We start from the raw sequence: 62246 nt of genomic DNA on the forward strand, positions 1-62246 counted from the left end.
CGCCGGGAATGGCCACCACTCAGGTGCTGCAGGAGCGGTGGCTGTGCAGGCCAAGCAGCCTCGCTGAGCGGTGTTGCAGGGAGCAGCGACTGTGCGGGCCGGGCAGTGTCGGCTCAGGCCGAGCAGCGTCGGCCTGCAGCACTGCGAGAAGCAGCGACTGTGCGTACGTACTGACGCACACAGTACATATTCTGCATCAAATATTGGCGGAAGCAGCCACTCCTTGCGATTGGTTGGATAATGTGTCATCCGTGGCGAAAGTGTGTAGGGCGATTTAGAGCTCAAAATCAGAATTCATTCGAACGTGTTGTGATGGGTACTATAAGATCCGACCATGTCCATCTAGTGCACCCCGAGCTGCATTGGCTTCCTGTTGCCGAAATGATAAATAAGGTCACACTCATTATACACAAAGTGCTTGCCATAAATTAACAATACCTTTCTGAGCTTGTCAAGGAACCTAATTAATCACTCGAACTCCAGTCATCCTCGAAGAGGCTTTTGGTGAGTGATCAAACAAAGATGGTCACTGCATTGTGTGCTTTCAGATGTGCTTCTGTGGTCATCTGAAACGCCCTTCCTTCAAATATTAGGAAGCCACTGGAGCTATGCACTTTTAAATATAGATTAAAACTGATTTCTTTAGAACTGCTTTTTGTGGTAAGTTGTCCATCAACACGTCTATTAGCACGGTAGGCTACATATGGTGCAAAATAAGTTATACATACATATGTAGTGTTAATACTTACTGAATGACTCCGACGACTAGGAATAAGAAGAGCCACTTTTATTGAGTTGACATCATAAGGAACCCTATTACGGAATTACACAATAAGGGACCCTTGGCTTCTTTGGTGTCTTCCAGCTTGTGTCTTCCTCCGAACGACCCTACTCCTCGTGCTTTCCCCTTATATATCCCTCAGCCCCCTTTCTCAAATGTTCCCTCATCCTATTTCTCTCGGAAAATCGCTGAACTTTCCCTCTAATGGAGCCAAACCGTCGCCTCTGGGTTCTGCTTTGTTTCCTGCCTATTCTCATTAAAAACTTTCCGTACAATCACTTCAAAAGCCTGCCTCCTGACCAATCCCTGTTGAGACCTTGTTGATATCTTCTTTGTTTCTTTCGGTAAAGTCACGTAGAATGAGAATAAAATAATAAATTGATAAAACTAAATAACACAATAATATTCTCACGACGTTTCGGCCACAACACAAGCGGCCTTCATCAGGTGAAGGGAACGAGACTGTCTGGAGGACAGCGCTGGAGTGAGAGCCACGCTGAGATCACGACCTTTAAGCTGTGTGAGAAGAAACAAAGCGGCTTGACAAAGGAATTAGCATATAATTTAGCATTGAAATGGCTGAGTGATTAGCTTGTGACTGGTCACAGAAAAGGCTATGTTAAAGTTAAAGCATACACATCCGCAAAGGCACCCCTTGACAAAGGAATTAGCATAGAATTTAGCATTGAAATAGCTAAGTTAAAGTATACACATCCGCAGAGGCACTCCTTGACAAAGGAATTAGCATAGAATTTAGCATTGAAATAGCTGAGTGATTAGCTTGTAACTGGTCACAGAAATTGCTATGTTAAAGTCAGAGCATATACATTCACCGAGGCACCTAGTACAAATCAAACAGGAGAATTTAGCATTGAAATAACTAGGCGAATTTAGCATTGAAATAACTGAGTGAATTAGCTTGTGACTGGACACAGAAAAGGCTATGTTGAAGTTAAGGCCTACACATCTGAGCTATTCACAGTAACTGGGTATACAATACAATATATAATGAATACTATATAGTGAACCAATAAAAAAAATACTAGAATATATAAATTACCTCAATGTTATCAATAAACTCTATATTCTCCAATCAGCTAAGCTACCAACAATAAGTCGTTATATATCACAATGCTATATGGCGAAAAATGGGTGGATTCTTACCCTCAACTTTAGCAACACAGAACGGGACCCGTATCTATCCGTGTTGCTAAAGTTGAGGGTAAGAATCCACCCATTTTTCGCCATATAGCATTGTGATATATAACGACTTATTGTTGGTAGCTTAGCTGATTGGAGAATATAGAGTTTATTGATAACATTGAGGTAATTTATATTTTAGTATTTTTTTTATTGGCTCACTATATAGTATTCATTATTTATTGTATTGTATACCCAGTTACTGTGAATAGCTCAGATGTGTAGGCCTTAAGTTCAACATAGCCTTTTCTGTGACCAGTCACAAGCTAATTCACTCAGTTATTTCAATGCTAAATTCGCCTAGTTATTTCAATGCTAAATTATCCTGTTTGATTTGTACTAGGTGCCTCGGTGAATGCATATACTCTGACTTTAACATAGCTATTTCTGTGACCAGTTACAAGCTAATCACTCAGCTATTTCAATGCTAAATTTTATGCTAATTCCTTTGTCAAGGAGTGCCTCTGCGGATGTATATACTTTAACTTAGCTATTTCAATGCTAAATTCTATCCTTATTCCTTTGTCAAGGGGTGCCTTTGCGGATGTGTATGCTTTAACTTTAACTTAGCCTTTTCTGTGACCAGTCACAAGCTAATCACTCAGCCATTTCAATGCTAAATTATATGCTAATTCCTTTGTCAAGGCACTTTGTTTCTTCTCACACAGCTTAAAGGTCGTGATCTCAGCGTGGCTTTCTCACTCCAGCGCTGTCCTCCAGACAGTCTCGTCCCCTTCACCTGATGAAGGCCGCTTGTGTTGTGGCCGAAACGTCGTGAGAATATTATTGTGTTATTTTATTTTATCAATTTATTATTTTATTCTCATTCTACGTGACTTTACCGAAAGAACCAGGGAAGATGAATCCTTGCAGTCACGAAAGCTTTAAATCAAAATTTAACCTTGTTGATACTTTGGTTCATTTTTTTAATAGCCGTTAGGCTGCACCTTGGTTTGGGGTAATTTTCAGTCATTACACTTACACGATCTGGAGGATCCCAGGTTACTGTTAAAATGACGTCACGAACGAAAAGAGAGAGAAGGCGGAGTGTGAGAGAAACGTCCAGCAGGGGAGTGGTGACGTCACTGAAAGAGGCAGGGCGATTGGGGCGCTTCCTGTTGTGATTTTGAGTTGAGTGGTCACACGCAGCGTGAGCTGATGTTGAAAATAAAGAGGAGTGTTTCATCTCAACTTTCATCCGGTGGACTCATTACACATACATACTTAATGGTCAAAGACAGTTATACGTCGTACAGTGTACACGCTTTCCATCGCTGTACCACAGGAATGTACATATGGGAGGCTGATCGATGGCTCATTGTGCTCACAATTCTAGATTTAAAGCTTCCACTCCAGCGCTGTCCTCCAGACAGTCTCGTCCCTTCACCTGATGAAGGCCGCTTGTGTTGTGGCCGAAACGTCGTGATTTTTTGTTATTTTATTTTCACCTACGTGACTTTACCCAATAGAACCAAAGAGTATGTGCTCACAATGTTATTTATCTGGTTCCTGGGCAACGAGAGGTACAGCGACTGTGTACCCTTGCCATGATGTGCATGCACTTATCATTTATGTTTTTACAACGCACTTCTCTGACAAGTTTCTTATATTTTTTTACTATTTTAAAGTTTTTGTTGTAAAACATTGTAATTGTAATAACGTGCCTTTCCCTAGGCGATGTCTGGAGAGGACGAAGTGGAATGCAGAAGCCAGGCTGACGATGAACTTGCACAAAAGCTCAGAGATGTGGGTCTTGACACAGTTTACTGGAAACAGAAACTGCGTGAGGTTCTGCTGATTTCTAATGCACAGGCCCTGCTTCACCTCGACCAGCAGGACAGCAGAGAACTGGACTCACATTTCCGTAAAGAGTGGGAAAAGCGGGCATTTTATAAAATGCTTGGCATTGTTGCTGCTGATGGTGTTGTCAGTGCTAAAAAGGCAGTGAGCTTGGCTCCACATATACAAATTGATAATCTGTTGCCTTCTGTCGTGTCTGAGAGAATTCACGAGCCTGCCCAAGAAATATGTCCATCTGTTTCAACACATTGTTTGTCAGATACAGAGATTTTACAAAACGCATCAGGGGGTCTTGCTCTAGAGGGGGTTTATATGAGTGGAAAGTTAGAGGATGCATTAGAAAAGAGAGGAAAACTCTTGACGAGCCCACAAACATTCCGGCTCGTGGGTCTGGTCGGCAAGTCAGAGACAAAACAACACGAGTTTATTTCTTTCAATGATGAATCCATGTTCAGGAAGACCATGGAAGTCATGGGCTTCAGCAGCACTGTCTCCGAGAAAGGATGCGTCTCGTCCTTGAGTAGAAAACCAGCCTTAATGCAAGTCAAATCAATGAATCTTAAGGAAATGCAAAATACTCAGACTGATCATTCCTATCTTTCCAGGACAGAGTTTACGTACCTGCCCCTAGCCTCAGGTAATCTTCATATGGCACAACTCAGGCTGTCTGAAGCAGCCCTGAAGGAGCTACAAATGATTGAGAATACGTTGGAAAATACAAAGGAAGATTTTAAAAGCAACGTGTTTTCCAGCATGAGCTGCAAATTCTTCCACAATTTTGGCTCTCACGCAAACGAGGGTCCTCTCCAATTTGGAGGAATTTTTTGGAGGAAGGCATCAGCTAAAGGTTTCAGTTTACATCAGCAAGATGAAATAAAACTGCTCTTGTCTGAGTTATTCGAACCAAACATTGGTGCCGACTGCGGCAGTAGTACAACGACTGATACAGGTACTGCAATGACAACTGAGCCAGCTCCAAGTGATTCTGGACATTACAGCCCGGTGCTCACCGATGTGATACAGATGACGGTAACCACAACAGGGGGTAATCCTGATGTACATAATCTCCCTCAGTGGGAATCTGCAATTGTTGTCAATTGCTGAGCTAAATGCCCTTGGCAAGACATTTACAGAAACAAAGAAACAATTAAAAGAAGCGATGGATGCACCGACTTCTTTTGAAACTGCACTGAATGAAGGAAAGGTGAAGGGAACCAATGAAATCACATTTTCCCTCAATTCCCTTTGCCGGTGCTTCCGAGAAATGGAGCGGATGGAGGAGGAGCTCCTGTTCATTTCTTGTGCTGCTGCTTCAGGGTTCCGTACAAAGGAGAGATCGTTCGATCGCCTCCTCGACTATGAAGACGTTAACTGCCTTCAGCACCAAGTGGACGCGGCACACAGCGAGTACTCAGCTCTCAAATCTCAAAGTGCTCTCAAGGCTCAGGCGTATGTCCTCTTGAACGGTTTGACTACAGGAGTACAGTCTAATTCACGGACCCCCCTGGAAAAAGAGGAACATCTGACGTTCATGAAATCCTATTTGGATGCAAACATCTGCACCGAAGTATCAAACGTGGTGCTGGTCTATGATGGAGGCCCCATTGATTGGAACCGACTCGAGGAAACTTTGAAATCTCTTGTTGCTGGGACACTGACTATCACATTGGCTCCTTCGCAGACATCGAAGGTTGAGAGTGAAACAGAGGGGATGAAAACGTTTATGAATCTGTGTAACATACTGGGCTTCAAGAATACTACCCGAAACAAATGCACACAAAGCATATGTGTGTTGTTAAGTCAGAAATACTTAAAGAAGCCCCAATCACAGAGGAAGAACTTGTTCTTCATTATTTGCAGAAACTGATGATGTTTGACTCCGAAGCACGGTATGTTAGTGTTCTGGGTGAAAATGAAAACAATGAAACCATGCAGAATGAAAACTCTAATTATGAAAAGTTTTTTAACCATGATGGTATTGTGAGTAGTCAAGATTGGTCTACGACAGAAACTCGAAGCCATGTTCACCCAATGGATTTGCAAATGGCAATTTTTCATTGTGGAGACAATTTTGTGAGGCAGTACATTTACACCAAACTCTCGTTTTGCCAGTTTGCACTGCCGCTTTTAGTTCCAAATCCTTGTAGCTCAGAAATAGAATTCCCTCTATGGGCATTCTGACAGATTAAAAAGAGCTGGAAATCCCGTGCTGCATCTACTGAGACAGAGCAAACCAACCTCTGTGCGATTGTTAACGCTGACACTCCTCTAGTGTCATTCATTAGGTTTGGTGAATCACCCGCATCGAAATCTCAGATGCTGAACTCTCTGCTTGGAAAGCAAAAGAATGAAGTTTTCTTTCATAGACACTGCAGAGGCAGCAGCAAGAATGGTCTCCTAATGGAAGGAGTCACAGAGATCGCCTGGTACTGTCCAGGTGGGAGGGATAATGACGTCTTTAATGACTGCATAGCGTTCACAAATCTCCATGGAGATGCGAGAGAGCACAAAAAGCAGGTGCAGTTTCTCCTCGAGATATCCACTGTCAACGTGATATTAATGTAAGATTGTGATAACAATGATGAAGCTAAAAGCATTTTGGTAGATTGTCTAAATTCTCCAAAGCCTTTACTTTGCCTTTGGGCTGACAAAGAACGAATCTTGGGTGGACATTATAAAACAAAGGTAAAAATTGGTGTCAAGAATAGAAATGAGGCTGAACTAATGGATGAATTGAAGTCAACCCTCAAATATATGTTGGCCAAATCAAAACAAACGGTTGCAATTAATGATTGCTCGACATCGCTAGACAGTGCGGCTTCAGTGTTGATGAAGATGATGAACAATGTAAACAAGGCAAGTCTATGGCAGGCGTCTTATTGAGTCTTCTGAAGGACAAGCCATTGTCTTCCATGAAGGAGACTTTTCTGCCTCTTCAAGGTAAATTGTGGCACGAGTGGTGCAAGAAAGACAAATAATTCGCTCGCTTGAGAGTAGAGGGGGACCAAAGCGTGGAAGAGTACAGGGACAACATTGAAATTGAAAAACAATCAATACGGGAAGCCCAGCTTCACAAAGCATCTCCTCTCAATAAATTAATGAGATCGTTCATTGATAATATGGGGCATCATGCAGACTCAGTAAAACAATACTCACTGCATTGGCTACAAATCTATTTAGATAACCTGTCTGCAGGTAGCATATCACAACTTCATCAGGAGTATCACCAGGCTCCGAAAGGAATACTTGAGTCCAGGAGAACAGTTATTGGCAGTAGGTTACTGTCTATACAACAAGCAGAGCTGGAACGAATATCAGAAAAACATGAGGCATCCTCTTTTGGAATCCATCACCTTTTCAGGGAAGTTGGGCAGATCTTTGAAGCGTCACAGACACCGCGCACAGCTGACAAGCCCTCGGCTGCTTTGCCAGGCATCGCAGCAGATTTGATGCTCTCTGGGATCCCTCTTGAACTAATGGACGGTGATGCCTCACATGTCCACATCACTTGGAATTGCTCAGTTTTGGACGAAGTTATTGAAAAAATTGGGAACAAAAAACTCTTTGTCCTCTCCATACTGGGCATACAGAGCAGTGGCAAGTCCACGCTGCTGAATGCAATGTTCGGTCTCCAGTTCTCTGTGGGTGCTGGGAGATGCACCCGAGGGGTCCACATGCAGTTGTTGAAGGTGGACGAAGAGTTCAGCAAAGAGCTGGGATATGACTTTGTGTTGATAGTCGACACAGAATGGCTCTGTGCCCCAGAGCTATCAAATGCGACACCCACTCTTGACAATGAACTGGCTACATTTGTGATCGGCCTTGCAAACATGACCGTGATCAATACTTTTGGAGTGAATCCCTCTGAGATGCACAACATAATACAGATCGCTGTGCAGGCATTTCTGAAAATGAAGCAGTTGAAGTTGTCACCAAGCTGTGTGTTTGTCCATCAAAACGTCGGGGATGTGACTGTAAAATAAAATGTCATGGATGGAAGGAGACTCTTCCAGGATATGTTAGACGAGATGACTCGCACGGCTGCAGAACAGGAGCAGTACAAAACTATATCATTTAACGAGGTGATTGGGTTCGACGTGAACTCTCAGATCCATTTCTTTTCTCACTTTTGAGAAGACGATCCTCCAATGGCTCCGTCAAATCCAAGCTACTTTCAACATGTAAAAAAAAACCTTAAAGACAGCATCATAAAGACAAAAAATCAGGTTTTAAAAATATCAGAATTGAAAAATCGTATCCAAAATTTGTGGAATGCATTGCTTCCAGAAGACTTTGTGTTTAGCTTCAATAACTCCCACGAGATTGCAGTTTACAGCAAACTTGAAGACATGTATAGGAAATGGACTTGGAGCCTTAGGAGTCATCTTATTCAAGAGGAGAATAGGATATAATATTACTAATAACAGGACAGACGTAAATTTCGATTTAAAGCTTTCGTGACTGCAAGGATTCATCTTCTTTGGTTCTTTCAGTAAAGTCACGTAGAATGAGAATATAATAATAAAATAAAATGAGACGATAAAATAAACACGACGTTTCGGCCACAACACAAGTAGCCTTCATCAGGTGAAAGAACAGAACTGTAGGGACGACAGTGCTCCAATGAACGTTAGTAAGATGCGTAGCGTCTTTTTAAGCTCGGTGAGAGGCGTGAAACCTGTTGACAAAGGAGTTTAAGTATCAAAGCAGGAGAATTTAGCATTGAAATAGCTGAGGGATTATCTTGTGACAGAAATAGCTATGATAAAGTCAGAGTTTATCTATCAACAGAGGCATTTAGTATATGGACGCTAAAGGCCTCCAACCACCCAACTTTCATACAGTAAACCGATGTGAAAAGAACTAAGTCTATATTACATAATATAATAAATGTACTTAATATATTCTTCAATAAGCTCGGCTATTAATCACAAAGCAACTGGGTATACAATACACTATATAATGAGTGTCTTTTAAGCTCGGTGAGAGGCATGAAATGTCTTGACAAAGGAGTTTAAGTATCAAAGTAGGAGAATTTAGCATTGAAATAGCTGAGGGATTAGCTTGTGACAGAATGAGCTATGTTAAAGTAAAAGTTTACCTATCAACAGAGGCATTTAGTATATGGACGCTAAAGGCTTCCAACTACCAACTATCATAAAGTAAACCGATATGAAAAAAACTAAGTCTATATTACATCAATATAATAAATGTACTTAATATATTCTTCAATAAGCTGGGCTATTAATCACAAAGCAAATGGGTATACACTAAACTATATAATGAGTGTCTTTTAAGCTCGTTGAGAGGCATGAAACGTCTTGACAAAAGAGTTTACGTATCAAAGCAGGATAATTTAGCATTGAAATAGGTCCGGTTCAATACAGTACACAATATTCGTGATCTGATCCCATCCGTGAAGGATGTCATTCCTGACTTACAGTACCCGGGGGTTTACAAATTGAATTGTACCTGCGGCGATTGCTATATCGGGGAGACTAAGGGACATGTCTCTAACCGAATTCGCGAGCACAAATCAGATTTGAAACACGGCAGAACGAATTATTATGCCGTAGCTGATCACTGTGTAGTGGAGTAGATAATGCGCATAGGAATTGGCCATTTACAGTACATACAGACAGACAAGGAGAACGGGTCACACGAGGTCGAACAGGTGGTCGAGTCGCGAGTGGCGTAAACAAACCCAAGTAATTAAGGGAGTCGTGGCACGAGGGCTGTGATTGGTCGAGAGGCTGTTAGCGTTAAGTGGTGGCGTCTGAATGTCTGATGAAGGGGACAAATGCGGGCTGGCGGGAAACGGCCAGCGAGCCACGTGGCAATTAATTAAGGCTAATGCGAGAGGGAATAAAACGCGAGGTGGTTTGAACGGAGGGGAGTTGCTGTTGGAGAGTTGCTGCTGGGGAGTTGTTGCTGGAGAGTCGTTGCTGGGCAGTTGTTGGCGAGAGGTGAAGAGATACGAAGAAGACAGCTGGAAATGTTATGGAAGAATAGATAGAGAGCCGGACCCCAAAGACAGTAAATAGCGATAGGGAGAGTCAGCGTTAGCGGAGATAGAGTCACTGTGTGTGAATAGATGGAAGTCACTGCGTGTGAAAAGATAGCGGCGATACTGTGTGTGAGGAGATAGAAGACGAACCACTGTGTGTGGAAGAGATAGAAGACGAACCACTGTGTGTGGAAGGGAAGACACTGTGTGTGAAGAGATCGGCGAAGAAACACTGTGTGTGGAAGGGGATGCACGGACGATGCTGAAGTAAATCGGAGTGTCCGAGTTGGCGGAGCACGGAGAGAATTACTGTGTGTACGGAATGATGGAATAAAAGTGACGGCGAAAAAAGGGACGGTTGTCGTCCGAGTGAATTCACGGCGCTACAACTGTTACAACGCTGTGGGTGATCACGATATAATTTTCTCCGATACCAAGGTTCTTTGAAAACCCACGGGTTTTTATCAGAGAATTGTTCACGAGGCAATTCAGATTTACAAACACAGACACAATTTCAACCGAGAAGATGGTTTCAAATTAAGCAACCATTGGAAAGATATTCTAAATCGAACCAAACAGTAAACTAATTTTCAATGGTACAGTATATATTTTTTTTGAAGTAGTGGTACCCCAAACTTTCGCAGCTCTTAAAATTCCCTTTTCACACCATCGAAGTGTATACCCAGTTGCTGTTAATAGCTCAGCTTATTGAAGAAGATATTGAGTACATTTATTATATTGATGTAATTTAGACTTAGTTTTTTACATCGGTTTACTGTATGATAGTTGGGTAGCACAGCCCCTTTGGCGTCCATGTACTAGGTGCCTCTGTGGATGTGTAAACTTTAACTTTAACATAGCTATTTCTGTGACCAGTCACAAGCTAATCCCTCAGCTATTTCAATGCTAAATTCTCCTGTTTGATATGTAAACTCCTTTGTCAAAGTGCCTCACTTCTCTCACCAAGCTTAAAAAGACGCCACGAATCTTAGCAGTGTTCATTGAAGCTCTGTCGTCCCGACAGTTCTGTTCCTTCACCTGAAGAAGGCTACTTGTGTTGTGGCCGAAACGTCGTGATTTTTGTTTTATTTTTTACCTACGTGACTTTACCGAATAAAACCAAAGAGTATGGGTCCTTGCAGTCAAGAAAGCTTCAAATCTAGAACCAGTGTAATATTTACGCAACCCATCGGCACTCGCCCACACCCTCATGCAATGTGGGGAAAAATCCCACAGAACCGGTTTGGCCGTTGAAAGGGAGAGGTGTCAGTCGTTTCTCGACGCCTCTCAACACAGCAGCAGCAGCGTTTTGCAATGCGAGGCTCTTTTGAGTGTCGCAGCGCCGTACAACTCCAAAGTACGTGAGGCAACCAAGAACAGAATAAGTCTGAGAGGAGATGGAGCGATGAAATCATCCCGTGTGCAGGTACTGGGAGGATTCTCGCGTCGCAGATACGTGAGAGATGGTTATGGCTCGGAAGTCTTCATCCAGCAGTTGATCGCTCATGGCATGTGATGGTTAATGTTACGTCTCATGTTCTTAGCACGACACGTGTTGGAGTGACATGGGGCAGCACGTTTTAACACGTAGTCTTTCGCGACCAATATCATCCATAATAGAGGTTTTTTGGGGTTAGATGGCATACCTATATAAATGTGTCGTTAAAACTTGTCACCACCCGACACATCTAACTAGTAAGGTTTGTCACGGAAACAAAACGTGGCCAATTCGTCACTAGTACAGCACACCGGTGTGTTGGAGTACTCAGATTAGATAGTTGTAATTACTGGCGAAACGTTGTACTCAGATTGTAAATGTTGTGGCTTGGCTCTCCAACACACCGGTGTGTGGTACTATTGACGAATTGCCATGTTTACGTGACAACCCTTACAAATTGTCTTGTAATGGGTCAGCACGTTATGGGTCAGCACGTTATTTATTTGGGTATAAGCACATTTCAGAGGTTGAATAAAGGATGCGTTCATATGCATTTTAACTATATATTTTATACTGCTGTGGAGAAGGTGCAGTGGTACAGCAATGGAGAAGGTGTAGTGGTACAGCAGTAGAGAATGTGTAGTGTTACAGAAATAGAGACCGTGTAGTGGTACAGCAGCGTAGAAGGTGAAGTGGTACAGCAGTAGAGAAGGTGTAGTGGTACAGCAGTAGAGAAGGTGTAGTGGCATAGCAGTGGAGAATGTGTAGTGGTACAGCAGTGGAGAAGGTGTAGTGGTACAGCAGTGGAGAAGGTGTAGTGGTACAGCAGTGTAGAAGGTGAAGTGGTACAGCAGTAGAGAAGGTGTAGTGGTACAGCAGTGGAGAAGGTGTAGTGGTACAGCAGTGGAGAAGGTGTAGTGGTACAACAGTGGAGAAGGTGTAGTGGTACAGCAGTAGAGAAGGTGTAGTGGTACAGCAGTAGAGAAGGTGTAATGGTACAGCAGTAGAGAAGGTGTGGTGGTACAGCAGTAGAGAAGGTGTACTGGTACAGCAGTAGAAAAGGTGTAGTGGTGCAACAGTAGAGAAGGTGTACTGGTACAGCAGTAGAGAAGGTGTAGTGGTACAGCAGTAGAGAAGGTGTAGCGTTACAGCAGTAGAGAAGGTGCAGTGGTACAGCAGTAGAGAAGGTGTGGTGATACAGCAGTAGAGAAGGTGTACTGGTACAACAGTAGAGAAGGTGTAGTGGTACAGCAGTAGAGAAGGTGTAGTGGTACAGCAGTAGAGAAGGTGTGGTGATACAGCAGTAGAGAAGGTGTACTGGTACAACAGTAGAGAAGGTGTAGTGGTACAGCAGTAGAGAAGGTGTAGTGTTACAGCAGTAGAGAAGGTGTAGTGGTACAACAGTAGAGAAGGTGTAGTAGTACAACAGTAGAGAAGGTGTAGTGTTACAGCAGTAGAGGTGTAGTGGTACAGCAGTGGAGGTGTAGTGGTACAGCAGTGGAGAAGGTGTAGTGGTACAACAGTAGAGAAGGTGTAGTGGTACAGCAGTGGAGAAGGTGTAGAGGTACAGCAGTGGAGAAGGTGTAGTGGTACAGCATTACAGATGGTGTAGTGGTACAGCAGTGGAGAATGTGTAGTGGTACAGCAGTTGAGAAGGTGTAGTGGTACAGCAGTAGAGAAGGTGTAGTGGTACAGCAGTAGAGAAGGTGTATTAGTACAGCAGTAGAGAAGGTGTAGTGGTACAGCAGTGGAGAATGTGTAGTGGTACAGCAGTAGAAAAGGTGCAGTGGTACAGCAGTGGAGAATGTGTAGTGGTACAGCAGTGGAGAATGTGTAGTGGTACAGCAGTGGAGAATGTGTAGTGGTACAGCAGTGGAGAATGTGTAGTGGTACAGCAGTGGAGAATGTGTAGACTGTAGTGGTACAGCAGTGGAGAATGTGTAGTGGTACAGCAGTGGAGAATGTGTAGTGGTACAGCAGTGGAGAATGTGTAGTGGTACAGCAGTGGAGAATGTGTAGTGGTACAGCAGTAGAGAATGTGTAGTGGTACAGTAGTGGAGAAGGTGTAGTGGTACAGCAGCCTGCACGTGCCTCTGCTCACACTCCTAGCCTCTCTACACCTCATACCATGTCAGTTTGATTTTGAGAGGAAACATAATTTTTCCAGTCTATAGCTTGGATAATATTTCATGCACACTCGATGTTGGTGTATAACTCAAATTTCCACGTGGGAAAGTTTTTTTTTTTGCCGCCACAAGCGTTTTGCTAACAATTTCCTGAAACCTTAGCTAAGTATTATACAGTATAGAACATTCCTTCGCAGAACAATAGCATGAGGAATGCTATATGAGGTCCATTGCCACCAGTAACTTTCATCAACAACTATTTTATCACTCCTCCGAGTATTACTTATTGCAGTCCTTGACTCTGCAAGTGAATGAAAATATAAATAAAACGTAAAATAACGCTTTCAGCGATACTTAGTCTGCCTTATAAAGAACTCAACTCTACTGCCAGTCACAAGGGCAAATCCCGGAGTCTGCCTCTGCAGGACGGGTTTGTATTGATGGTGTGTGCCGTTTCTATGATCATGTATAGCTTATTTGATTAATTCCCTAAGTCACATTAGGGCGCGAAGCTCCTCCCACCTCTTGCACACGTGGTGCATCCATTAGGTCAGCCTGAGTTCATTCCAGGTTCTGGATTCAGACAGCCAGGCTGTCCCTCAGACTTTCTTGTTGTGTTAGGGCATTTGCCTGGTTATTACCCAATTTATGTTGGCAAAGGACCTTAGAGTAACCTTTGACCTTTCCCCACATATTATTTTCCTGAATCATCGTCTTCATGGCTTTGATCAACTGCCAATGGTTTACTTGTTCGTTTTTGTATTTATCCATGCCATTCTATTTCCATGTGGGAATGTGTGGGGTGAAGTTGTTTCATACATAGCCAGAATCGGTGCACAACACGACTTTTTGTTCTAAAATCGGCAAATTGGTTTGATTTTGGGCCCAGTTGGGTCCCCCCTCTTGTGCTTTTGATTGGACTGGTTCCCAACACAATTCCAGATCCGGCATGGAGCTTAAATTCCTCCATTTTAGCACACTCATCTACATCCATCATCAACATGTCAGCACCCAATTTCCATCAAAAGGCAGATGCCTACTTCCCTAAGGGCATGTATCTGCCCTTTTTAAAGTAAAATCATCGAAACCAGCTACAATGGGCCACTCGTTCAGTTAGCCTACTAGATATGTAGTATTTGCACTCACTGTATTGTCTCTGTGTCAGATGAGGTATGTTTCTCTCAAATTATGCTCACTATACACTGTGTGTGTGTGCCATGTGAGGTGTGTTCCTCTCAATTCATGCTCAGCATGTTCAGTGTGTGTTGCGTGAGGTGTGGGTCATGTGTTTTTGCGTCCCGCTGGCAATCCGGTTTAACCCACTGCTGTTTGTCCTCATCCACTATTTGGTCACAGATCAAGGTAGTCATGTTTTTAACGTTCAGTAGCTGTGTCAATTGCTGGGGTGATGCTTGTGTTCTCCACCACTGTATTTGAATTGGTACCTTATTCAACTAGTGTTTGCCAATTAATGGTATCCTTCTGGTTTTCCCTGCCACTAGCGGCCTGCAGATGTTTCCAAGGGCGCTGTCATTTGGAAATAAGAGTTGTATGTCAATGTCCTCATTCTCCCTATCAGTCGTGAATTCAGTTTTCAGTGTTTTCAATGGCAGCTCATTTCCAATTTATTTGGATGATTCATCAAGTGTTGGTGCCACATTTTGGATCCCTGTAGAGCATATTTATTCTTCCCCAACTTCCATTTCCTTATACCATTCTGGTACGAATTGCGTGGGTGTATTGGTTTTTACTGTTGACATGGTTGCTCCCTGTACCTCCGGGGGTGATCCTTTCATCATGTTAGAAGTAAGCGAACCTATTGTTGTCGCTGGTTGATGGTTGATCAACCAGCGACAACAACATCTGGTGGGGGTGTCAATGGGGAAGGGCCATATTGTGTTTGTCCATGAGTGGGTTGTGGTATGGGGTCATGGTATGATTCCCCGACTTACCCACACTCTGCGATTCCAAAAATCAACTGGTTGTGTGCCCTGTGGTCCCCTAAGATGTGTGTGCCACCCCCTAGCAGGATTGTTACATTCCTAGCAGTGTGTGTAATTCTGTTAGTAGTTCATGGGTGCCTGTCTCTGTATTGTGATGCCACCTGGAGCATTCAACAGTGCACCTGTAGGGTGCTGTAACTGCTCTTGGGAATTTCACTTCCCTCTCTTGCTTCTATATAGCGAGGCCGTATGAGCCTTTTCCTTAATGTAGCGTAAGGAGGTTTTCTCTGGGTCCAATAGCAGTCCCATAATTTCTGTAATAGGCGGACTCAAGGATTGAAAAACATCACCTTAAACACTTTCTCATTCTCATGGAAATGATCAACATCACCTGAGTAATAGGCTCTGTTGAACCGCATTAGGTAATCTCGTGGATCCTCATCTATATACTGAGTCATCATCTTAGCAACAGTAAGCCCCTCAGCGTTTAATATTCCCCAACCTTTTAATCACTGCTCGGCTCAGGAGTTTAAAATCATATCTAATCTTGTGTGGTAGCGACTTCTAACTTCCTTAGACCTCTAATTTTGGCCTCATCTACTGTATAGGTCAGGGCTCTTATTTTGTGGGTCAAAATAGGGAATTCTAACGAGAGCTTTATCCATAAGTTTAAGAGTTGTACTACTGAAGGAGTCTTGTGAAGGTTGGTCATTGTCAGAAGAGCTATCACCCGAGGTGTGCCGACTCTTAAAAATAACTTCTGTTGTGTATGTTACGCCTATAGCATGGTCTAAATTCCTATGGTGATTCATGTCTGTCCCGTGACCTGGGTCCAGTATGCATTCTCAGTTTGTCATATTGCCTTTGTCTAGAGGTGGTGTGTGTTGTCTCTTTGGCTTGTACTTGTCAGGCGACTTAATTCTGACGTGGGTCTTGTGCTTAACATATTCTCTGCGACTATCAAGTGAGATGCGTGTTGCGTGGAAGCGAATCATCAAATAGCACATTATTTAAACGCATGCCTACAAAGGGTAGCGTACTTCAATAGGGATTACAGTTGGTATGACAGCTCCGAGCTCTTGCTCAGGGCCCTTTTATGCTTCCAGCGTAGCCTCACTCCGCCCTGGCCACGCCCCCTCCTGAACCTACTAGCGGGTAGGGCTGAATGATTGATCGATTTCAAATCGAAATCGCAATTTGAAACAATGCGATTAGCAAATCGCAAAGGCTGCAATTTTTTGCGCGTCTTTATTATTTTATTTAACTTAACAATTGCTCTATGTTTGATTGTTCTATTTCAATTAAAATATTTTTATAAATACATGTTGGAAGCAATTCATATATTTTAAGTTCTCATCCTTGCATTAGAATATTTCAAGCAGTGTCTCGGCCTTGCTGTGCGCTGTGTTGCACCACTATCCGAGTAGTTAACCTCGCATTCAATAAACTTTCAGAGCCAGGGTGAACAACGAGGTAAAACTGATGGAAAAACACAGCACAAAATACGTCATCTGTTAATACTTGGAATATCAATACAATGAACACTGCAGCATCGTAACATTGTCTTAGATAACATGAAACTCCACAATAGGTCCTGGATGGACCAGGCACCTACATTAGCACTGAATAGCTATACAAGAGAATGAGCTACTGTGTTGAATAAGGTCACTTGGTGTAATCACCATACTGCAGCCTAAATTTACACCGCTGCACATAACACTGAACTGTGGATGAGAGACTTCTTCATCTTTGCTCTCAAGATCACATTAAAGTTAAATGGGTACAAGTCAGACTCGACTTATGCAATTACAAGTAACATTCACAATAATGTAAGTTGCAAGCTTCGTTGTTAACTAGGCCTCATATTTATTGTAACAATATAACAGCATTATAAAGGCATTTACAGAATTATAACGGCAATCCTAACATTATAACAGAATTCTCAGTAGTATAAGAACATAAACGAACTTACAGAATGTTTATTAAAGTCCCACAATGAACAGATACACCTGTCAGCAGCCAGCGCGAAGCTGCTACATAACTAATTCTATGTCACTGCATATGCATATGATTAGGAAGCGATTATGCATAAAGTTATCACAAGTTCTTATTATTATTGGCTCGCTGGTTGTCTAGAGGTATGTCTTATCCATCTTGATAATAGCAATGATTATCGCTTCATCAATTATAAGTAATTGTCAGGTCTCAGAATGCACATCTCACGACAGGCTACAGTTCTCACAATTTAGATAGATGATGCACGAGTTAGGAAAAAAGCACTTGGACCCTTCTCAATTTAAACAACTTTAATACCACTAACTCTAAAATCCAAAACACTTATCAGAATAACAACAGTACCAATACAAATACATGTAATCATCAATCCGTATCGAATGATAATAACAGCATCAATGGTCAAATCTGACGATCACGTGATTAAAAGGAACTATAGGCAAACGCCTTAAAATGCCAATATTTGTATGCAATGCATACTCATAAATGGTATCAAATGGTTAGAAAGCATCAACAATTGGATCTCACGATCACGTGATGAAACAAAAACAACCCAACTAATGTATCATGGTAACGCGACAATACACAATCTGTTTAACACGTAGGCTTTCGCGACCAATATTATTCATAATAAAGGTTTTTGGGTTAGATCGCGTTATTTATAAATGTGTCGTAACCCTCCAACACCCGACACGGCCTATCAGCAGAAAAAAGTGTCACGTTGACAAAAGACAAATAATTCACTACTTTAGCCCACCGGTGTGTTGTAGAGTGAATCCACAACATTTACAGTTTGAGTACGACGTTTCGCTGGTAAATACGGTTTTTAAAATTTTATTCAGTATCTCAGCGAAGACAACAAAAACAAAACAAAGCAAAGACCGAGGGGCCACCCCCTCGCTCGCGCCATAAAGGCCCCGCTCGGCCACCGACCCATCCTCTGGACCGAAGTCACCCCTGCCACAGCACTGGAGGGACAGCCTCCCCTTCCAGTCACGCACACCTTCGCTCCCGGACGCCGGCGAGGGCCCCCCCCCCCCCCCACCGGCCGCCCTAGCCCACCCTGGGCAGCGGCCACTTCCATCGTTCCCTTGCGGCATCGCGCCCCATTTTCACCCGGTCCACCTCCACCACCCTTTCCAACAATCTCCTCGCAACATAACATGTCTCCAACGGGGACATCAGGGACCCCTCCAGCTCCTTCTTTCGCGCTTTCCACAGCGCCTCCTTCGTCGCTCCTATTACAGCCCACACCTGGTCCCTGTCCTCCCTCCCCACCCCCGCAGCTCTCCCCACATGACGTCCCGTGCCGTCACCCTCGACAGCGCGAAGCGGGCCAGCAACGGCTTACTCCTCCTCCAGACCTCCTGGGCAAAAGGGCACGCCACCATCACGTGCGATGCAGTTTCGTCCGCGTTGCAGCCCCTCGGACACTTGGGGGTATGCGCCATTTGGCGGCTGTACAAAAAACCCCGCGTCTCCAACTTGTCCCGGACAGCCAGCCATGACAGGTCCATCTGCTCCTTCGTGAGCGCTGCCGACAACACATTCCTCCAAATCTTCCCGTGCATCTCCCTCCTCGCACCGGCCACCTCGTCACAGGCCTCCTCCTTCTCCGCCGCAGCTCGCACCTCCCTGGGAGCCCACCGGCCCCCCACCGGTTCAGGCCGTGCTGCCCGACGTAGCTCCCCACCACGTCGCTGACCCAGCCCCCCGGCCAGTCCAAAGGAGAGCTCCTTCCTATCTCAGTCATCCCAAGCCCCCGCAACCGCCACGTCAGCCGATACCTCATATAGCATGCTGCCTTGCCCCGCGGCTCCGCAGAGAAAAACAGCCGCAGCGCGTTGCAGACAAAAGTCGATTGCAGGGTATACCCCACATTTGGGGCACCCCTCCCCCCATTCCCGACCTGCAGACACACCGCAGCCCTCCTCACCCTCTCCATCCCTCCCCCCCAGATAAACCTTAAAATCGCCGAGGTCAAGGCCTTAGCCTCCCTCCCACCTGGCGGGAAAACCTGCGCCAAGTAGTTTAGGGATGGTAATATTTCTGTCTTTACCACCATAATCCTACCGGCCATCGTGAGCCGCCTCCCAGCACACTTACCCAGACAGCCCTTTGCCTTCCTCACCCCCTTCTCCCAGTTATTTTCCCCCATCCTATCCCCACAGAAGAACACCCCCAGTACCTTTATCCCCTCTGTTTGTAGACTCAATTCCGGCGGCCGACCCTCGAAAAGCCTCGAGTCTCTATAAACCATCAGCTCACTTTTCCCCACACTAACCTTCAATCCGGAGGCCGCGCAGAACCTCCCCATCCCCTCCATTGCCCTCCATACCGATGCTACGTCCCTGCATAGCACGGCCACATCGTCCATGTACAGGGTCACCTTTCCTTGCTCCTTGCTCCCCGGTATTACCACCCCCCTAATCCTCTGGTCATTCCTTATCATCTTCGCCAGAGGTTCCATGCACATGACAAATAGTATTGGGGACATCGGCATCCCTGCCGCACCCCGGAACCCACTGGAATGATCCCGGAGCGTTCCCCATTTATCAGGAGCCTGGCTCTGAGCCCCCCATAAAGTCGCTCCACCCACTCCACCAGGGGCCCACACACACCCATCCTGTCCATCACCGCCAGCATGAATTCATGAGAGAGGCGGTCGAAGGCCTTGTCCAGGTCCAGACTTAGGATCCCCAACGGGCACCCCCTCTCTCTCTCGCCTTCAATCGCCTCCCTCAAAACCACCAAAGTGTCCGCGATCCTCCTCCCCGGGACTGCACACGTCTGGTCCGGCCCCACCACCTCACCCACCACCTTCCCCAGTCACCCCGCGACTACCCTTGCCAAGATCTTGTAGTCCGCATTCAGGAGGGTTATTGGCCTCCAACTTCCCAGGTCCCTACGGTCTCCCTTCCCTTTATAAATCAATGTGACCAGGCCCTCCCGCATGTCGTCCAGCACCCGCCCCTCCTCCAGAGTTTCCCTACAAATTTGCATAATATCCTCTTTCAGGAGTTCCCAGAATTTTATATAGAAGTCCGCTGGGATCCCGTCCGGGCCTGGGGTCCTGTTCTTGTTCAGCCCCTTCACCGCCCCTTCCACTTCTTCCCGTCGAATTCTCTCCTCTAGCGCCTCTGGGTTCTCAACCCTCTTCCCCAATGCCTCCAGCAGCTCCTCCCGCCGCCCCCCATCTATCCCTTTCCTCTTATACAAATCCCCATAAAAGTCTTCCACTACACTAATCATCCCTTCCGTCGTCACCTGTCTACCCCTAGTAGGACTAACTAGCTCCCTCATTTCATTGTCTCCCTCCCTACCCGCCTTAAAGAAAAATCTTGTACACTGTTCCCTATCCTCTGTTGCCCTGACCCTCGCCCTATACACTAATTGCCTAGTCTTCTTTTCCAGGACTGAGGCTACCTTCCCTTTCAACTCCTCTATCCTTTCTCCCACCGGGAACCCTAGCTCTAGCAGTCTATACTGCCTTCCTAACCTAGCGTTCCACTGTCTCAATTCCCTACCCACCCCCTTCCTCCTACTATAACGCTGAAAGAACGTTCTTATCCTACCCTTTATCTGCCCCCACCACTCCACCCTCGTTGGGAAGCACACCTGGAGCATCCTCCAACTGGTATACGCTCGCGTGAAATCCTCCGCCACCTCCTGATCCACCAGCAAGCCCACATTCATCTTCCACACACCCTTCCCCCTCTTCACCCCACCTGGGATCACAAGCCCCGCCACCACCATTCTGTTATCCGAGAGGGGAAAAGGTTCCACCCCCGCACTTCCCACATTCACCTTGTCGGAGACGAAAATAAAGTCGATACGTGACTGTGTGCCCCCACTCTTATCCGCCCACGTGAACCCTGGCCACGTGCCATGCACCCTCCTGAACGTATCCACCATCCCAAAGTCCTCCATCAACTCCCTCAGTTTCCTGGAAGAGGAATCTAACTTCCTCCTCCCCTTTACCGACACCAGATCCGCCAGACACAACGGGCAGTTAAAATCGCCCCCCACAATGACCCGCCTCCTGGTGGCCAGTAGGCCCGCCAGGCTCTCCCACACCTCCGTCCTGTCCATACATCGTACCGGGGCATACACATTTATCAGCCGTAGCTCCACACCCTGGTAAGATGCATCTACACAGAGGAGCTGACCCGGTATTATTTCCTGGGTCCATTCCACTCTCATTCCCCTTCTTCCTAGGAGGGTAACCACGCCTGTAAATCTGTTCCCGTTGCTGCCAGACCAAATGTAGTGTCCCTTCCATTTGTCCAGCAGAGCCTCCCACCCTAGGGTATAGGGTAGGTGACATTCTTGGAGGAAAATTACGTCACGTCTGGTGATCTGCAGCCACTGCATGATTGCCCCTCTCCTTCCCTTCCCCTTCATTCCTCTCACATTAACAGATGCTACAGATATGTCCATGCCGAGGCGTGCATTATTCCGTGTCGGACTCCGGTGCGCGCTCCCCCCGTCTGCCTTTGTCCGCCTTCTCCTTCACCTTTTTTCTCCCCTTCAACCTCAGGGGCTTCCCCCGGTTCAAACGTCCCCCCCCCCCTTCCGCCCACCTCCACCCAGATTCCCCCGAATCCGGCAAGGATCCTGAAAGGCTCGCATCTTGCTGGGGACTAGCTTCTTTCAGAACTCTATCCAGCTTCCGTTTTCTCCCCCCCGATTCCTCCCATGCGTCATCCGCTTCTTCCTCCACCCGCTGCCCCTCCTCGCCCTCCTCCTCGCCCATCACCTCCGCCCAGTCCCCCACTGGGGTTTCCGAGCCCTCTTCTTCATCTCCCCTCCCTTCCTCCCCCCCCTCCAGTGGTGGTGGTGCTCCCTCCCCCACAGATCCCCCCCCCTCACCCTGCCCAGGGGGTCGTGGTTCCTCCACCTCCCCTTTCCATTCCCCTCCATGCATCCGGCCCGCTTCCCGTCCGGCCACCTCCTCCGCTGCCTCCTCTACCTGTCCACTCCGACATGCCTGCACCCTGTTAGCATAGGACTCTGGGCAGGTCCTATACAGATGCCCTCTGCTGCCGCACAGGTTGCAAAGGGCCGGCTCCCCACATTCCTCCACCGTGTGGTCCAGCGCCCTGCACCTGTAACAAACGCGTGCCACGCATGCTGCCGCCAGGTGCCCCCCTCCCCCACACCTCCTACACAGTTTGGGCTGTCCCGCATATACAACATAGCCCCTGTTCCCCCCAATGTTCAATGCGCTCGGGACGTGCCTCAGTGCCCCCCCCCCCCTCCGTCTTCAGACGCACCCTCCATTGTCTGGCCCCCGTCCATATCCCCGCCGCATCCAGCACCCTCTTGCAACCCGACAGCACCACGCAATGCTGCCTCAGCCACACCTCCACGTCCTGATCATACAATGCTTCATTGTAAAGGAACACGGTCACAACCTTTGTCTCCAGGTCCGACAGTAACCGCGTCCTCATGGAGGTTAGCGGCTTCTCCCCTGCCTTCTCCTCGAAACGGGCAAGGAAATTTTGCAGCAGAATGTTGGAGTTGAAGCTCACATCAAACGCCCTCCCCCCCGGCAGAGCAATCAAGCAATAGAGGTCCTCCACCCGCAGCATCCCAAGCACCACCGACCTCACGAAGGTCGTCCTGTCCAGGGTCACCCCCTCTTCTACATTTTCCTTGAATTCAACTCGCACGCAGTTGTGCCTCCTGGCCTGCATCGGGGTCAGGCCCGCCCCAGCTCCGCTGCGCCACCTCCCCGCTCCTCCGCTGGGCCTCCCCGCACCCACCGGGCCAGCGCCCGCGGTCTTCTCCCTCCACTGCCCCTCCCCCGGCCCCTGGGCTGCAGGCGCCTCTCCTGCCTCTTCCTCCCCATTCTGGTCCGGGGCACTCCCACCCCATCCTCCCGGCGCTCTCCCTCGTTCTCCTCCCCGCTCCTCCCTCCCCGCACTCTCCAGCCCATCCACCCCCTCCACTCTTTTCCCTCGTTGCGCCTCACCCAACATCACCCCCGCACCAGACGGGCTCGCGCCGCTCCTCCGGTCGCTCGCAGCACCCCGGGCGTCTTCCTTGGTCCGCGACGTGCGCCGCGACTCCGTCTCCATCCCCGCCATCTCCACGTGGCCGCTGCAGCGGGGTCACTCCTCCCGTGGCGCCTGTGGCTCCCCCACCCTCCGGCAGCAAGGCCACCCCAGACCACCCGGCCTGGGGCCCTCGCACACCCCGGGGTGGCTGGAGAACCCACGAGAAACCGACGAGCGCTGCAGTAGTGCGTCAGGAAGAACAGGAACAGGACCGCGTTTCGCTGGTAATTACTCCAGCAGCATCGGGCAATTCGCCAGAATGTTAAAGCCCTCGCTTGCTCCCGGTTTTATATAGAGCAGCAGGGTGACGTCATCATTTAACTCATATCAGGTGCAGTGATTAGAGGCAGAGGGGGGGGGTATTGTAATTATATAATCGATTAGTAATCAGTCATTGGCTATGATTAGTAATGAGTTGTAGATTAGTAATTAGTTGTAATGTGTGTTAGTGATTATATGCTATGTTAGTAATCCGTTAATTAGTATGTGTTTCCCCTATAAGGAATTGTAATGTGCATTCATATTCTTAGCTCCCTCAGCAAAGCCACGCCGAAGGGAAACAACAAAACAACAAACATATATATTCTATTATTTTATTGCTTCCCCCCAATGCGACTCCACCAAAAGAGCCAAGAACATGAATCACTGCAGTCACGAAAGCTTTAAATCAAAATGTAATGTGTATTATTTAATAATACGCTTCCAGGCCGCACTAAGCCTGTAGCTGTCAGAGCAATAAAAGTTATTCTTATTTCTTTCAATTTCAAAAGATTCTCTAATTAGTCTTTGCCAGTAATAATTAGTTTTACACAACACTGCAACATTGTCAAAATCAATTGAGTGTCCTTGTTGACAAGCATGTGCTGCCACTGCCGACAGTTGTGTTTGAGATAATTTAATATTTCTCTGATGTTATTTTAGTCTTATGCTGATGTTACGTCCCGTCTGTCCAATATAGCATCTGCCACATAAACAATTAATCCGATATACACCTTCTGTTGATAATTTACATAATGCGTCTTTAGTGCAAGATACTAGTTTTTGAATTTTGTGTACTGTAACAAATCTTACTGTAATGTTTTGCTTTTGCAAAACACGGGCTAATTTGTCAGTTACTCCTGAGATATATGGATTTTTTATTGTTTTAACAATCTGGTCGCTTTCAGCAGTATTGTTTTGCGATCGTGATTTGGCATTCAGTGCTCTGTTAATTTGAGAATTATTGTAGCCATTCTATCGTAGTGCGTCTTTAACGTGTTTAATCTCTCTCACTAGACTCTCACCATCTGACACTGTTTTAGCCCAATGTATGAGCGTCTTGATGAGAGAGGATTTCTGAGCTGGATGATGATGTGATTCTGCATTCAGATAGGCATCAGTGTGCGTTTGCTTTCTGTAAACGCTGTGTGTTATTTTACCGTTTAGGCCATGTCCAAGCAAAATATCTAGGAATGGGAGTGTGTTATTCACCTCCATTTCCATGGTGAACTGGATGGCCGGGTTTTGTGCATTGAGATGATTTAGAAAATCATTAAGTGTATCTTTACCATGTGGCCAGACAACCAAAGTGTCATCCACATATCTAAACCAAAAGGATGGCTTTAATGTGCTCGAGGCAAGTGCTCTTATTTCAAAGTTTTCCATGTACAAATTTGCTATAGCAGGGGATAAAGGAGAGCCCATTGCTGCTCCTTCCTTTTGTTAAAAGAAATTCCCTCTCCATAAGAATTAAGTGTTATTTAAACAATAGCCAGCAAGTTTCAGAATATCTTTTGGTAAACCGGTATTCTTTACTAGTGTATCAAGTAATTTAAGCAATTCGTCCACTGGAACCTTAGTGAATAGAGAAATCACATAAAAACTTACCAGAATATCATCAGGAGTAAGTTTAATATCTTTAATCACATTAACAAGATGTTCTGGATTTCTTATGAACGAAGATGTCCTACCGACGTAGGGCTGTATTTGTTTAGTTATATATTTTGAAAATTGATATGTGGCAGAGCCAATTGTACTGACTATGGGTCGTAATGGGATGCTGATTTTATGAATCTTTGGTAGTCCATTTGAGGCCCTTGGCTTAATTTGGTATTGCTCATTTTTAGGGATTAATGAATTTGCAATTATTGCAGTGGTCTTACGTTCTAAAGTATTAGTTGGATCTCGTTTAATTTTAATGTAGGTACTTTCCTCTAGTAAACTTCTAATTTTATTAACATAATAGGCTTATGACATCTGTAAACTCACACTAATGTTCAAATTAACAGAGCACTGAATGCCAAAACACGATCGCAAAGCAATACTGCTGAAAGCGACCAGATTATTAAAACAAGAAAAAATCCATATATCTCAGGAATAACTGACAAATTAGCACGTGTTTTGCAAAAGCAAAACATTACAGTAAGATTTGGTACAGTACACAAAATTCAAAAACTAGTATCTTGCACTAAAGACGCATTACGTAAATTATCAACAGAAGGTGTATATCGGATTAATTGTTTATGTGGCAGACGCTATATTGGACTGACGAGACGTAACATCAGCGTAAGACTAAAAGAACATCAGAGAAATATTAAATTATCTCAAACACAACTGTCGGCAGTGGCAGAACATGCTTGTCAACAAGGACACTCAATTGATTTTGACAATGTTGCAGTGTTGTGTAAAACTAATTATTACTGGCAAAGACTAATTAGAGAATCCATTGAAATTGAGAGGAATAAGAATAACTTTAATCGCTCTGACAGCTACAGGCTTAGTGCGGCCTGGAAGCGTATTATTAAATAATACACATTACATTTTGATTTAAAGCTTTCATGACTGCAGTGAGTCATGTTCTTGGCTCTTTTGGTGGAGTCGCATTGGGGGGAACAATAAAATAATAGAATATATATGTTTGTTGTTTCCCTTCGGCGTGGCTTTGCCGAGGGAGCTAAGAATATGAATGCACATTACAATTCCTTATAGGGGAAACACATACTAATTAACGGATTACTAACATAGCATATAATCACTAACACACATTACAACTAATTACTAATCTACAACTCATTACTAATCATAGCCAATGACTGATTACTAATCGATTATATAATTACAATACACCCCCCCCTCCGCCTCTAATCACTGCACCTGATATGAGTTAAATGATGACGTCACCCTGCTGCTCTATATAAAACCGGGAGCAAGCGAGGGCTTTACCATTCTGGCGAATTGCCCGATGATGCTGGATGTATTTACCAGCGAAACGTCGTACTCAAACTGTAAATGTTGTGGATTCACTCTTCAACACACCGGTGGGCTAAAGTAGTGAATTATTTGTCTTTTGTCAACGTGACACTTTTTTTTGCTGATTGGCCGTGTCGGGTGGTGGAGGGTTACGACACATTTATAAATAATGCGATCTAACCCAAAAACCTTTATTATGAATAATGCACAATCTGTTTGTCATGACGTATAATGCATGCAAGCTGAGATTCTTCTTGGCCCACAAACTCTACAAGGTACAGTTAAAAATGTTGAGTGTAAAGTTAATGTTCCATCTTGTGTCTCCTTTCTTCAGTCCAAAAATACTTCCAGTCCCACAACGATGTGTCGAACAGCAGGCTGGATCCACAGCTGAAGTCCGCTCGTGGCTCTCGAGTCAGCATGCTGCCAGACAGCCGTGAGCTGATGCTCTGAGTGCTCACAGATTGTCTGCACGCCAGGCTCGATCTGTAGCTGGAGCATGCTGCGGCCACGCTGACCCAGTACGCTGCCTTGCAGCAGCCCTTTGGTAGTGCTTGGTTGGCGAGCTCCTGTTGTGGTTCCCTCCCAGAGGTCTTACGCGATGCAGCAGCCTGCACATTGGGCGTTTTGCCAACAATTCCCAGACACCTCTAGCTAAGTACGGTATTGTATAGAAATTCCCTTCGCAGAATAATAGCATGAGGAATACTGTATAAGATCTCTTGCCAAAATAAACTAATCAACAATTTTCCTCAACCATGTAACTTATCACACCTCTTAGTAGATCTTATCGAAGTCCTTGACTCTGCAAATTACTAAAAATATAAATAAAACATAAAAGAAAACTTACAACGATACTCAGTCTGCATTATCAAGAACTGAACTATATTTCCAGCCACCAGGGCAAATCCCGAGTCTGCCTCTGCAGGACTGGTTTGTATGATTTTGTGTGCTGTTTATATTATAATTTTTTGCTTAGTTAATTAGTTTCCTAAGACACATTAAGGCCCGAAGCTCCTCCCTCCTTTGCGCACGCGGTGCATCCATTCGGTCAGTCTGAGTTCATCCCTGGTTTTGGACTCAGCAGACATCCTGGCACCTGATGTCATAACCACTATCATACTCACTCCGGAAGTAATCCCAAGACTTGTGTGAACACAGATCCACTTAATTGCCCCTGTGATGTCTGTATTCTCATGCCAATTAGCCCCTAGATGTGGTGTGTGTGTGCCTTAGAACGTCTGTTTCATTGTGAAATGTCTCTATCTGGGTGTTCATGTGTTTGTCCTCTTTCCTATTGAGCCTGGTTTTCTGAGTTAAATTCTCATTCACAATCAACAAGGTGGCGGTTATCTGAACTGGTCCTGGTCCACCTCCCCACCACCCCAACTAGGTCGACTTAGTATCAATATAAATACCTGGTGCAGTATGTAAATATCGTCAATGGGAAGACAAAGGCGGTCGGGTCTGGCTGTGGTTATACCCCTTGATTAAATATACTTTTTTTGGCTGTGGAAAATTGGCATGTTTCGTATAAAGTATATTATTCTGAATGATCCTTCAGTTTAATGCTCCTATAAGAACTTCCATAATTAATTATCAAATTCATATGCTTAATCCAGACCTCATGACAATTATATATGGATAAGTGGATGTTAATGAAACATGCAATTCGTCAAACTCAAAACCTCCTGACTCTGTGCTGTATTGTCATGTAACAATACATCATATTATTAGATTGCCATGTAGTACCACAATGTTTACGATGTTTCATGTGCGGTGGTTCTCATTTTAAACGTTTCAACTTTCTAGGCACCAAGGTTTATTAATTCAGACAGTCGTTGAAACGGAAAGGGACATTCTTGTCTCTTTGCCCTTTATTTGCCCTCGGGTGGGCAGTGATTTATGGTGTTTTTCCATCGGTCCTCCCTTCCATATCCTGTTCTGCTCTGTCCTTTGGAGATGCTGATGCCAGACCCCGTCCGTAAATTTCCGTCTCACAAATGTTCCTGGGTCACTCCTTGCCCAAGCAAGGGTTATTTCCTCTTTGGCCTGCATTAACGTGTTCTCACTTTGCTACGTGATTGGGTCAATTCCTTGGAAGCAAAATATCCGACGGCTTCACAAGACCATTCTCAGCTCTGCTGATTCTTATCATGCAAATTCTGTTTCCCGATCCCATTCTAGTGCTGTTTGGCACCATCATCTGATGTTTTTCCGACTTTCGGTATATCTACAAGGAGCTATGACACTCAAAATAGACAATATCACTCGTAACATTGAATTTGTGGTCATTGGTAAGAAAAAGTTTAAACCCCTTTGCAGTTTGCATGTAGATGTTTGGTGGCAGAATGTTCGCCTGAACAGAGAATTCAGGGGATTGGTGTCCGTTTCAGAGTTACAGCTATGATGCTCATTGTGTTACTTAGTTGTGTATCTCACCATGTTGTGTACATGCACCTGGACTAGGATAGAGGGCATTGCCTCTGCCACGGAGTAGATTAGTGAGAGGGCGGCAGTTCGCAGCACATAAGCTGAGGCGTCCCATGTTGTTCCTGAAAGTGTTGTTAGCAGGGCGATTGTTGATTTGATATTTTCACAGAGCTGTTTCATGTGGAGCCTTTAAGGTCACAGGTCTATCCATGATAATCCCTATATATCTTGGACTTGGGTCATCGCACACTCGGCTACAAATAAGGGCACATCAAGGGTGGTGGCATCTGCTGCGTGATTGTTCAGGAGGAAATTGCTTATGTGTGGATTTCTAAAGATTTATTTGAAGTCTCGAGCGGTCAAAATATCCATCAATAACTTGCGATCAACTTTAGATGATTGAAAAATATGTCGAAGTTTGTGCCCAGTGCAGCAAGGGCTATGGCATCTGTGCCTAAGAGCTTGCGAGATAATGGACATGGCAGTCTGTCTTGGCTATGACAATATATCATTGATAATAATATAAAGTGAAGTCAATGATATAAAGCAAGACTGGTAGCTTCAGAAATGACAGTCCCTTCCATAATATTTAACAATAATCGTATCCGGCAATATGGTTGTCACAACATTCTCACCTCTGATTAGCACGTTTGGCTATGTATGGTGAAAAAGAAGTTCAACATATGTACATACAAGGCATCAAAGTAGCTTGCTTTTCCTTTGTGTGCCAATTTCTATTTTTAAATAAAAACAATTATTCCTGTACAAAGCACAAATTCAGCCACAGTTGGAATCGTTTTCACATCTGGGGTGGAGCACTCAGTTCCCTTTTGGAACATTGGTCATATGCTCAAAAAACAATAATTTAAAACCACCATTAAGCATCTTCCGGATAATAATAATTAATTCAGAATAACAATCCAGAGTGATGTTTTTTCTCAACAGATCCTTGCGAAGAACACCACATAATGTCGAGGCCAGTAAATGGAAGTCGCACTTTCGGGACTCACATTTTGAGCTGGACAAGAACTGGACAAGGGACGGAGGAGTCTGAGAGTCTGTGGCGTGGAAAGAGGAGTGTCAGAACCTCGCGGAGAAACCCAGCGGGGCTCACGATGGGAGTAAGACTCCTGCTCATGGTGAGGACGGTGATCTCAGTCATTTCTCATTTAAATAAAGAGTTAATGAGGTCCTGGGTTCGACTCCAGGTTTCCGCCAACTGCGGTTAAACCGAATCCTCAAGCCTGGTCACCAAACTTATATCTGTATTACCATATCGAGATCCATATATTTGCACACAGACAAAAAGATTTGAAACAATATACTTGGGTCCATACTATTTGGTTCTTTTGGTAAAGTCACGTAGGTATAAAATTAATTAAATCACGACGTTTCGATTGCAACACAAGCAATCATGATCAAGTGGGAAAAACAGCAATAATTTTTTTCTGAAGTGGGAGAGAGAGTTGCCGTGGTAAGAGGTTATACAGATAAGGAAGGGGGAGGAACAAGGAGGGAGAGGGAGAGGTGGTGGTGTGGGGTAGGGCAAGAACTGCGTGGTGTAGTAGTACCCGGCAGATATGATAGACGACAAACAATACTAAGCAGTTAGGGTTTTACCTGGTTAATAACATCCTTTCAATGATTGCTCAATTTGTATCCATCTTCTCGGTTGAAGTTATGTCTATGTTTATATATCTGGATGGCTTCATGAACAAAAGGTTTGCAGTGTACCTTGGTCTCGGAAAAAACAATATCATGCAAGCCCACAGCGTTATAACAATGGTCAGCCACCCCTCTCTCTCCCCCCTTGCTCCTCCCCCTTTCTTGCCTATATAACCTCTTACCACGCCAACTCTCTCTCTCTCTCCCACTTCAGCAAAAAATAAATTACGACGTTTCTATTGCAACACAAGCAATCATCATCAGGTGGGAAACCCACAGCAATTATTTTTTTTTGCTTCAGCAAAAAAATTTTACCGAAAGATCCAAAGAGTATGGATTACTACAGCCACAAAAGCTTCATATCTAGATTGAGTTAATCACATATTCTTGGTTCTTTCGGTAAAGTCACGTAGAAGGGAAACAATAAAATAATAAAAATATACAACAATAAAATTCTCAAGACGTTTCGACTGCAATACAAGCAATCATCATCAGGTGTGAAAACCACAGCAAAGACAATTTGAAAAAAGTGGCAGTTTTTTAACGTTTGCACCACGGAGAGCGATTTGGCCGTTATCACAGCTAAGTCTGATCGTCAGGTCTCAAGTTACTAATAAGACAATATATACACATCCTTGATAGGATAAGATGATGTGACGAGTTGAATTGGGAATTTCCCAACATCTTCCAAGACGTTTGGTCAGCATGGAAGAGTCGACAAATACCCCCTGGAGCTCCTTGTAGTGGAGGCCCTTCCACCAGCTGTGACATGAGCAGGCGTGAAATTGCAAGTAAGAGAAAAACACGACAGGAGTGCAAATTATAGGCAAGGTAACTCGGCACCTGGCGTGCAAATGGGCATTCATATGTCAGTCAGGGGCGATGATTGGTTTGTTCCCCAATTGAGTAATTGCAGGCAAATTTGGACTGTGATACGGCATACAATGGCCGACTCCTTTCAAATTATGTATGTTGGTTGAATTTATTTAACACCCTAAGTAGCCAACCGTGCTAATTCAAGGTGCGAATGTCAGGGCATCTTGAATGACCACTGTGAGTGAAGCAGACTGCATATATATAATTCGTTTAGCTGGGTCTTACTGCTGTTCAGTTCCTCCCCCTAATTGCCCAACCTCTCCGTATGGATCTGTTCTGCAGATCTTTTTACTGCAGAAGTTGTCTCTTGCCAAGGAGTGCGATGATGGATTCTACAAATCGCAACGAGGCATCTGTTGTGAGCTGTGCCCTGCAGGTAAAGCAACACAGGCATGGCCATCCAGGCTCATAACACTTCCCTCCCCTTGCCATTTGATTGTCACGATAACATTCAAAACAGCAGAAGTCCATGGATAACTCCCCACGGCTTTGCGGACAGGTTGAGAACCGTTGCCCTACCCCTACTGCTGTGTGAAACAAACAGCGTGGTACCCAGGTGCCTGTTTTATGGCCAGGTTGACCCACTACAGATGCAGGAAGGAACTTTACTTTGTAATAAATAAATAAAAACAGAGCCATTTGCTTCGAGTTGATGCATTGTTCCTAAAAGGCCCGTGTTTAAAGTCTGTTGTCTCTATCTCCCAAATAATCAGTTCCTGGTTGGACGTTTTTAGTCCAGCTCCCATTTAAAAGTGAAGTCTTATCTCTTGCCTGCTCACACTGCTTTGTCCTCCAGGAACGTACAAGGAGATCGACTGCTTAGCAGATAAAATGAGAGCGGCGTGTGATCTATGCCCTGAGGGCAGCTTCATGAACAGAGTCAACCATGAAGAGAAGTGTGCACAGTGCAGTAGTTGCGGCCCAGGTAAATGACAGCAAAGCAAGTAGGTTACTGCCATATCTGCATTGTGTGTTTTTGTATGCATCATATTCCAATTGTGTCATCATATTGTAATAAGGCAGATAAATTATATTTGGAGTGTACAGTGAGAAAACAAAACAGAATATCAAACAGACTAGGATCTGTCGTAATTAATAATGTCCTGTCAATTAAACTATCGGGCATGTACCTGATCTCATCATATAACAGAAGCTAAACAAGTTTCAGGCTGAAAAGTGCTTGAATTGGCGTCAATCATGCATAGAACTCGTGATATGGACCGCGACGGGGATATGTACTAGAGAGTGCAGCAAATTCAATTGTACTGTACTATTCTCCCACATCTATGTTCCTCACCTTTACTAACCTGCTACGTGTGAAGTATGGCCAAACAACCTAAAACAGGGGATTTTTTTTCAGGAATATATACGATAATATGATTATAACCTCTCACATTGGTCAAATCACAGTCGTCTGCATTACGACAAAGGTTCCAGTAGTTATTTTCGCAATTAATTACCGAACTTTTGGCCTACTCTTCCACATAGACCAGATATCTGGGAAGAGGTTACCATACTATTTTGTTCTAGCCCACGACATCCCCTCTAGAGGGTATTTGACCGACTCTGCCACACTGCCCAGACGTCTTGGAAGAGGTCTTCCACCTCTCAATGGTAACTCCAAGCATGGCAGCATGAGACACCAGCCTATCAGTTTTGTATTTTTACGGGAAAGAATGCTTAAGTTGAATGGTCAATGTGGGAATAGATTGATGTTTCACGATACATGACATTGTGCTGGGTGGACAGAGGCGTTATGTTTTTGCATTGATTATGAATTGTTACCAGTGACCTATGGGTTGCAAGTACAGCGTGGTTACTTTTCTTTCCCAGTCTTAAATGGTATGCTTATTGTTATAGATATTTCTATTTGTGAGGCAAACTGGCAACCATTTTTTTTCTCTCATTCAGTGACTGATGATGCAAAACAAAACTACTTAAGTTACTTTGGTTTGAATGGAGAGGTTAGTGGTTTGATGTGATGCTTCTCATTGCAGATGAGGAGGTGGCTCACACCTGCTCCGTGGCCCAGGACACCGTGTGTCAGTGCATTCAGGGGCTCAAGAGAGACCCTGGCTCAGGGATTTGTCTCCATGAAAATCAACACACAGGTGAGCTAACCAGCCACTGTAACCGGTGCCATCAGTTATGCAGTAGAGACGTTGATTTGTTATCTTGACAGTCAAAGCAACAACAGTCTGGTAACTGAAATAGCAGACGCTCGCTGCATAGGAATGAAGGCAAAATACAGACTCGTGTTTGAATGTGAATATGACCAAGAGTAACTGTAAAATTATCTTTCTTGAAAGGTGAAATCCAAAACAGGATTCATTGTGCACGTTTCATTTACAACTCACAACTTTGAGACAGCATCATCATCATACCTAGCATCGTCTTTATCACTATCAGTAGCAGAATCAGTGGAACCAAAATGCAGCGACCTCAGGCATACGCTGGGTATGGAATGCCTTATTTAAATCAGGTGAGCATTGCTATTATTTAACTATTAGGAACCCGCAGAATGTCTATGGTAAGAAGATGGCAAATATGTACAGACTCTTATGATTTCGTAAACTGATTATTTCATACAGAAATATAGATTTTTATCTCTGTTAACAGTATGCGGAAAAGAAATGACAATTATTCACCCCCTCTCCCTGCTGCACCCAAATCCCGCGTGGCGTCATAAACCCTTCTACTCACCACCCCGACGTCTCATGACATCACCGCCTCTCCTCACCAACTCACGCCAATCTTAATTTGAATGGCTAAGTGGTAATGCGTCGTTGCAGAAGTTCAGGGTTCGAATCCAGCAACCACATTAATTAATATTATGGGTATATTATCCATAAATACTACATTGCATATTGTTCACACTGAACATTAGAGATCCCGTGATATTGTTCCTAAAAGAGTGTGCCAAGTGTGTTGGCTTCCAATTACGCAAAATTTGAGGTACACAGAAAAACCCTCTCTCTATTCACGAGGGATTTGTTCTTGAAAATGCACACGATTGCAGAATTCGCTCATGAGGAAACCTAGTTCCAATTGGAAAAATGGGGTGACGTTCATTGTACGAGTGGTCACCCCAGTGGTTCCTTGCCTGGTATACGTAACGTCGGGGGTTCGATCCCAACCCAGACACCTGTATTTTTGGAGTTTGGATGTTCTCCCCGTGGTCAGATGGATTTTTCTCTGGGTACTCAGGTTTTTCGCCTCCATATTTAGAAACATGCATTTAGATGATTTGGCTGCGTTAAATTACCCCTCGATAAGCCACTTCATTGAGCTATCATTTGTGGCCAAGTCATATCTGACAAGTGGGCCTTACCTGGAAAAAAAATAGTTATAAACAACCATGTGTTTTTTGTAACTACCTTGGATGATGATTTTACTCTGATGGAGGGTGGTGGTGATGTTGATGAGCTTAGGAGGTTGACTCAGTAGATGCAGGTGTTTGATAGCAATGCGCAGTTATGATTTTTTAGAACACGAGCCACAACACTTTCCTGCATTTTATGCAACTCAGTCGACTTGTTCATACCTAAATGTATAAACGAGTGGATTGTAAGTATAAAGTAAACCTGCACAATAGCGAGTTCCTAGTGGGATCACTGCATTGGTGGTCTGGCACCATGTACACTCGCAAATACTGAAGTCCAGTGGGTCACGAATAGGGAATTAGTATACATTTGTAGTGACATTACTGGATGTCTCAATGCTGTGGGTGCAGTACCGGCCCTAGAGGAGCACGGTGTGTGCTGCATAAGAGCCCTGGATGGCACCACGCTTTAAGTGCAATGCCAACCCTGCAGGATAGGGTGTGTGGGTGCCGACTGAAGGATAGGGTTGTGTGAGGCCATAGCATTTTGGTTGACCCCGGAGGACACGTGACCGGCTACGTTGACAGAGGGTCCCCAAGAGGCGCCTAGGGGGGGTCACATGGTTGGGACCCAGAACCTCCCAATAATTCTGGAAGGTGGACGTGGCCAAGGGCGAAACTGGCCATGACTCAGAGAATATAAGTCGGGTCCCAAGAGGGATCAGGGTTGTTGTTCATCCAGAAAAAAAACCCTTCATCTACAATCTCCGCCCAATGAGTCTCCAACACGTGGACCCGGGCCGAAGTCGTTGGTCCCGGTCCATAGTAGCAGTTACGTAATCATGAGTGTAGTTAGCCAGGTGGTCACCACATAAGGTTGTTATTCTGTTAAGGGGAAGTTATCCCATGTGTTGGAACTAAATAAATGTATTGCCTCCAAAGTCTACATCTGCGACTCAGTTGAACCCATTACACATTTGTAATGACAACTTGGCACACTTCTCTTGAGATGGGACTTTATTCAAGACACGTTCACTTGACATCAGGCAATAGCCCCGAGTCTCCTGAGCATCTCCTTTATATACAAACCGAGGCCACGCCCCCCTTCTCGATCATTCTCGCTCACTCTGGATGCTAGCTCCACAGCAGACTCTACTGTCCTCTTTCGTGACCTGACCATGCTCCCTTCTCAATCATTCCCGTAGCCACCAGTCCCTTCGCACTCAACTGATACCCCTGTCATTACCTCCCGTGGCCGCCAGTGCATTCACACTGTAGGCTGATTCCCCTGTCATTATCTCCCATGGCCAATAGTCCACTCACACCGCATGCAGGCTTTATTGTCATTATACATTTAGTTACTCGCGAAACCCACGGATTCAGAACTCGCGAATAGTGAGTGTTTACTGTACCCACAATTGAGTTAAGTGCATGAAGCCACATAGCAGCTTCGCTCCCTATTGAGAACGTATTGCAGACAGTGTCTATGAAACACCGCACCTTCCTTCATGAGAGTCTTGCAAAAAAAGAATGGTGCGAATAATAAATGTACACATAATGTGATCTGATATGTGTTATCAGCAAGTGTGGATTAGACTTCAAATGTTCTGGTTTTGACAGATGTTTGTTTCTCATCCTTTGGGAAACTACACTGCACCTGCAGCAGCTATAGTTTTGGGGTCTATCCTTGGACTGGTACTGTCTGCATTTAGTCTCTTTCTACTAAAGACAAAACGGAAATGGCTGACTTTGAAAAAAACATCGGAGCATTATGGTAAGTATAGTGTTCCATTATTATATCCAAAACGGGATGAATCTATAAAAATGTATTATTATGCTACCATGGCGACACCGCTTGAGATCTTCCAGGTGCATGCTCTAAGTAATGATATTCAGAGACTAACTGTTACATAATAAGATAATTGTTTAGTCATTTCTCACCATACATATTTTGACACAAAAGAGTAAGGTGTTCCCTATATTTGATTGTTAAAATACACCATACCCATGTACTCTACTATCTCATTATGCGAGACCAGAACTTAATGAGCCATCTTGCATCAGTTTAATTGTTGTATATTTGCAGCCACTGCAACATTAATCTCAATTTCGTGCCACAAAACAAGACTCCAAATCCTGAGTTCTTAATGCGTGCATATTCACAATCAGTAGTTTAGTCAACGACATGAATCTCATATTCTTGGTTCTTTCGGTAAAGTCACGTAGAAGGGAAACAATAAAATGATAAAAATATAAAACAATAAAATTATCACGACGCTTCGACTGCAACACAAGCAAGCATCATCAAGTGTGAAAACCACAGCAAAATGATTGCTTGTGTTGCAGTCGAAACGTCGTGAGAATTGTATTGTTTATTATTTTTATTATTTTATTGTTTCCCTTCTACGTGGCTTTACTGAAAGAACCAAGAATATGAATCCCTGCATTCACGAAAGCTTTAAATCAAAATACATGAATCTCACTCAATACTCTGCCAATGAAATTACCAGAATTTTTTACGATGTTAAACGCTTTCAAAACAAATGCAGTTAACTCTTGATCAGCGTCTAGTTAATCGCAGCTCACCTTGAGGGAACTGTTCATCACTCCAATAGACAAGCGCACCTCTACCAAACACGCTCAGTGATAGTGTTCACCAAGAGAAAGTATAAATAGTAACATGATGCAGGATCTGATGAAGAATCAGATACAAACTGAGAGAGCACTTCATGTATTGGAGACTTGTAGGAATCTAATAAGGCCTAGAATATTAGATGAGATTACAATTTGACTAATGTTTCCATCATAAAAGTTTCCTTTAAAATGTTACTAACTTGCAAATCCAGATATTATGAAAATTGTAATTGTCTATCGTTCTGCCACTATGACATGTGTGTTCCGGAATTACAATGTCTGTGCCTCCAATATATTTGGACATTTTTCTTCAATAAATAATATTTGTTTTCATAGGAAATGAATGCCTTAACCTTCAATATAAACATTTTAGCAGCACGTAGGCTTTCCCGATCAATATGAATAATCTCAGATCTAATGTATCCTAATCATAGGTTTCGGGGAGGGACAACAACGTGAACATAAACTCATTCCACTATGTTACCTGTGAATAACCCAACTAATAATTGGTAATGCATATTCTCAGGTTAACATGATCCATTGTAATTTATATTACTACATTAAACCCCCTATAGTCTTGGCACCTGATATGCTCACAATGATGGCTTCACATTTACTCTCTTTACGACTGAAACAGGAAGACTTCTTCACAATTTTTGATGATCACCTGACAAAGCTGGTTGTAATCACCAGCGAAACGTCATATTCAAATTGTAAATATTGTGGGTTTAAGGTCCAACACAGCAGTGTGCTGAATTAGTAACTAATTGGCATATTTTGTGAACTTAAACCTTGCTAATTGGCTGTGTCAGGTGTCGGGTTTAACGAAACATTTATATCAATCTAACCCAAAATTATTTTTATGGACAGCTATGTTTGTTGACTATGAGCTGAGATTTTTGGTGGCCATCAAAAATTTTCCTACCTTTGACAACATGTTAGAGGTTCCCAAATCCATATTTTTCAACAGGCTTTGTTCTTTAAAAAAACCCCTTTACACATTTGCTCAGATAAACCGGTTAGACGTATTATATGAGGTTATATTTATTACTTGTCCTTTACTAAGAGATCATGGAATTGCGGTAGAAAAGAAGATGGTTATATGATGCTTGCAATAACGTGAGATTAATATTTGTTTAGGAAGATACAAGGAATATCATATTCGGAAGAACTGTTCAGCAGTGGCAGGTGTAGAGATAAGCCAGAAGGCTACTACAGGGAATCATGAACGTAGATCATTGCTGAGGAGTCGAGTGGAAACGGCAAGGGAACGGGAGAAAATCAATTTGTGGTGGAGACACTGAAAATGCTTTTTAACACCGGGACACTGATTAGCGTCCATCAGCACAATGTGGGGAACGACTTTGCTGCTTTCTTGGTCTGCAGTTTCACAGCACTCTGCTACACTTCTATTTTAGTTGTTTCCTACTGATTACTTCTGATTGGACACTAACGTTCAATACTACTTTTCATTCGGCAACACTGCAGCCACTTATTTGTGACATTTTCAAAACAGTATTAAAATGTTCGTAGTATAAATGACCTCTTTGAATTGAATATGGGTTCCAATAATTGAATGTTTTGCTCTGCTACCAGAAGGAAATTATCAACCATATGAAGTATTAAGTGAATCGTTTGTAACTTAATTTTACGGCATTTATTTCACAGGCACTACTTATAGAAAGAATAATGATGAAGGCGAAGAACTTGCTGCTCTTGTGTTCATTGAAGTTCAGGTACAATCAACGCAGCATGTTTACACATTGACTCCAACATTCATTATTCATTGTGTAGGCTTACTCACAAGGACAGCTGTGGGCTTCATCCCTCATTAATCAGATTCCGTGTTCTCCACTACAGGGGAGCCAGAAGAGTGAAACAATGAAACTCATCCGAGAGAACCAAGAGAATCTCAAGGCCTGGATCGGAGTAGATCCCTCACACCTCCTGGAGCATCTCAAGGACTATGAGTGGATTCCTCACCACGTTTACAACGCAGCCAGGAAGAGGCATGGAGAGGAATGTGTGGAGCACATACTGGACCACTTCTTAAAAAAAGGAGACACAGGCTGTAAGGAACTGTGGGAAGCACTCTTCTTTGTGAGGAAGCACTATTTGCAGCTGTGGAGGTGGCTTCACAACCGAGGTATGACCCACGTTCATTATAACAAGAGTTGCGTACTGGCAGTGAATTGATTTTGTATGGCTTTTGTTTCAATTGTAGTGAATCTTTTCAGAGACGCGATTTATGATGCAACAACGTTAATTCTACACTTCGTGCAACACCGTTACACACGAGACTAAATACACCTATCTCTCTTGTTACACATAGGACCACAATACACCTATTTCTCTCGCATACAGGATAACTATAATCGGGTCAGAGCAACCAACGTGCTGCCTGACCCACGATGTCGAAGACAAAGACGTAGATATATCACTTGGGTTCCACTTTACCTGCAGACAGGCCCGTTATACGATCGGAGCTCCCCTTTTATCCTTCCCAGCGCGGCCTGGCTCCACCCTCGGCCCCGCCTACCTCTGGAATTACACCACACCTGTTCCCTCTCTGGCTCTGCTCTTAACCACGCCCCCTTCGGGAACTCTCTAGACGTTTCTCAGCTCCTCTTTCCGTGTCCCGTCGTTCACCCTTGGCCCACATTCCTCACCCCAGCCCATCACGTGCTTAACCCGCTGATGGGGTGACTCGTCCTCGCATGCCCTCCCCCTGCCGCCAGCCACCCCCACCACACTCCCCCAGTGACCGACTCTGTGGCGATTACCTGCGGCGCTGGCAGAGGCTGTTATCCCCTACTCTGTCGGTAGTACTCATCTGGCTTCCTTCTGCTAGCACCCAGTACCATGCCCTGGCGCATTGAGTGGTACTGCATGGTGTGTGAGGCTCTGTGCCCATTTCTGCAGCACTTGGCGCTACGCGCCATAGTGATCCATTTAACATCACTACACAAGGAACAAGGAATAAAAGTCATTCATATGCTTGGATTCCGTACAACTTTGCAGCTTGTGCTTGCCCTTTCAAATAATTAATCAGTTATGTTCCGTGCCACAAAACAAGATGGCACTCACCAAGTGGCATGTGACTGAACAGCTTCATGTTAAACGCCGTAATGCTTGAGTACAATTATGAACCCATCTCTGCTTCGCCTCTTGATTCTTTTAGCACACTTGTGGTAAAAGTCAAGAGCAATGAAAAAAATACCCGTGACATTTATTCAACGCTGTCAATCACAGGTGACGCAATGCAGTGCATTCGAGAGAATAAGTCAGCTCTGAAGCTGTGGATCAGTAGGGACCCACACCATCTTCTAGAGCATCTGAAGAGTCAAACATTCATCTCTAATGGCGTCTTCGCTAAAGCCAAGGGCATGAATGGCGGCGAGAAGTGTGCAGAGCTACTTCTAAATTACTTCATCAATAGAGGCAATGATGATTGCCTCCAGCTGCTGATTTCTCTGCAAGCCGTGCAAGATGAGTATCCTGAAGTCAAACAGTGGCTGGGCTCTCTTGGTAAGTTATTATTTTATTTAAAATGCCTTACACCTCTTTCATGTAAACAACGGGAAAGATGATAATTTGGAGGACAAGCAGACAATCGTAACTCTGCCACAGCAGCCCTGTAATCTTAACACGTAGGTTTTTGCAACATCATGATTCATAATTCATTTTTGGGTTGGGCCACGGAATAATAGCACCAAATCTGTGTCGTTAGATCTGTGTACTAGCGATTAATATGCCAATTATTATTGATTCATCTCACTGATAAGTTGTAGAGCAATCCTCAAGACCAAACTCATCAATTCGATTTAACATTATTAAAAACAGCAAACATCATCAAGACAATGTTCGGGAAGTCATACACGCAATGTCACCTTATCCAGCTCGGTATCATGACCATTGAGGTTTTTGGGTTAGATCATCTAGATATAAATGTGCCGTTAAACCTGCCACCACCCGATGCAGCCAATTTAGTAAGGTTTGTCACATTTACAAAACATGCCAATTCGTTACAACTTCAGCACACCGGTGTGTTGGAGAGTAAACCCACATTATACTTATGCAGTACAACTACTCATGAAGTTTGTGGATGTTTGGTCATTCATAGATCCTATAAAGTTTTGATTCTTTGGTTTAATCATGGATGAATGACACAAAGTTGACTTTAAGAACGTGGTAGTTTTATCCAAACAATTTTTTTTACTTGCAAAAAATATCTAATGCACACGTTGAGATTGATAAAATGTACATAATACATATTTGAGCTGATAAGTTGTGTGGCTTGGCATATATACATGTGAAAATCCCGTGTAATATTCAACAAATCTATTATACCAATTGTAACACTTAGTTTAAAGCTTTAGTGACCATATAACGCTATCCTTCTGCAGGCTAAATCTTGGCTTAAAGCTTTCGTGACGGCAGGAATTCATATTATTTGGGTATTTTGGTCAAGTCACGTAGATATGGTCAAAGAAAATAATAAAAATAACAAAAAACTACGACGTTTCGATCACAACACAAGCGATTGTCATCAGGAGGAAAAAAAAGATGACGATCGCTTGTGTTGTGATCGCAACGTCGTAGTATCTTGTATTTTTGTTGTTATCTTCTTTGAACCTACTGTATCTACGTGACTTTACCGAGAGACCCAAATAATATACTTCTGCAGGCTAGCATATTCTTGAGTATCTTTTAACCTGTTGAGACAGTGCTTAGCTACACTTCTATTTTAGTTATGTTTAACTTCGGTTTAGCACTGTCTAGAAGTGAGATTTCCTTGGTCGTTGAGAATGCTCTGCTCTCCAGAAAAACAACTCCATGTCCTTGTTGTGGAAGATGGGCAACATCATGAGTGACCTTTCTGGAAGTGATGGCTACAGAGATCGGTTTCATGAGTGTGGGACATTTTTGTAGTCTTAACTCTACCTTCATACAGATGATGATCACGAGAGACAATGTTGTCCACAACAGGGCACTGGGAGCCTTGGTAATGTGGCTTACTAGAGGCAGATGAGATTCAGATGCCAATGGAACGTGCACACAATGGAAAAGGAGCAATTACCACGTGATGCCATGTCCCAGCAACCACACCATGATAGTGATGACAAACATTACTTCCAGTTTGAAAATAAGATTATGTTGCAATTTGATCACAAATGTACGAGTGATTCTAGAAAGGTATTGAAAAGATAGCATAAGCAATGCATTAGTTGGCAAGAGAACATGATCTGTAAGCGGTTTAGATATCGTTAGATAAACACGTTTGCGCTGAGTGGGACGTGTGTACACAATGGGTCATGGCCAATCGTTCAGAAAGGCATTGGCGTGGTCTCCAGAAGTGTAACAACAAAGGGAAGACCGACGTGTAGATAGTGAGATAAAGTTTAAGCAGATCTTGAGGTCGCTTATCAACTGTGTAGCAACTGCATGATTTGGCAGAGGGTTGAATGTACTGGGGATGCGTGGTAGCATCAAGAGACATCTTGATCTTTATTGCAATTGTTCAAACTAAATTCCTGTTCATGTCTGTAGAACATTTTATAAAGTTTGTAATGTAAATATCCTCCATCACTCTCATCTCAGTGTCTCACATTCTGTGTTTATCATCATTATTATTCAGTTCTAATAAGGTAATTTGCTGCTATGAAGTGAGAAAATATTTAACCATACCAACTGTCCACTTTAATCAATGGTAACCTAGTAGTATTGTATTTATTCACAGGTAGTACCAAAACAAAGAGCAATGGAATCAGTGTGCCACGTGTTGATGTGCTTTCAAATGGAATTCAGGTAAACTAGATGCAGTTTGCATGCACATTGAACACTCTTCATTTGTTTAGTATATATGCTTAGGATGAAGCATGCTTTGGAATCCATTGCATATATAAATAACAAACTTAACTCCCATGTTCTCTAATTCACGACCACAATCAGAGTGACACATTGAAACTCATCCAAGAAAACAAGGGGAATTTCAGGGAATGGATTGGAGTGGATACATCGCACTTCCTGAAATTTTTTGACGAATCACATTCTATTCCACACGAAGTTTGCCAAGCAGCCAAGAACAAGCATGGAGAGGAGTGTGTGGATGTTATACTAGATCACTTCTTTAACCAAGAAGAGACGGCGTTGTGGGAACTGTGGAAAGGTCTCTACTATGTGAGGAGGAACTACGAGCCACTAAAGAGCTGGTTTCAGAAGCACGGTATGATCCACACTAATAATACATCGTGCATATGCACGGATACTGTACAACTGTACAATTTTCCAATGTTTATTTTCAAAATGGTTGAATACTGTAGTAAAAAAATGTTGCCTGCTCCTTTATTCTTTTGGCACATTTTGGAATAACAGGATAGTTAAACGAAAAGACAATGCATATGAAAAGATAAATGTAAAATGCATCCAAAGTTCTGTTTGTCACAGGTGAGTCCGTGCGGTCCATTAAAGAGAAGAAGTTGGATCTGAAGTTGTGGATCGCTAAAGACCCCCGACATCTCCTGCTGCAGCTGACGAGTCGAGTACAAATTCGCAATAAGATCTTCACTCAAGCCAAGGGCATGAATAATGGTGAGAAGTCTGCAGAGGCACTGCTCAACTACTTCATATCCAGAGGCAATGACGACTGCCTCCAGCTGCTGTTTGCTCTGCAAGCCGTGCAGGACAAGTATCCTGAAGTCACGCAGTGGCTGGGCTCTCTTGGTGAGAAATTACTACATTTTAAACGCCTTCCTGCTTTTTTATGTAAATAACGGCCAATTGAACACTGGGTGACCAAGTGGCCAGCACACTCACGAAGGAGTCGGTTGTCAACGAGTCGACAGTTTTAACCCTGCTTAATAGCCCTGTAATCGATTTCTATGAGGCATCCTCACCTATATTCTATCCACTGCTGAATGAATGCATCCCCAAGCCACTGTTAATCCACATAGTCATGTGATACATTCCATATAGCTCCAGAACCTTAGCCAATTCAACGCCTCCAACTCAACGCTGTGCACACCCTTTGGTGCATTCCCTCCTCTGTCTGCCACTCCATCGCTAGTCTCCACCACCAGGCTCCCAATCCTCCTAGTGACCTGTCTCAACAAAGCCTAATTAATTTTCTCAGCAGTCTAAAACATTGCATCTTCTTCCAAAATTGTATGCGTGTATGTTTAACTTCTTTCGGACCATACGCATACATGTATGTTGAACGTCTTTCAGACCATACACAGCTTTTGTTATTTTCAGTTTATTTTTTTAATTTTACATTTATTATTTTTATTTTCTATCTCCGTGACTTTACCGAAAGAACCAAGAATATGCATACATGTGTTCCACTTTCTGTCTATGTCCATGTGTCAGATCCATGTCATGTCAGGTAATGTACAATTAATTAAATTGTTATTCTTCAGGAAAATGGGTGCTACTTTTCAGGATTGAGTTCCGTTCTCCAAAAGCACTCCAACCTCAACTTGTCCATCTCTAAGGCTGAAACAGCATTAACTTTGTCTTTTTTTACTGCAGTGTTTTTCAAAAGGCTTTGCAAGAAGACGAGCTTGTTTCTGAACACGTATACCAACTATTCGCTGCAAGAAAAAATTCGATCTTATAAACGGGAGCTGATCCAGGCACTGCACTCCAACGTGATACCCCTGCTGTCTCAACTACAGAGCCGAAATATATTCACTTACTTGAATGTGCAGGTATGTCCATGGTCTGGTGTAGTAATTAAAGGGGGATCAGGATCAAATTGAAAATGTTAAATTACAAGGTGAGAGAGTAGAATGGTGTGCAGTCTGCCCTTAACATGAAGATACGACGGCCCTCATTAACATGTTCCATGTAGGTGATCCAAGTATTCTATGAACATGTCTAACGTGTGTCCTCGGAAGTGTTTCATTATAAAAAATAACATCACATTCCTATCTGCAGAATAAAAAAAAATTCACACGGCACATGATGGGTAACATTCTGAGATAACCTCACGCATGATGACGTCATTGGATCGCAAATGGGGAGGTGCCTTGTCAGCGAGGCCAGATGCAAAGTGAAGCCTTTTGGCACTAGCTGCCTCCAACTCTATGGTGACTCTTTAATCAATTTGGCCAACATCCTTCAAGACGAGTCCCTAATAGCAGCGAAACTTTATAATAAACTCTTGCTCACATTGATTTGTGCCCCCAGTTGGATAATTTTAACATCATCAACGGATTGTGTTGTCATCGATGCACAAGCATCAAACGAAGTCAAACCTTTGCCATTAGCACTGCCATTTAACTGAAACACACACAGAGTAGCCTGGCAGTGGATCTGAAAATTTACTAATGCCTGGAACATCGCCCTGTTCTAAGCAACACGCTTTGTGCCTGTGTCGGTGTAGGAAGCGAAAGAAAGGGAGCAGTGGCAAGGCAGCGAGAAGGCGACTGAATACATGCTGGAGCTGGTTTGCGTGAAAAGACATGTCAAACAATTATGGATGGTGCTGTGGAATCTCCGTGAAACCTACCCACAATTGAAGGACATTTTTGAGCAATTCTAACTGGGGTGCAGGAAAAATGTGGTGCAGTAGTTAGAGCACATCATTACCCATGGAATTTTGAACCCAATGTTGTTTAAATCTTTTTTCCCTCACACTACCTGTCTGTGGAATACCCCACCATCTTCTATTTACTCAAGTTCTTGTACAAACCGTTACCAATATGTAGTGACATCGGGGATGTCACTGTATGGTGCTGGCCCAGAAGGGCCGTCCTATGCGATGTTCCTACATCATGGACCGTGTGGGTGGCTGTGTGAGGCCGGTTCTAGCAGAGCATGGCGTGCGATGCACCGTTATGGCGTACACCCCATAGGTGGGTGTAGTACCAGCCCTAGCGGGGCTTGGTGAGCGCTGGGATAGCGCAGACACCACGCAAAAATCACAAGGGGGAGCGGGAGAATGTCGGGACAGGGTTGCCCTGGCCCACGGCACTCTGATTGACCCCGTAGACACGTGATCCGGAGTGTCCACAGAGAGGGTCCCAGGTGGGGGGGCTTAAGGGTGATCACGTGTTCGGGGAGAGCTCTCGAGGGGGATTAAGAGCGAGCTAGAATGCTCGCAAAGGTAGATGGGGCCGAGGGCGGAGCCGGCCCTGACCCGGGAGGATATAAGGTGGGTCCCTCGGAGGGACTGGGGTCGCTGCATTCTACAAGCTGGAAGCTCTACATCCTACAAGGCTTCAACACGTGGTCGGGGGCCCGAGTGAGGGTCCGACCCTTCGTAGCTGTAACTCCTATGTATAGTGTAGTTGCCTGGGTGGTCACCACCCTAGGCTGTATCTGGTAAAGGGGCAGTTACCCCTTTGTGTATACGTGTTACAGATAAATGTGGTGCCTCTATGGAACAAGGTCTGCGACTCAGGTGGACTCACTGCAAATCCATCATGAGACCTGATCTACGTAGTGTGTGGGCGACAGTGCCGAAGATTGACGCGTCCAGCCGTGCTAGAAGACTGTGCCGTGAGCACAACTTTCTGGATACCTTAAGCTGTTGAAGGAATGCCAGACTCCTCTCCAACATAACTCCAAGGAAGAAAGGCTCTGCATCATACATTAGCAACCGGGCATTCAGATGCAGTTTGAGCTCGTAGTTGTCTTCAACGTTGTGTAGGTGAAACACACTGGAAACTGTCTTGCTTTTGCTTGGCCGACGTGTCAATTTCTTGCAGTACTGTAGTCTGCTACCATGGCCAGGTGACTAATCAAGGTACATTCAAGGCTGCCAAAATCACAGGCTTGGGTTGTGATGCAGATGTAATCCACGTACATAAATCGTCATAACTTTGCAGAGGTAATCGATTATTTTGCATTGGCAAACTGCTGACCTTGTTGGTGGACAGTCAGAAGCAGCCATCTTGAGAGGCTCAATGCTGCCCACTTTTGACCCTAGCAGGGCTGGGGACAATATTCTTTGGGTCTTTGGGTGAAGTCACGTAGATAGGTTCAAAGAAAAAATAACTTAAAACTACAGCGTTTTGTCATTGCAACACAAGCGACACAAAGAATATGGATTCCTGCAGTCACGAAAGCTTTAAGTCAAGATTTGACTGGGGATAAGTTGAGCAGAAGTAATTTAGTACACTTGTCATGCACACATCACGGCTATCACAAAGGCACTGTTTCACAGATACAGGTTGCAATATTTTCACAGCAGGGGGTGATGTTACTGTGTAATTTTTTTGGTATTTTTTGGGTAATTTTTAGACTTGGAATGTGAACAAAACAGCTGGCACACAATGATCTGCTCCTGATTGATACCAGGGGATATTTAATGTCCAGGGAAGCGGACGGCACAGAGTCGTATTTACGGTTTATAAACACTGCAGCTATAATGCTGGCAGGTCGCCCGGCTCAATCTGCAATTCTCTAACAAGGCCATGAACCGCGACTGCTGGGCCACGTCACTGCCTGCTGGCAGTTCATCGCAGCTACATTGGGTAAATGAAGTTGCTGTCAAAATGTTACTGTTGTTGTGCAATGGTTCGTACACTAGACTTGCAATCCAAGGGGCATGGGTTCTATTCCATTCCTAGGTAAAATGGTAGCTTCAATTATCAGCAGTATAAACCAGGTGCACCACAGTCGATCAGCAAGTCGCGTGCAGCGGGATCAATATGGAAGAGTTTGTGAACAATGCACCCAAGTTGGAACTCTGAATATTTCCCTCGTGAGGGTTTTTTGACAATACATTGCAGAGCTGCAAATTACCTATTATTGTGGTAGGGCCATTGAAATTCCCTCACTTCTACAGTCGACCCTTCCACATCGCGGGGGTTAGGGGGCGCAGGCCCCCCGCGATCTAGAAAAAAAACGTAAAATGTTTTGGTCCCCTTGGTGAGTGGAGCGAGCACCTCCTGCCGGGGGGTTTAAGTTATCTCTACATATCCAGCCTTTGCGTGTCGTCTACTGGCTTTTGCGTTCTTTTCGCAAACTTAAACTTTTTCAAAATATTACTTTTAAAAAATGTGGGTATATTTATGGTATTAAAAGATCAAATGCATTAATATTATACAGTACTGTACATATGTTTTATGCATTTATGAGTTACTAAACGTTTTGTGTGTCGTCTGCTAGCCTTCGCGTGTCGTCTGTGGCCTTCGCAAAACTCCCCAAAATTTCCCATAAAATGTTCTTATGCCGACCCCGCAATATATCGAAAACGTCATGGGAAAAGTCGCGATGCAAAAAGGTCGATTGTATTACATTGTCCTCGAATTACATGACACAATGGCTGGCTCGTTTCTAATGACGTCAGGGATCTTTGACGTCCACTCTGAATCAGACGAGGCGTAATATTGCATACACCCGCAGTGATAAACAGGACGGCCTGCCGGATGCAAACCGCCAACCTCAACAAGTGGTGAACGCGCTGCTGCTGGGCCCAGTCACCTTCACGATGATCCCCTGTGACGTCCTTTGATTGATGTTTAAATGGCCATTACGTTATGCCACATGTGACAAGCCAGTGTTCCTAACCCGTGCTTCAATCAGTAGGGAAAGCAAACTCAGACGAATATTTTACACATTTACCTTTTTAGTCTGAGAAACTCGATGTACATTGAAATGATTAAGGCAATTTACGCTAATGCAAATATTTTAATAAAGCTAGGTATTGAACAATAAAACTATTATGAGACCTTTGCCAGGAGCAAGATATAATGTTTTTACCCTTTTATCTGGCAACAAAACTGATACCTTTTTACAAGGGATCATGCTTGCATTAACCGCAACATTTACGGTCAAAATGCAAACAAAAAGACAACACTGATAATGTATGCACTGTCCTTGCAATTGATTGGTACACACTCGAGACAACTTTTCTTAGTACCCAGTCTCACATGGTGTTGGACCAGATGACTCCAAAAGGCGCACACCTCAAAGACAATGCACCATCAGTATTGAGAGCTCGGGGTAAGCTTGTGTGCAAGTATGTCAACAAAGGATCTGACATAGCTATCTTGGGCCTCACAACAGATGGCACAGTGCATCATGAGGTTCAACAACTTTGAATTGGTAGACATCAGCACCAATGAAGCCATATTGAGAATCCTCAACTTCCCCATTCACGAGCGACATCCCACTGTGTTTTGTCTCAGCGTGCACCTTGAGAATAGGAAAAGAGTCTTCTTCATGGACACATGCACATACGCGAGCCCAAGTCCCACAACACACAACTCTCACTGCTTTCTTCCTTCACTGTAGGGATGATGCTTTGCTCAGACACTGCTTCATCATGAGGTACCCAAGTGCTATACATGGAATGTTGCGAGAAAAGTAGGTGCACCGCAATATTGGACAAAATGTGTTAAATTACCCACAAAAAACAGTGAAGCACTTGGCCGTGTTTACACTTACATCCCAACAATTTTAAATGCTTGTACCTCAGACTGCTTCTACATGAGGCCAAACGGCCTAAGTCATTTGAAGAGCTGCGAATAGGTGATGGCACCATCTGTGATACTTACCAATATGCTTGCCAACTCCGAGGACTGCTAGAGGATGATGAGCAATGGAACAGCACTTTGGACGAGGCAGCTGCAACTCTGTCACCAGCAATGGTGTGGAACCTATTTGCCATCATGCTGCACACATGTGCCGTGTCTAATCCTCTGCAACTATGGCACGACCACAAGGAGAATCTGGCAGAGGACATTCTACACCAGGCACGTGCAAAATCCAAACCTGCTACATCACTACAATGATGCCATCTTCAATCAGGCTCTTATTATCATTGAAGATAAGTTCAGGATTTAGGTGGAGCTAGCCTCTAAACTTTTGCCCTTCCTGAACCAGAACAAAACAAAGATAATAATGTGCCACATAGCCTTTTGCGAGAACCCAACTAAAACAAGCAGCAGCTTACTGAATACATCGTACTGCATGAGCAAAGTCTGCTTCCAAGCCACAGAGAAGGCTTCAACAAGATTATTATTGCTGTTTTCACGGCCAGTGGTGCCATTTTATTTCTGGCAAAACTTTATTTATAAATCTTCTTTTGGCCAAAATCCGGCAGAGCAACATTATCTCCAATACAGTTGCATTATTATACATTGCTGTCACTATTGACAGGATTGAAGAACAGCTCAATCTGTCTTCAAATTGAACTTTAATTTGGATAACGCAGAGGCACCTACCTGCAACATTACCAGGACCACTGGCAAAGCCACAGTTTGCTGTAAGTCTGCTCAAAACGGGCAATGACAATGCAGATAGAAGTTTCTCTCTGACCAACATTGGCACAACAGTTGCAACACTTCAGTAACTTGATAAGTTGTCTTTGGTGATGTTTCGCCACTTACATGACCACAATTGGCTATGCAAAAGAGGCATCCTCGCACCAAAAAATGGCGCTGTGAATATCACTAACAACGACCTCCTTTCTGAATTACCAGGTATTTCTCATACATACAGGTCAATTGACACTGTACTGGACACTAATGAGGCAGCCAATTACCCTACAGAATTTCTCAACTCTCTGCAACCACCTGGTGTGCCTCCACACAAACCCAACCTCAATATTGGCACACCCATCATGCTTCTTAGGAATCTAGACCCACCAACACTTTGCAATGGTACGCGATTATCTGTGAAGAAAATGATGCCCCGTGTAATTTAATCGACCATCATGACTGACCATGCAGCAGGACTAATTCCACGCATTCCAGCCATTACCTCTGACCTGCTCTTTCAATTTAAACTCCTTCAATTCCCTGTCCAGCTCAGTTTTACATTAAGCATCAACAAGGCACAGGGTCAATCACTCAAAGTTGTTAGCTTAAGCCTGATAAGCCCATGTTTCTCTCATTCCAACTCTATGTTGGTCGCTCCAGAGTTGGCAATGCGAAAAAAATTCATATTGGCACTAGATGACAATACATCCAATATTGTATATCCTGAAGCTCTCCAATGTTAACACATTTTAAAGCTGTCCTCATATCAAACAAACAAGTTATGTGACTATCACACAATAAAAACAACCGTAACAAAATACACGTTTACCGACTTCATTTGCAGCATTAAATCATTCTAAGGCAACATGCCAAGACATTACTCTTACATTTGATTACTGAGACCCATGCGAAGCTGGATAACTTAGCTCGTTACTTATAATATTGAGAATATTGGCCTCATGCTCAGCTTGGCCTCAAGTTCAGCTTGATAATTCTTGGTACACGTTATTGAAGATCAAGGAGCATCGTGTGTTCAATGAGTGTTGTGAATGGATTCGTTGTATTAATGTGCATCACGCCTTTTTCAAGTGCGTACATCCATTTGTTTGCCTTTACCACAGCACACTGGTTCGGATACTCATTCTTATTTGTGAAATATCTCTCATACTCTCCCCTAGGATCCATATATCCTTTATTCTTAACTTTGCCTTTCACGCACTTTGCATTCAACTGTTGTGTCGACGTTGTTTCATCAATTTATTTAAGGACACTCGTGTTGATAAGGGTGCATCTCGACAACAACGGTGATTTGTTATATTCAATCAACCAAAATTATTATAATTGCTGTCATGAACGTTACATAATCATCTGAATGGTATATCTTGAAAGCGTGATTTATAATACCGTAAGACAGCAAAGATGATCATCAGTTTCCAGGCTGTAGCAGACGGCCTCCCGTGTGTATGTCCACTCATGTGTCTGATTGTACACTGCTGTGTATGTATGTAGCGGCATAGCACTGGCTGCTGGCAGAAAAGGAGATCTGAGGCGTACGGCAGTCCTCACGTCAGCAGGCCAGGATATACACAAGACAAGGATCTAGGGGAAAGGTCACAGAAGGGGCCCACCAGGAACCCGCTATTAGGCTACAGAAAGGGGGCGTGGCCGGGGCGGAGCCAGGCCACGCTGACAGTATCAGAGGGGCCCCTGTGGGACACCTCGGGGCTGTTGTTGGAGTGAGATCCCTGTCGTGCTGCTGAAGTCCATCGTCGACATTCTTCTCTTCGTCTTCACCATTCTTCTCGTCGTCGTCTCTGTCTCTACCTTCTCGGGGCGCCGCTCGTCAGGCAGCCTACCAACTGCCCTGCCTGAGTAACATCGCCGACAATAGACGGACTAAATATTAAGTTTGTTAACCCCGATGGTGCTCGTTAATAAAGAAGTGCTTCCAAGTCTTATCGTCTCCGAGTTATTCACTACATGTACACTCGTGTGCCTATGTACGCAAGTGTGTATGTGTGAAATATTTTTCATGTGTTTTCACGGTAATTGCATTGAGGGTGAAGGGGTAACCGGCCCCTCGCACTCATCTCGAGACCGCGTGGGCGGCTGTGGTTACCATGCAGAACCGCTGAGGAGGTCGGGGGTTGTTTTTATGGTACTTTACCCGTGGAAGGGAAATGCCAAACAACAGGGAGTGGCTCACCAAGAATGAAGGGGGTGTGGGAACGTGGCGGTAAGGTGTGTGGACCTGTAAGCCCCAGGCTACTGTGGGCTCACATCCCCATCAACCGGAGGCGAGGAATGGTGGTTGCTCATGCCTCCACCGAAGGTAAACATCAGTGGAGGGATGCAGGAAAAGTCGATGAGTCAGATGCCTTCTATGACTTCCTGTATTAGACTCTCACTGTGTTCGTATGTAGGCATGTTATATTTATGTATGTGTAGAGAATCCACCGTTCTAAGGCAGAGGGGCCACACTATACTTTATTTATTGTGAGGTGCACGTTGCACGCATCCACCCTACTCCGTTTCCCTATCCGCCACACCTCTTCAAGTGATGTCCCCCCCCCTCTCTCTGGGCGTTCTCTCTTTTTCTCTTCCCGCCGTCTCTCTCCTTTCCATTGTGACGTCATCCTCTCACTGTAACCTTGGATCATGTAATTATTTATACCTTCGGATCACGTAAGAATTAGGACTACATCACGCACCCCCTGCCCCCCCTTCCCCCCTGAAAAAAACGTCATCCTCGACTAAACCACATCCTGTACGAATCCAACGGAATGAAAGAAAAATACACTTTTGTTGGTCAATAAACAAGCAATGTCGAACTCAACCAGAGAACTGTTACTTTGTGTTTGTGTTGGGATTAAAAATGTGTGTATACAGAACAGTATTTAAGACAACAGTAAATGAATAACTTGTAAGACAAGACAGTACATTCAAAGGGTAAATCGGACCTTAAAATGTGAACAACCGACGAACAACCTCCGGTGTGAAAAAACGACAGTGTCATATTTATACGCGGTCCCGTTGTCTTGCATTCATTGGCTGTCTATCACCATGGAAGCATCGCCCAGGCCCATGCCCGGGCAACCGGGCCATGTAGCTGTGGCAACAGCGGATGCTGCTGCACCTCCCTCGTCATGGGCAGTCCTGGGAAAGGATGGAATCCTTCTTGAGGTTGGGGCGTCATGGCAAGTGACTTCCCCGACCTCGGCAGTGATCATGAAGGGGAGTGAAGAGGTGAAGGTGTAGGTAGTCCGGGAAAAACAACCTCCTACCTCCTCGTTGGTGCCAGACAGCAACGCTGTGGTGGGCAGTCCCGTTGGGGGAGAGCCAATTTAGATTGGCCATTCCCCTCATGGCGTTTGTAACCACCACAGCGGCCAAATAGGGGCTCTGGACGGGTGCGAGGGGCTGGTACCCCTCCACCTTCAATTAATTATTACTAAACCACGATTTAAAACTTAAATTAAGCTTGTGCCGGAGGCCACGGGGGGACAGGCGTCTATGACGTCTCTTGGCCAAATGCCATTTGGCAAAGCCAGAAGACTGAATCCTTACTCTCGGGGCTCGTCCAGAATCAACAAAAAACCACTACGGGTGAGTCAGATGCCTTCTATAACCTCCTGTCACAGGTGCTAGCTAAAGTGGCCCCTCGGGATAAAGTCATCTTGTTGGGTGACTTCAATACCCAAAAGTCGGTCATGATGCTGGCACCTGGTCTGGAGTGATTGGAAGTAATGGGCCAGATCAGCTCAATAACAACGGCAGGAGGCTGCTAGATTTTTGTGCAGTCCATGAACTTGTAATTACCAACACGCTGTTCCGGCATCAGCCCATCCACACAACATCATGGATGCATGCCAAGTCCAAGCAAGCACATCTGCTGGACTACATAGTGACGGAATAGCGGATGCAGGCCCATGTCCTTGACACCAGGACCTACCGTGGAGCTAATCTGCCCACTGACCATCGACTTGTCATCTGTAAGATGTCTGCCATTCTTCTACTCCGGTGGTAGGTGTACACCCAGGACCCCATTCAAACCCATAGTGGCATGGTCTCAGCTAGCTGATGAAAGTTGCAAGCGAGATTTCATCATCGCTTGCGGCTGGGGTTGGCATCGTCCCCGACTCCTGATGTCGAGGGGAAATGGGCGAGGTTTAGGACTGTGGCTCATGCAGCTGCAATGGCTGCTTGTGGTACACGGTCCAGACCTCCACAGAGACCCTGGCTGACAGAGGAGGTGTTCAGTCTGGCTGCAAAAAAGCGACAGGCCCACTCTCATCGTCTACAGCATCCCACGTCAGGGAATGAGGAGGCTTACCACAGCCTTCGCTTGGAGGTTTGGAGAGCTGCGAGGCACTGCAAGGATGGTCGCAGGTTGCTGAGAAGATGGAGTCTGCCTCAATGGCCCACGATCACAAATCACTCTTTAACTCCATCAAAAAAGTAACCTGCAGCACCACACCTATTACCAATCTCCGACCCCAAGGAACAGATTTTCAGATTTGCTGAACATTTCTGTGAGGTCCTGGGGGAGGGGAAATCCCTCATCCTGTAAAACATCGTGGGACAAAGTGGGGATGACCTTGCTGAGGCTGCGGTGCCTCAAATATTGGAAGTCACCGCATGTGAGTGGCTGGCTGAGGTGCCATCTGTTGAGGAAGTACTGAAGGCGATCCAGAGTCTGAGACCAGGAAAGGCACTGGGCAGAGATGATCTCCCAAGTGAAATGCTAAGAGAGGGTGGCATTTGTGCACAGGCGGTCCTATATGGCATCGTAACACAAATCTGGACCACTGGACGGATTCCGCACGATGGCAAGGATGCCCCGGTGGTCCCCATCTTTAAGAAGGGGGACCGCACAGACTGTACCAACTACAGGGGCATCTCACTCCTCAGTGTGCCATCAAAGGTCCTGGCAATGATTATTGAACATCGCCTTTCCAGGCACACTGAGGAGAGGGTTGCAGAGCCCAGATGCAGTTTCAGATGCCATATTTTCTGTCCGTCTGCTACAGCAGAGGTGTAGGGAATTTCAAGAAGACCTATATCTCTGCTTTATTGACCTGGTCAAGGCCTATGATACCATCAATAGGTCTGGGATCTGGGTTGTCCTTCGTGCTTTTGGAGTTCCTGACCCTCTGTTCACGACCATTAAGGACCTTCATGATGGTGAGCGGGCCCGTGTAAAACTATGTAACCGCGAGTTGGAGCCATTCCCTTTTCACCTTTGGGTGCGACAGCGATGTCCTCTGGCTCCCACGTTATTTAACATCTATTTCGACCACGCAGTTCATGAAGCCTTCAATAGCTTACCGGAGGAATTTCCATCTGTTACAGATACAATGGGAGGCTGATTGATGCCCGGGTGTGGTCAAGGGATGGCTCCCTATTGCTCAACCACGTCAGGTATGCCGGTGATCTGATAATTGCTGCTCACTCAGAGGAATTGGAGGCGATTCTGCTGAACCTGGAGCTTGCCACAAAGAGGTGGGGCCTTACGGTCAGCACCACCAAAACTAAGCACCTTCCCGGGTATTTTGTACCATCGGACACTCCACCCCCACAACTCCCAATTGGCGATGGGCAGTTGTGGAGAGAGTGGAGAGTTTCCAATACCTGGGCAGTGTGCTTATGACCGGCTCTGGTTTGGCAGCAGAGGTCTCACTCCGAATCAGTCGAGTGGCATTATATTTTAATCAGATGCATAATTCTGTGTGAAAGCTACCTGGTCTGTCACTCCACACAAAGCTTCAGGTCTTCTCGGTCACAGTCATTCCCTCCCTTCTCTACGCTTGCGAAACGTGGACACCCCCGAATGGAACATCTTTGCCGGTTAGAAACATTTAGGCTGGCCTGCCTACGATCTGTCCTGGGTTTAATCAGGCTGGATTGTGTGAGGAGCTCACAAATCCTTGAAAGATCTGGACAAAGTCTCATCGGTGAGCTACTCCGGCAGGCGAGGCTGCGTTGGCTAAGTAATGTAGCCCGCATGCCCAGCCACCCCATGCCTAAACAGCTTTTGTTTGGCCAGATCGAGGGGGCTAAATGGGTGCGGCATGGGATAGAGAAGAGATTAAGTGATGTGGTACAGGAGGATGTGGAGCTGAGTGGACTTGCCGATGGCTGGTAGCAGTGATGTAAAGATCTGCCTCTGTGGAGGAGGCTCGTGAAGGACGCTACTGGGCAGTTGGAGGCAGTCGCCCTGCAACAACAATGGAGGGCGGAGGAGCGACGCTCACAACAACGAGCGGAGCGCCGGGTGGCTAAAGCACAGCAAGTTGGCACAGAAGGGGGCACAAGTTGTGCATGATCCAGTCGTCTCAGTCGTCCCGTGGCACCTGGGTCTGCCCCATGTCCTCGTGCCAGCGGGCGTTCGACACTTCACGTTGCTTCAATGTGCACATCGCCTGGCACAAGCGTCATTTTGACATCACCGCCACTTAGTGGCGAATGGCGGTTGTTGTTGAAGGTGTAGATGTTCGCGGTGACCCGGTTTTTGGTGCATGTAATGGGTGGTCTTGCGGGTGGAGTACCACGTCCATGTTAGGCCTCGACCGGTCCAGCTTTAGACGGGTGGGATGTAGATATCAGTGCCGGCATCCCAATTGGACCCACACACATTGGGGCCTTTACAGGGCTTGCCATGGACGGTGCAGTTTGGGCGAGGTCCCCAAGGGGACCTGTGGGCAGTGTTGCCTGCGACAGATGTGCCACGTACATTGGGGGCAGGCAGTGCCCCCACGTCCAGCCCTGGGAAAGCAGATGGTGCTCGGGCCATGAGTGAGCTTCTGTAGGCCTAAAGCTGATTCTCCTTCCTCCCGCCAACGGTTCTGGAATAATCTTTTAGCGCTGGATAGTGGGTCAAAAATCACTCCATCTCTCGGTAAGCTGTTTGCAGGGTGTTGTTTTTTCTCCGCCGGTATGGAGGAGTATATTATAATTAAAGCATCGTCACTAAGGGCCATGGGAAGAGCCTTCAGTGCCTCGTGCTCCATCCATTCTAAAACAAAAAAAACACTAATGTAGACTGTAGCCTGGTTCTTAATCGTAGTGAGTGTACTGTCAGTCTATGATGTAGACTTTAGCAATGGTTATTAAGCTGGCCTCAAATCGGCGAACAAATGCTCCCCAGTCCCCTCGTTTAGCCACAAACTTCTGACCATTGCCTAACTTGCGTGGTCGATTGGAGCCCTCCCCTCGTCACCGTTCTGATCCCCCAGGCTGAATAAATTCCGCGCCTGGGCTATGGATGCCGTGCACCTCTGACCATTGTACCAGCACCTCCCCACATGGCTCCAATGCTCCACCCCTAAAGCTTGTAGCGGTCATTACCGCTGGGCCAAGGGGGTGTTTTGTCGCCGCTCCTCCAATGGCAGCTAGCGGTGTCAGCCCCACTAAGATTGACTTAAAATCCTCCTGAGGTAACTCTCTGTGGTTCCGACGCTGCCAATTTAAATCGTGGAACCTCCGATGGACCTGCTGGCCCCGTGAGAATGGAGCCCATTGGTCGTGGTGCCATGCTCTCACCCATTAGAGGCACTGGCTCGTCCATCCCCGGTATTGTCGTCTCCAGCGGTCTGTCTTGGGCGGTGACCAACCCCACCGTCGCTGTTGCCCACGACGTCCCCACAGTAGGTTTTCCCGGTCGGACCTCATGGGTGGCGTCGGCGCCGCCGGGCTAGCAGCTGCTAGGGTCGCCGGCCCCCGGGATCTCTCCTGCCTGCGACCCTGTCCGCGAAGTACCGACGCTCCCAGACTCTCCACTAGTGTGGGAGCTGCCGCCGCCGCACCCCTCCCCGGGCGGGGAAAGGTCGTCGGGCTCCTGTTCCCCCCCCTGTGCTGCCCCCCCCCGAGTCCGGGTTTCCTGCCGGTGGGGCATCACACTCGACCGCCCTGGGACCCGCTAGCGCTTCGCCGGCACCCAAACGCGACGCTCCCCGCCCGCGCAGTCCCACGCACCAATCACACGCGGGTAACAGGGGGGTTAAAGGTCGGAGGGTAAGCGACGTCGTTCGTGCTAACTCCGACGATTGGGGTGATTGGATTAAACGGGTTTAAAGGGCTATGCGATGGGCATGCGTGCGAGACGGGTATCCGCTCGCAGCGTGGGAGTCCGCAGCCGACGGTTTGTAGCGCACACCCTCCATGCGGCGCCGCTCCACCCACGCGGCGACCACCGAGAACAGCAAGCGCACCCACGCTTCCACTCTCTTTCCACACCCTCGCAAAAACCACACCAGTCTGTTATGTAACGACCACCGCGACAGCAAGCGCACCCACGCTTCCGCTCTCTTTCCACACCCTCGCAACAACCACACCAGTCTGTTATGTAACGACCACCGCGACAGCAAGCGCACCCACGCTTCCGCAAAAACCACACCAGTTTGTTATGTAACGACCACCGCGACAGCAAGCGCACCCACGCTTCCGCAAAAACCACACCAGTCTGTTATGTAACGACCACCGCGACAGCAAGCGCACCCACGTTTCCGCTCTCTTTCCACACCCTCGCAACAACCACACCAGTCTGTTATGTAACGACCACCGCGACAGCAAGCGCACCCACGCTTCCGCAAAAACCACACCAGTCTGTTATGTAACGACCACCGCGACAGCAAGCGCACCCACGTTTCCGCTCTCTTTCCACACCCTCGCAACAACCACACCAGTCTGTTATGTAACGACCACCGCGACAGCAAGCGCACCCACGCTTCCGCAAAAACCACACCAGTCTGTTATGTAACGACCACCGCGACAGCAAGTGCACCCACGCTTCCGCAAAAAGCACACCAGTCCGTTATGTAACCGCCGACGATTTATTCCACCGCGTCGGTGAGCCCTTATTTAACCGAGTCAGTCGGGATCAGCGGGGCAGGACCAATCTATCTCTCGATAGTCGGCACTACACTCTACCTGTCCTTCTCCCCTTTACCCTCTCCGGTTTTGCTCTTAAGCTAAGTCCCAACTCCCTCTCTCTCTTACTCACGGTTCGTCGTCACTGCCGTCTGGTCCTCGCGGCGCGTCGATACGTCCCACGGACGTTCGCGCGGCTGGACTCGGGAGTTGACGGGCCTGGGGTTGACTCGAGTAGCCAGAGAACTTTTTCCCTTCGCCCTGACCCGCTTTATTCTTTCTACATCAAAGGGGCTACCTAGTGCCGACTCGCGGGCCAATCAGCTCGCTGGGATCACCCGCCAATCGGTAGGCCCATCTGTATCCCAGCATCCCCCGGGCCGTTGCTTTCAGCGACGTCTGCATCTAAATTTACCTGCTCAGCGGCCCTCCAGCCGGAGGGCGACCCTGCTTTCCCGCCGCTCGTGGCTCTGCCCTCCTACCTGCCTGCTGACCCGTGTGTGGTGTGTGTGCTTTCTACCCGCGGTGGCTCAGCAACCCCGTCGTGACCATGTAATTACAACCAAAGTCACGGCGCCGCGGTGGGTGTTAGCGTCGGAGGAGACCGTCCAATTCCCTGGCCGCAGGAAACCGTGAAAATTATCCCTTTACGAGGGCTTCTGGGTGAAAATCTGTCGGCCAGGGTGTCTCCCCACGCGCTCTAATGGTGGGGGGAGTGCGTGCGTGTGTGTTCCGGTAGGGGGGGGGGGGAGGTGGTGGGGTGGAGCAATGTCGGCCTCGCCGCTCGGGGCGGCGAGATCGCAGGTGGGCCACCCGCCGATCGGCTCCGTGGCGGCGGCATCACACAGCCACCTTGTCCTCCCTCAACTGTTACAGGAGTAGCATGACTGCCTCTGTTAACTGATCAACCCAGTCCACCCAGGGCTCCCTTCCGTCATGGGGTCGAGGGCTCTCGGATATGTCATTCCTCGCTCACCACCATCTTCTCACGGTTCGGGGGGCCATTCTGACCACACCTGCAGATTGTGCTGTCTTTGGATCACGGCCGTCCGGGGCGCTTGGAGTAGAGACAAGTTCCTCCCCTTCTTCGCTGGGGTCTCTGTTGGGGTCCTTCCTGTTACCGCGTCGAGGCATCATATGATCCCACCGCTGCCAACAGTTTTAGTGAGTCGACCAATCGAAGTCAGAGGGGCAACACTATATTTTATTTCTCACGAGCTCACAGCATACGTGTCCACCCTGCTCCAATTCCCACCAAGAAGTGCCCCATTCACCCCGCCTTTTCCGGTGACATCTCCTTCTCTCTCTGAGTGTTCTCTCTCCCTCTCTTGCCCCGCCATCTCTCTCTTTTCCCTAGTGACGTCATCCTCCCACCCTAACCTTGGATCATGTAAGTATTTATATCTTCGGATCACGTAAGTATGAACACTACATGTGTATATGCGAATCCGGGGACGGATATGTGAACTAAGGGCTGAGGGATTAGGATTGTATTAGAATTATTAGAATCATATTGTGGTCGTATTAGAATCACACTGTGCTGGTATATGTATAGTATAAGTATATGCGTTTGTCACTCTTTGGTTCCAGCTTAGATGCAGTATCATTCTGTAGCAATATATTTCGTGTGTCAATATCCTATCTCTGCCAATCTGTTTTAATGTCCAAATCTCGCAGGCATACAAAGGTGTACTGAATACACAAATTCTTAAGAAGTTCAGTTTGATTTTGTAGCTGATTTGCTTGCTGATTGTCATTGAATTCTCCCATTAGTCATTGTATTCCATCTTCACAGACACCAGAGAACACACACGGGTGATAAGCCGTTAAATCGTTCTGTGCGTTCGAAGGCATTAGCACCGTCATTGCATATTCACATATATCATACGGTACAGAATGATAGGGATGTTAAATCAAAATAGTAAATTCAAAGTGCTGTAATGACTGCTGAAGAAATTCTACTTTTGATCCCATGCATTTGGATCCCAAGAGATGGCTGGATGTAATGTAGTGGCTGAAAAGTCAAACATAAAGTATGGGGGAACTGGAACAAATAATGTTGCGTGTGGTTATACCTATTAAGCCATATTGAGTGGATATGTTAAAAGTTGAATTTCTAGAATGTGTATGTTCGTGTCTGTTAGATCAAGTAATATGTAACAATTATGTCCAAGCAAGAGTGATTTTTTGAATGCTGAACACCGTGTTGACATCGTCATTTTTCTTTTGACTTCTGCAGGGGCTGTCTTTAGGGGAAACTAAGATTTACCTCTGCTTAGTGCGTTAATTGGTTAATTGGGGCTGTATATTGTGTGGTGTGTATGATGGAAAGTACTAAGTTTTGTCTTCATCGCACAACTACCAAAGTGGGTGTCCTACCTTGTTTTAATATGTTTATTCTTGTCATTAGTTTCCTTGTGGTGTTTTGTATCAAGATCTGACACTTCAATGTTGTAGTTTTTGTGGAGACTTCGCCACATAAACGTGATCATCTTATCGGACTAATTGTTGAAGTGGTATGATGCGCAGTGGTTGAGGGTTCAATTCCTGATTTTACCATAGTGGTTAAGTGGTCCTTTGAGCTAAAGTTGGAAAGCATCTGTGATCAGAATATTTTACATTTTCTGTTGTTTAAG

The 62246-nt window shown here is 45.4% G+C and overlaps 1 protein-coding gene across 2 annotated transcripts; it reads left to right on the forward strand.

The window, feature by feature from the left end:
* Positions 1–11030: 11030 nt before the first annotated feature.
* Positions 11031–52698, forward strand: LOC142907795 (uncharacterized). 2 transcript variants are annotated; one of them, XM_076057599.1, is made up of 14 exons: positions 11031–11214; positions 29977–30170; positions 31855–31948; positions 32369–32497; positions 33570–33683; positions 36558–36668; positions 39197–39264; positions 39389–39674; positions 40781–41056; positions 43269–43336; positions 43481–43754; positions 43976–44251; positions 45059–45237; positions 45915–52698. In XM_076057599.1, the coding sequence occupies exons 2-14, from the start codon at positions 30000–30002 to the stop codon at positions 46071–46073; spliced, it is 2205 nt and encodes a 734-aa protein (XP_075913714.1). In that variant the 5' UTR covers positions 11031–11214; positions 29977–29999; the 3' UTR covers positions 46074–52698. The 2 variants fall into 2 exon arrangements, with proteins under 2 accessions (XP_075913714.1, XP_075913715.1); XM_076057600.1 differs by having other exon boundaries at positions 36561–36668.
* The last annotated feature ends 9548 nt before the right edge of the window (positions 52699–62246 follow it).

The sequence above is a fragment of the Petromyzon marinus genome, chromosome 83, assembly GCF_048934315.1.
Source record: "Petromyzon marinus isolate PM22_M1 ecotype Great Lakes invasive population chromosome 83, UKy_Petmar_22M1.pri1.0, whole genome shotgun sequence".
Lineage (NCBI taxonomy): Eukaryota > Metazoa > Chordata > Hyperoartia > Petromyzontiformes > Petromyzontidae > Petromyzon > Petromyzon marinus.

What these genes read in the sequence shown, in the direction of transcription:
- LOC142907795 (XM_076057599.1), top strand. Translation starts at nt 30,000, where the DNA reads ATGTCGAGGCCAGTAAATGGAAGTCGCACTTTCGGGACTCACATTTTG. An exon ending in TTGTGTTCATTGAAGTTCAG is followed by an intron (nt 39,265 to 39,388) that starts GTACAATCAACG and finishes TCTCCACTACAG; the next exon opens with GGGAGCCAGAAGAGTGAAAC. An exon ending in TGCTTTCAAATGGAATTCAG is followed by an intron (nt 43,337 to 43,480) that starts GTAAACTAGATG and finishes GACCACAATCAG; the next exon opens with AGTGACACATTGAAACTCAT.